The sequence below is a fragment of the Ipomoea nil genome, unplaced genomic scaffold (assembly GCF_001879475.1).
Source record: "Ipomoea nil cultivar Tokyo-kokei standard unplaced genomic scaffold, Asagao_1.1 scaffold0191, whole genome shotgun sequence".
Taxonomy (NCBI): domain Eukaryota; kingdom Viridiplantae; phylum Streptophyta; class Magnoliopsida; order Solanales; family Convolvulaceae; genus Ipomoea; species Ipomoea nil.
This window is the reverse complement of record NW_017616619.1, coordinates 309,607-381,695: the sequence shown is the minus strand read 5'-3', so window position 1 is coordinate 381,695 and position 72,089 is coordinate 309,607. Positions and strand designations below refer to the sequence as shown.

The window sequence follows — 72,089 nt, the reverse complement described above, 5'->3', positions numbered from 1 at the left end:
TACTTCTACCATGGATAGTTCAAGCAGAGCATCTTTTTCTCAGGAGGGTCAAGCTAGTGAGAGTCATGAAAATCGTGGAAAATCCCCTTCTTTTGATCCTCCACGGCATCCGGTTCATGGATTTTCAAGAGAATCTCCTTCTCTTGAACCTCCACGGCATTCATTTCAGGGATTTCCAAACGAATATCAATACCATCTAATTTTACAACAACAAGCATACTGCCAAGATTTAAACCCAAACCCTCAAGTAGCTATAAATGAACCCCAACCGACTCAACGACCCTCTTTTGGCTCTCAGACTCATCCCTTTCTTTCTTCTTTTGAATCTAACAATCCCACTTTTTTCAGAATTTTCGCAAGGCCAGGACAATGAAGGCGAAGAAGTTCAACCTTCCCATCCGGAGATTCCTACCAAACAAAAATCTGATCTTTTCAGATTACACATGACGAAAATTGAAAAACCTGATGGAAAAATTGTAGTAAAATGTAATTATTGTGATAAGAAGTACAATTGGTCGAAATTCGGTAGATACGGGACATACCGGAAGCATATAAGCACAAAACATCCAGACAAAGAGGTAAATACCCAAACACAACAACAAATTGGCGGGTACACAACTAAATCTAGTGCTTTATTTCGTTACACAGATGAGCAAACTAGAAGCAAGTTTGCTGAAATGGTTGCAATAAATGGTCTACCTTCTAGTTTTGGTCAAAAGTTGGGGTTTAAAGAATTTTGTCGTGGTGCATTAAATCCCCAAATGTGTGATTTACCGCGTACAACTGTTGCTCGTCATATTTACAAATTATATAAAGCTGAAAAAATAAAATTGATTTCTCTTTTGGAAACACATTCTGGGCGGGTGACTATTTGTGCTGATATTTGGAGTGATAATTGGAGAGAATATTCATATTTAGGTGTTACATGTCATTGGGAAGATCATGAATGGGTGCTACAAAAAAGAATTCTTGATTTTCGTTGTTTTGATGAATTACACACTGCACACAATATTTATAGTAAGTTGCAAGGTATTTTTGATGAATACAGAATTACTAACAAAATTTTTGCAATTTGTTTCGATAATGCTTCTAATAATACTGCTGCAATCCCTGAACTTAGAGAGTTATGTCTTCCATATTTTTGAGGTAAATTTTTCCATCAAAGATGTGTTTGTCATGTTTTAAATTTATGCGTTCAAGCTGGTTTACAATCACTTCAAAGTAGTATTAAACCCATTAGAGATGCTATTCTTTATTTGTGGACACATCCAAAAGCACAAAATGAATTTAATAGATATTATATATCAAAAAAAGTGTCTAAAAAAAGATTTCCTCGAGATGTACCAAATCGTTGGAATTCTACGTTTCTTTTGCTCAATAGTACTATTCCTTACAAAGAGTTGTTATGTTCTTTTTTTGCAAATAATAGTGATATTAATTCATTTCCGCAACATTGGGATGCATGCATTAAGGTTTGTGGATTATTAAAAGAATTTAACGATGCTGCGAATGCTTTATCTGGCGTGTATTATCCGGCTACACATTTATTTTTAATCTATGCTGTAAATATTGTTGGCAAGCTCTTTGAATATCGTGATGATCCTATATTGCGTGGTGCTATTTTATGCATGAAATCAAAATTTTTAGATTATTATAGAAATATTCCTATAATTTATTTAATTGTAATGTGTTTTGATCCTCGTTGTAAATTAGTAGGTTTAAATACATTTTACAAAATTATTATGAATGTTTAGAATTAAATGATCCTACAAGCCCACAATATGTTAATATTAATATTGTCCATAGTGAAATAACAAATTTGTTTTATAGTATGTGTGAAGAATATTTGCGTGCTTATGGTCCTTCGTTGAACATTAGTACATCTTCCCGGAGTAGTTCACAATCTTGCAATCAACTCAACGAAGTAGAGGCTTTAACCTGCTATCTAGAGTGGGTAAAAATCGTCGGACCAGTGGGACGAAAAGTTTATCATCATCTCCAGCATTATCCGAGACAAAAGTATATTTAAATACTGAATTTGTATTTTTGGATAATTATAATGATGATTTTAATGTTTTGCAGTGGTGGAAAGACTATGAAAAAAAATTTCCTATTTTATCTATTATCGCAAAACAAATTTTTGGAACTCCTGCTTCTACTGTGGCAGTAGAGCAAGAATTTAGTGTAGGTGGAAACATGTTGGATGATACTCGTTCAAGGATGACACCCCAATCAATTGAAGTTCAAGTTTGCACATCAGATTAGGGATTGGCAAAGCTTCGACAACAAGAAATCGAAAAATCAACCATCATTAACGATTTCTTTTCCGATGATGCAAAGGACAATAAGTTTTTCATTGTCCTTTGTTCTCCTAACCATTAGTGGCCTAAGAATTGTCTTGATCAATTTCAAAGCTCACTGATCACCATTCTTACAAGGTCTTTGTATTAAAAGATAGCAAAGTTAAACAATTTATTCCACTTAAACTTACAACTTACAACTACAAAACTACTACTACTTGTCAGTTGTCATTTAAAAAAAAAAAACAAAACAAAAAAAAAAACAAAACAAAAAAAAAAACAAAACAAAACAAAACAAAATTTTACTCAACTCACGGCCTCACACTAGTTAAAAATTTACAATTTATTCCACATTTCCACTTACAAAAAAAAAAGGTTAGAACCGGCGGTTCCAACCGAAACCAGAACCGGAATATACGGTTCCGGTTTTGCCATCTACGGAACCGGAATCGGCGGTTCTGAACTGAAACCGGAACCGTGGTCATGTCTAACCGCAACACAATAATCTAAGCACATGCAGTGCCATAGGTACCGCAGCACCATAACATAAGATAAATGCACCGCAGCACAATACCATAAGCACACGCAGTGCAGTATACCGCCAATCTCATATCTTTTATCACGTACACATGGACATCAACACAACATTCAAGACTCAACCACGACTTCACCAAAGGATAATCAGGGGAGGGTACAACATACATACAGACTCTCAACGACAAGTGAAATCAATATAAACACACGGCTCAAGGGTAACATCATAGACTTAACCTTAGGTGACATCAACATAACCACAAGACTCATGGGGGACATTACAGACCATACTTTGAACCAACACGATACGAGTTTAGACCACATGCATAATTCAAGACTCACAAATCCTATTACGGTATTTAGGATATCATTCTAGACTTACAAACATCAAGGAAGACACTTCGGGTCACGGGGATCGACCAAACGGAGGCCAACTGAACACCGCGCCGCCCGTACCAGCGGCTGGACAACCACTCGCCGGCGGACCACTATGTTCCAACAGGTGGTCCGACGGGTCGTCATCCACCCGCCAGCCGCCTGCTGGAACTGTTCACGCCGTCTGGCGGGTTGTCGGGTGGGGATTCGTCCCCCCCACCGACTACCCGCTGGAACAATACTTCTTGGCAATTTGCCCACCTCGGGAATTCACCAATTTTGTCCAAAATCAAGTCCAAACACACCCAAACTCACATCAACAATTATCGGGACTTGAAAACACAGAATAACTCAACGAACAACCTAGACACAAACTCTAAACATGCATAACACAAGAATAAGGATATAGTCGCCCAAAAACATCAAGAACATCAAGAATATCAAGCGATGACAATATAAACCCTAAATACAAGCTCTATCAAGGCATAATTACAAGATAACACATTCCATCATTCAAGGATTCCAAAAAATCATAACATAGCAAGGAAAATAGGTTTTGTAAGACATGGGTTACCTTTTAGCTTAATTAAACTTCTCACAACTCATAAGATCCTTCTTCAAGGCCCCTTTTCCAATCGATCTTTCCTAAGCTTGGTGATGGGAAATTATCTAGTTAGGTTCTTGGGAGGGATTTTCGAGTGAGAGAGAGAGAGAGAGAGGGATGGGTCGAAAGGGAGTGCGCTAGACGGACCCGCAGATTTAGCATTAGTTAGTTCTTGTCATAGTTGCTATGGCCTGTGTGCCTGGAATCGTATTTGAATATTAATTATGGATTATGCTTGGATTAGTTAGTTGTAGCCTGTGCATCTAGGTTTTCAAACCTAGGTGTGGCATAGCACCTCGACTCTTATGATTAGTTTATACTCTGTTGGATGATTAATAATAGATTTACCTTGATTTCATAATCTTTAAATGTTTTAAAAATTAGGGTGTTACAAGCATTTTTAGTAGCAAAGGGGAAAATTGCTTCATCAAATCTGACATGCCTGCACACAAACACCTTATTAGTTTGTAAGTCCATACACCTATACCCCCGAAACGACTCAGGATACCCTAGGAAGACACAGGAAAGGATCTGTAAAACATTTTGTGACGATTGTAGGGTCTTAAATGAGGATAACACAGACAATCAAAGACACGAAGAAATGAATATGAGTGAGGGGATTTATGCAGCATGGAATGGGGACTGCAGTTATTCAAATCAAGAGATGGCATTCTGTTAATTAAATAAACCGCAATCTCATACGCAAAATCCCAAAATCTAGATGGAACAGAGGCACGCGCCATGAGGGTCAGACCGGTTTCTACAATATGTCTGTATTTCCTCTCAACACGACCATTCTGTTCATGAGTGTAAACACATGATTGTCTATGATAGATTCCTAACTTAGTGAAAGATGAATGCAACTTTTTGTACTATGCTCCTAAATCAGATTATATTGTGCAGACCTAATTTTATGAGTGAAAGACCGTTCAACTAGAGCACGAAATTTATCAAAAATGTCATAAAGATCAGATTTTTGCTTCATGGGATAATACCAAGTAAAGCGAGAAAAATCATCTACGAAAATAACAAAGTATCGATAACCATCAACAGACAACAGAGGAGCAGGACCCCAAATATCAGTGTATATTAAGTCAAGAATGTTTGAACAAGAGGATTCAACACGTGGCAAAGGGAAGCGTGTAGGTTTTCTCAATTGACATGCACAATGTTACAAAAAACGTTAGGCGCCCCCTAGGCGCCAAGGGGGCGTCTAGCGCCTAGGGCGCCTAGGCACCGATTAAGTGGTTTCCATAGATCTCAAAAAAATATGCGATTTGAAAAAAAAAATTGTCCAAAACGGACAACCGAGTCAAAAGTTATGCCTTCCCGAACTTTTCGCAATTTAAAACGCAAAAAAAAAAAATTAAAATTAAAATTAAAGCGCCGGTTCAGCCGGCTAGGCGGTATAGGCAGCCGCCTAGCCGGCCGGCCGCGGAGGAGGCCGATTCCAGCCTTCTTCGCCGCGGCGGTCGGGCGCCTAGGCACGATTTTTGTAACCATAGACATGCATTACACAGACTCAAATTACAATGAATAGTATTGCTAGACCTACTATTCGAACAAGACTGAAGAATACGACTAAGGACACGATGGTGTGGATGGCGCAAACGATCATGCCAGATTGACGCGGACGCACGAGCTGAAAGAAAAGCGGAAAGCGACGACAAGAAGTAGCTGGTCGGGATCGTGGAACTATCGCTCGAGAAGTAAGTAAGCTGGTCCTTGTTTGGTCATAAGGATAATTGTTATTCTTAGGTCAGGGTAGTAGAGTGTATAACCCCCAGAACTATTGCCCCGAAGAAGAATCTCCTTGGTGTTGATATCCTTCACAACAAAAAAGATAGGTAAAACCCAAAGAATATTTTATTATTTGATGCAAATTTTTGAACATACAATAAAGAAGTATACAACGTGGGAACATGAAGAATATTAGACAATTGAAACGACCTAGAAGGGGTATGAAAAGAAGCATGACCAACACGACTAATAGGTAATAAGCCCGCACCGTCACTTACACGTAGTGTGTCATTACCATTGTACTCCTCTGAGATAGAAAGAACTGCTATGTTTGGGGTCGCATGATTGGTTGCACCCGTGTCTGGGAACCATGTATGGGAGTCCTGGGTAGAATCTGAAGGAGAACCTTGATAAATCATATTAGCTTGAGGATCTTTAGCATACCGATTGTAGCAACTCACCGTAGTATGACCTATAATCCCACATATTTGGCACTTGGGCTGCCAGTTCCCGTTCCTACCACCGCAACCACGATTTCGGCCGCCGCCACCACGCGACTGGCTGGACTGCCCATTATTCTGCCCGGAGCCGTGACTGCCGCCACCATGGGACTGATTCCCTTTGCTTCGCTGTTGTCCGCCTCTCAGCGCTGTAAACGCCGCCGGACCGCCCCGACCACTACTAGCGACGAATTCTTCTGTGCCCAGAGGGTATACTAGTTCATGAAGGGTTACTGGTTGCCCCCAGACGTTAAGCGAAGACGTCAAACCCCTAAACTCAGACCTCAAACCTCTTAACACATACAAGTTCTGTTCTTCGAGATAGATTGGCCGCCTAGCGAGGGCAAGGTCCTCGACCAAAACTTGCGCCCTTTAGATGTAGTCTGCGATGGAGGCGTCACCTTGATGAAGCGACTAGAGCTGTCCAAGAAGATTTAAGGAGCAAGCTTGAGAGGGTGAGGCGAGAGAGTTGACGACGGCGTTCCACACCGCACGACTGGTGTGAAGCCAAGGCCATGACTTCGTCCGACAACGACGACATGAGCATGCAAAGAAGGGCCTGATCTTGACGTACCCACGTAGCATGGGCAGGGTTCGGTTGTGTCGACGCACCACCGTCGCCGGAGGGAAGCATGGTTGGCGGACATGGGTTTGTACCATCAACAGAACCCATCAAATCATGTCAGCGAAGAAAGGGAACGACATGAGCTCTCCAAAATAGGAAGTTCTTATAAATTAGTTTGACACTGATAAAGTGGTGGACGGTGGATAAGGAACTCAAGGTCGAGGTGACCGATGAAAAAACACCATCAGAGACGGTCTCGACCGGGTCCGTTGAGTATGAGAATATATACAAACCTATGACCTCCAAAATGAAACACTATAAAATATATATATATATATATATATATATATATATATATATATATATATATATATATATATATATATATATATATATATATATATATATATATATATATATATATATATTTTTTTTTTTTTTTTTTTTTTTTACCATTCCTTTATGGAGTCTTTTAAGATTAATTGTAATTTTATTTTGTTTTAATGTCTCAACTAGCTAGGTAAAAATTAAATATTGAGCCCTCTAAAATTTAAGGCCCTATGTTGTTGCACAGTTTGCCAATCGTTATATCCTACACCACGGCGCACATAGCACTGTGCGCCGCGCGCCTCCCAAAACGACGTCGTTTTGGGTAGTGTTGGGAGGCGCGGTAGGAAGTTGCTGAGATTATGTGTATTTGTTCACAACGTTATGTGTATTTGTTCACAACGTTATGTGTATTGGTTCATACAGTTATGTGTATTTTTTATACAATTATGTACATTCTTTTTATACAATTATGTACATCCGAATCAAAAAATTTGTGTGTATTATGTTAAGAGTTGATGTGTATTATGTTAAAAGTTTATGTTTATTATGTATTATGTTAGATTATGTGTATTATCTTTTAAAAAGAGTATGTATATTTTGTTATATAATTATGTACATTCATGTATAACATTATGTGTATTATAGTATAACATTATGTACATTATTGAACAGCGGATTTTTTTTTAAAGAAAAAACTACTGCCATTCACTGGGGCGGGAAATTTCAAAAAAAAAAAAAAATTAAAACGACATCGTTTTGCATCTGGGCACATAGTGCAACGCGCGCTGTGGTGTAGGATATAAATTGCCACAGTTTACACAGCCCAAAGTCCGACCCTAAAATATAGAGTTATAATCTATCTCAAATATATAGAGTCGTAATAGTGATGAGCAATGCAAATATGTAAAAATCATTACCACTTTCTTATCTGACGGATGCAATCTTCCCATTTGCATGTATGGTTTGTTTGTGGTGTTAGAGGATAGCTCGTGCTCCAGTTCAGGCTCAGCTAATTCCAGCTCATCACCACCTCTTGACTCTTCTAAAAGTACGTAACTGTCAATTTGTTATAATGCAGTTAGGCCATCCGCATCATGGTAGTGCCCAAATTGCAAATCCTACATGGATTCAAAAAGGAAAAATAGAGGAAGAAGAAGAAAAGAGTAACATGTGTCTTTAATTTTATTAATAATAAAAGAAATAATTTTTTATAAGTTCATGTGATAGTGAAGTTATTTTTGAGAGAAAAAAAAGAGAATTGCATGGATGGGAAGTGAATAGTAAATAATTGCAAATTTTATGATATGACATTTGAAAGTAAAAAAAAAAATTACATGAGTGAGGATAGCCTTACCTAGCTTCCAGCCCAACCCGACCCTAACGGCGGGCGAGATGCGTACCCGCCATAAGCCCAACGTTGGGTGGAGTCGTCCCTTGCTTGGTTTTTTATTTTTTTAATGAAGTTAAAAAAAAATATGTCTGCATATGCAATGATTTGAATTCATGACTTCAACCAAAGACTATGTGGTGTAATGGTACTCGGGTTAGACTTCCATTTGGAAGGTTGTAAGTTTGACTCCTTAGTGGAGGCGTTATTGATTCTTTGTGTTTAGAAACTTTATATAAGACCCAAAGTTTGGATGGAGTAAAATGTTTTTTTTTAAATATACAAAAATTCAAAATTATCATTAATTATTTGCAATTAACCTATACAATTCTTTAACTTCATATATTAAGGTAGTTGTTTTTATTTTGCTGGAAGGACAGATCTGCTTCCGGCCATCTTCTTTCAGTATATATAAAAAGCTCTATCTGTATATTTTTGCAACAGATAGAATAAAGTCTTCTTCTTCTCCCTTTCACTTCCATTTCTCTCTGACAGCGCTTCAGAGTGCAATCACAATCTCCATATATAATGCTGCGGATGCCGCTATAGGACAAGCACGATCGGCGTCACCGAAGAGAATGGCAAAGAAATGTTCCTGTCGTCGTAGCCATGGCGATAGCCGCATCCATGGAGAAAAGAGGCTCCAGATCGAGGGGCCGGCAGCCTCGTACTCCGGAACCAGAAACCGTTGCCATGAGCATATTCTGGCCGCTCCAGTAGTAGTACATTCTGCTGGGCTAGCTAGTTTCCGACACATTTACTGCCGGGAGCAGCCAGAATATGCTCATGGCGACGGTTTCTGGTTCTGTAGTACGAGGCTGCCCGCCGGTGATCTGGACCGGAGCCTCTTCTTCTCCGGCTATCGCCATGGCTACGACCGACTGGAACATTCCTATGCCCATTTTCTGCCATGGAATCTGCAAGCTCCGCCGGCCGGTTTGGGCGATGCTTCTAATGTTCGCCGTCATTTTCCACCAACCTGCGAAGGGTAAGGGAAAAGGGGGGGCGAAGCTTCCGTGTACACTGTACGCGAAGGGAAAAGGGAAAGGAGCTGCATGCAATGAGTTTTTTTTTTTTTTTGAAAACACAATGAGTATATCAAATCAAATAATTTAATATATATTCAAAAATTTTATATAAATTAGTTTTATTAGTTGTAAGTATATTTTATTTTATCATTAAAATTAAAGGTAATGTATGTTTGTTATGGATAGTTCATCTCATTTAGGGAATATATAATTGTAATTAAGACATTTTTATATACTCTCTTTAGTTTTTTTTTTTTTTTTTTTTTTTTGAAAGCAAAGCAAAGCTTGAATTAAAATAAGCCAGAAATAATGTCAGTGACAGAGTCCTCAAGGCTGAAATAACTAAAGTATGAGCTAAAACATTAGAGGATCTAGGAATAAAAAAAATAGACCAATCTGTAGAGCTACGCAAGATATCTCTGCAAATATCAACTATCAAACCAACAGACGAACGAACCGAGACGTGTGAAGTAAGAATATTTTTCCGAAGCTCCAAACAATCAGTGTGAAAATCTACTGATGGGGTACCACAATCCTTTAACCAAGGCATTACCTACTTACATGACATGGCCTCCGCTATGAGAGGTGAGGAACAAGGAGGTAAAGGGTCGGCACAAGCAGGGTCGGTCCTATCATTTTATAGGCCCGGGGCAGGATAAAAAAATGGCCCCGGTTAATATATATTTCATGCCTAAAATTTAAATTAAATAAGGAAAAAATTATTAATATCAATAACTTTAAATAAGATTAACAAATTTTTAACAATTTTACATACACAACAATAATCATGAAAAAAATTCTAGGTGCTTTCCTTAATGCAAAATAATAAATAATCGTATAAGTGCCTTCATAAAATAAATATTATTATAATTTATAAAAATGAATAAATATTCTAAAATTGAGTAAACTTATAAATAATAATATTGTTATCATAATAAATAATAAATTAATTATTATTAAAAATTTATAAAATAATAATTACAAACATATGTGAAGCTAAAAATCTTTTTTGACTAGAAGCAAGAAATTAAAACATTTCAAAATGCAATAAAAAAACGCAAAAAGATATGAAAAATAATTATCTAGATAAAATAGTCTGAACATAAAGCATATTATAAATCACACATCTTCTATATTATTTATATGATTTTTATAAATACTTTTTCTTTTAAATAGATAAATTTCAAACTTTTTTAGAATAATTTGAATACAATGACACATGATAGAAGGTTCTATATTACATTGATTACATATTCATAAAAAGGTACGGAGCAAATTATCTTTTAATTTTTTTTATAATTCAATCTCAAAATATATCAAATAACCCCTTTCGTCCTATTTTTACGTGTCTTGTTTAGTTAACATGAGTTGATTAAAATTTTTTTAACTCAAATTTTCATAATAGGTTTAGTATAAGTATATAAAAATTTTATAAATTTAAAAACTGCATTAAAAATTTAATATAAAAATTTATATGTTTAATATAAAAAATTTTCATTGTTTAGTATAAATAAAAATAAATAAATAAATAAATATATATATATATATATATATATATATATATATATATATATATATATATATATATATGAAAATTTATATATTTAAAAATTACATTAAAAATACTACTCCGTATTAAACATAAAAAAATTAATAATATTAGTGTTACTATTATTATTATTATTTAATTACATGTAACATAGTTAGTATTTGTGTGGTTCTAGAATTAGTCTTATGGTTCTAGTCTATTAGTCAGGAGTGTTTAGTGGTGAGACTAGATATACTCACGTGTAATTGGTTTCAGTTTGAATTGAATGAATTATCTTTTCTAATCTGGTATCAGCCTAAACGATCCTACTAATCGCTTCCTTATCGCAAACAAACCCCTTTTTCCCGTACCGATTTGTTTTCCGGCAACGATGTCGTCTCGCTCCTCCGACAGGCCATCCTCCGCCGGCGATGCACCTCCCTCCTCCGGCAACAACCCCCTCAACGGCGCACACCACTTCATCTCGATGAAGTTAACGAGTAGAAATTTTCTCTTCTGGAGAACACAGCTTCTCCCGTTCCTTCGCGGCCAAGATCTCCTCGGGTACGTAGACGGTTCCACCCCGTGCCCGCCGCCGACCATTGCTGCCACACCGTCCGGCGAGTCGGGCTCCGACGCCTCCTCCGCCGATCCGGTTCCCAATCCGGCGCACAAAGTATGGACTCAACAGGATCAATCGATCTTTTCCCTCCTCATCTCGGCGATGTCTGATGAGGTTCTCCATCTCGCTGTAGGCCGGAATACTTCCGCGGAGGTGTGGCGCTCCATCTGCTCGGCCCTTGGTTCGAACAGCCAAGCCAGGTGTCTCGGCCTTCTCAATCAATTCCAGACCATGTGGCAAGGCAGTTCTTCCCCGACAGAATTTCTTGGGCGTGCGGAGCTTCTTGTTGAGGCTCTTGCGCAGGCCGGCCAACCACTGTCACTCGGCGAGCAGAATTTGTATGTCCTGAGAGGTCTCCGTCCGGAATATAGAAGCTACGCCGCGTCGCTCACCTTACCGCAAATGGCGGATCATCTGCAGGCGGCGGATTTCTTTTTGGCGGACGACTTCGCTCCTGCAGATGGCGGCTCTCGTTCGGCGATGTATGTAGGCCGAGGACGTGCAGCAGGTTCGCATGCGGATGGTGGTCGTGGCAGCAACAATTCCGGCAGATCAGGGAGAGGTGGCCGTGGCAGTCACTCCAGCAGAAACGGTCGCGGTGGTAGAGGAGGCCCCCGATGCCAAATATGTCGTTCTCACGGCCACACGGCCCTCTACTGCTACAAGCGGTATTCCGCACCACCACCGGCGCAGGCCAATGTGGCGGTCTCGGGTGATCCGGCTGGCAACATCACCACCCCGGCGGAGTCGTGGTACCCGGACACCGGAGCCACCGCTCACGCCACGCCGGACGCCGGCATGCTGAGTCACGCGGAGGAATATGTTGGCCCGGACACGCTCCGGGTTGGAAATGGTACAGGTTTGGCAATCTCGCAGATTGGTCATGCGTCTATTCCATCTGAGTCAAAACACCTAATCATGTCAAATGTGTTGCACGTCCCTAATTTAACAGTCCCGTTACTTTCTGTCCAAAAATTTGCAAATGACAATCATGTATATTTTGAATTTCATAGAAATTGTTTTTTTGTGAAGGATTCCAAAACCAGGGTCACGCTGCTTAAAGGTCCAACCGCGGGCGGTCTATATAAATTGCCCGTATCTCGTTCCCACTTTGCGTTTGTGAGTTCCCGTGCTACGCCGGCCGTGTGGCATCGTAGGCTTGGTCACCCGCATAGTGTGGTCCAAAACAAAATTCTACAAAGTTGTCCCGTTCAAGCCAATAATTCCAAAGAGTTGGGGTCGTGCACGGCTTGCCATCTCGGCAAGTCTTCCCGTTTCAAGTTAGATAGCATTCAAAATAATAGTCAAAATGTATTAGATCTATTATTTACTGATATCTGGGGCCGAGCTCCTGTAGTGTCAAATAGTGGCTATCGCTATTTTTTATTGTTTGTTGATGACTTCACACGGTTTACCTGGTTTTATCCATTACGGGTAAAATCAGATATCTATAAAAGTTTTGACTCGTTTCGTTTGTTGGTAGAGCGGCAGTTCTCGCGCTCTATCAAGTCAATCCAATCAGATTTAGGGGGTGAATATAGAAAATTACACTGTACACAACCTTTGAATCCTTGGGAATTGAACATCGGCAGTCTTGCGCATATACGCATGAACAAAACGGAAAAGTTGAACGCCGTAACAGACACATTGTCGAAACGGGGTTAGCTCTTCTTGCTCAAAGCTCTGTCCCGCAAGAATATTGGGACTACACTTTTGAGACTGCCATCTGTTTAATTAACTACCTTCCCACCTCAGTCTTAAAGTTTGAAAGTCCATACTATCGCCTCTACAAAAAATCACCCCCTTACCAATTTCTTCGTGTCTTCGGGTGCCAATGTTACCCTCATCTACGGCCGTATAATCGGCACAAGATGGAGTGTCGTTCCACTCCGTGTGTCTTCTTAGGTTACCCACCGTCCTATAGGGGATATAGATGCATGGATCCAATTAGTGGGAAAACCTATATCTGTCGCCATGTGCGGTTTGACGAGAATGTGTTTCCCTTTGCAACAGGTTCTGTGCAGGCTCAGGAATCTACACCTGCGTCTCTACCTTGGGCATCCGCACCCGTATCACTGGTGCAATCTTGTCAACTTATGCCAACTCCGGACCCTGAACCGGTACCACTGGCCTAAGAAGCACCTTTGTTAGCTATTGAGCCAAGTGCACCACGACGGGGCCGGAAACGGACCACTGTCCAACCTCTGGCTATGCGCCTTCGACGTATGACTCGGGGTAATAATGAAGAGTTTCATGCTCTAACTGCAACAACTGATCCAACATGCTACTCCCAAGCTGTAGGTCATCCACAGTGGCGTGACGCAATGGATCAAGAGTTCAATGCTCTTCTCCACAATAACACTTGGCAATTAGTTCCCCCAAACCCAACCATGAACATCATTGGGTGCAAATGGGTCTTCCGTACGAAACGGACTGCCGATGGCTCGATTGAACGCTATAAAGCTCGGTTAGTAGCCAAAGGCTTCAATCAAGTCGCAGGGGAGGACTTCTTTGATACGTTCAGTCCGGTTGTCAAACCCACGACTGTCCGCATCTTGTTTTCGTTAGCTGTCTCGAAAAGTTGGACTCTGCGTCAGCTGGACGTCCACAACGCCTTCCTGAATGGCCATTTAGCCGAGACGGTATACATGAAACAACCTCCCGGATATGAAGATCCAACACATCCCGATCACGTCTGTCTCTTGTAGCGGTCTCTATATGGGCTCAAACAAGCCCCAAGAGCCTGGTTCAAGAGACTACACGATTTTTTGTTAACTGCAGGTTTTGCGTCATCCAAGACTGATGTCTCATTATTCTACCACTCGGCGGGTGCTTCTAAAGTCTTTTTACTCGTCTATATGGATGACATCATCATGATGGGAAGTGACGCCGCTTTAGTTGAGTCCTTACTACGGCGTCTTGCATCGGCATTCAAGATTAGGGATCTTGGCACTCCTGGGTTCTTCTTGGGCATCGAGACAGTCTCGACTAGTGGTGGGATGATTTTGTCACAGCATAGGTACATGGTGGATTTACTTCATCGTTCTGGGATGACGGATTGCAAACCACTTACTACCCCGGCATCTATTACTCAAGTCGTCACACCATCCGAGCAGCCTTTTGAAAACCCTACTCAGTATCGGCGGATTGTTGGCGCCCTGCAGTACTTGACTATCACTCGACCGGATCTCGCATATGTTGTCAACCGCCTATGTCAGTTCATGCACTCTCCTACTGACGACCACTGGGCAATGGTGAAACGTGTCTTACGATATATCAAAGGCACTCTTCATTACGGGTTCCGATTCTCTCCTTCCGCTTCCAGTGACATCCACGCCTACTCCGACTCTGACTGGGCTGGGTGTCCGGTCGACAGGAAAAGCACCAGTGGCTATGCCGTCTTTCTCGAAAGTAATCTTGTTTCCTGGCTCTCCCGGAAACAGCGCACCGTAGCTCGCTCTTCCACTGAGGCGGAGTATAAAGACCTAGCTGACGTTGCTGCTGAAGTCACCTGGATGGTATCTCTGTTACAGGAACTTGGGTTACACACTGGGCACCCCTCCCACTTATGGTGTGATAATCTTGGTGCTACATACTTGTGTGCTAATCCTGTGTTCCACGCTCGGACGAAGCACGTTGAGATAGATTACCACTTTGTTCGTGACAAGGTAGCCTCCGGCGATTTCGTGGTCAACTTTGTCTCCACCAAGGATCAGCTAGCCGATATTCTCACCAAACCACTTCCTGGACCCCGGTTTACAGCTCTACGAGACAAGCTCAACATTGTGGATCATCAATCTTGTGCTTGAGGGGGTGTATTAGTGTTACTATTATTATTATTATTTAATTACATGTAACATAGTTAGTATTTGTGTGGTTCTAGAATTAGTCTTATAGTTCTAGTCTATTAGTCAGGAGTGTTTAGTGGTGAGACTAGATATACTCACGTGTAATTGGTTTCAGTTTGAATTGAATGAATTATCTTTTCTAATCAATAAAAATAAATTTTTAATATATACATTAGAAAATAAAAATAAATTTTTAATATATACATTAGAATATAAGCAAAGAAGTAAACTTGAGGAATTCTAAATTGTGAAGGGAAAGATTGGATCACCGGCCTTTGATTAAATAAGGTTAAAATTCAAGTATCTTACCAACCAAGCTAATTCACCATATTATAAAACATAAGTATATAAATTACTTATACTCAATACATATATACTATATATAAGAGATAGGATGGGCCCTCCCCCAAGCATGGGCCCTGAGCAAGGGCCCAGCCTGCCCTTGCCCCAGGGCCGGCCCTAGGCACAAGCTGCAACAAACTCCGATGAGGCCGAGAGGACAACTGCTCCAAACGTTGCCTTCCCCATAACATGGTGATAGCTGGCGTCGAGGAGGCAACATGGCCGGTTCGAAGGTGGCAGAACTGGTGTAGAGCTGGTAGAGGATGACGGCGTAGTTGATGGGTGTAATTGACGCCATGCATGCAGCGAGGAGGCTGCCGCATCTACCACCCGCCTTGGCAAAGGCACACAAATGCTTCCAAACGGCCGAATTCCTTGCTGCACACAACCAGGGACAGGTTCATAAATTGTTTCGAGTGCATGGGAAACATGAAAACAAAATAGATAATTTTAAAAAAAATTACCCAAGAAATAATATAGGTATAAAAATTGTTGGATATGGGTGAAAAATAAAATACATCAAAATTTTATAAAAATATTCATAACAAAATATTTAATTTGAAACATAATTAATTTGATAAAATAATTTGAATAGAGAGCACATTATAAATTACACGTCTCATTATTAATATAAAAAAATGTTATATATATATATATATATATATATATATATATATATATATATATGTGTGTGTGTGTGTGTGTGTGTGTGTGTGTGTGTGTATTAAATCTACTATACTAATAAGAGCCCAAGAGAGTTAGGCCTATAATTAATAGAAAAAATGGCGGTCAAATTTTTTAATCAAATGAATGGCTCAGATTGATCAGATTTTAATTTTTCCTTAAGATTTCCTAATTTATCCTTAAGAGTTAATTACCGAAATGGTCCCTTGACTATAGCGAAATTGCCAATTTGGTCATTGACTATTTTTTTGACCAATTAAGTCCCTCAACTTTAAAAATCTTAACTAATTTGGTCCTCCGTTTGTTTGACCGTTAGTCAACCATTAACTTAGGACCAAATTGGTAATTTGCTATAGTCAATGGACCATTTTGGTAAATAACTTTAAGGGTGGGCAATTTGGTTTAGTTTTCTCGATCCGAACCATACCAAACTAGTTAGATTCGGTAATATACCGAACAACCGAACGGTAATAGATTCTTGTATACCGAACGGTTCGGTAAAAACTCAAACCGAATTGAATTGTTCGGTAAAAACCGAACCGAACCGTCGTTTGAACTTTGGATTGCTATTTTGTTATATATTAGACTTTGGATATGGATTATGTAAACACCATAACACATAATATAGAACTTTTGATAACAAACCATAAAGAAATCAAATAAAACATTTATGAGAGATACCCGTGAGAATATGAGCTGAACGACAGAGCAAGCAGCAAGGGAATTGGATTTACTTTTTATTTATTTATTTATTTATTATTATATTTTTTTTAAAAAAAAATCAAACGGTATTCTATTCAGTTCAATTGTTTACCGAACAATTCGGATCAGTTTTTTATCGAACCGTTCAGTATACAAGAATTCAATACCGTTCGGTTGTTCGGTATATTACCGAACCAATTGGTTCGGTACGGTTCGATTCGAGAAAACTAAATCGAATTTCCCACCCCTAAAGTTAATTACCAAAATGGTCCCTTGACTATAGCAAAATTATCAATTTGGTCCCAAGTTAACGGTTGACTAACGGTCAACAAACGGATGACCAAATTGGTTAAAAATTTTAAAATTAAGGGACTTAATTGGTTAAAAAAAAATAGTCAAAGATCAAATTGGTAATTTCGCTATAATCAAGGGACCATTTTGGTAATTAACTCTTATTCTTAATGAATATGATTATCCGTTAACTTTTCCGTTAAATATTATCTTTTCCATTAATTTCTGTTAGTTCACCGTTAACTTACTCATTGATTTCAATAAGAAAGGTCTTAGGTTCGAACCCCATCTCAATCAAAATTGGCATAATTAGTACTCTATTTTACTCTTATTAAATTAATAAATAATAATTTAGTAGCTACAACAAAAAATAATACATATGCATTTCTTTAATTTAGAATTATGTGTCTACAATGTCTTTATTCAAAAAAAAATATTCATTCTCAATAAATTAAATAAGAGAAATAATTTCATTAGTTATATTGTCTTTATTTTTCTTCAATATAAAAATTCTTTACATTCAAAATTCAAATTCATCAATTGATTATATTTGCTACATTACCCCTACAATGTCTTTATTAAAAAAAAATTATCCATTATCAATAAATTAATTAAGAGAAATAATTTCATTAGTTATATTATTTTTATTTTTCTCTAATGTAAGAATTCTTTACATTCAAATTCATCAATAATTGATTACATTGTCTATTATCTTTTTTTGTGCACTATTTTTTAATTAAATATCAAATTTATAATACAAAATATGCTATATATTTATTTACCAAGTATTTTATTAATACCATGAAAAAATTTAAAAATTTTAAATTAATAAAGCCAATTATATTAACTACTTTAGAGATTTTTTGACAAAGAGAGTATTCAAATCATACAACAAATTGAAGTGAAAAACTACCTCGCAATGTCTTGTTTGACAATCAGCAGTTAACAGTTAGCGTTAGCGGATTTGAACAACGAATTATATCAACGGTTGGCAAAAAGATATTTGAAAAAATTAACTGTTTAAATTAACATTTAAAATGACCTAAGGGTATATAATAATAATAATAATAATAATAATAATAATAATAATAATAATAATAATAATAATAATAATAATAATAATAATAATAATAATAATAATAATTTTTTTAATAATAATTTTTAAAAAAATATAGATGTTGTGTTTTGTGGAAATCATTCTAAAAAATGTTAAGTGAAAAATATTGTAAATTACAATGTTTGTATTTTTAGTGGTTTGGAATAAATTGCTGCTTCAAATTGTTGAATAACCAAAACACTTTCTTTAGCATTTTGATCTTTGGGTTACATCATATTCACCGATCGTCCAATATCTTTGGGTTACATTATAATTAAAATTTTTAAATTTTTACAACATCTAAATTCCTTAAATTAGGAATTTCTTTATCCACAATAATTTATTCAACAATAATGGTTGAACTAAATGAACACTGAGCAAAACACCTAAGGACTGGTACCGTTGATTCATTCATTGATCTTGTATATATGTGAATTCATTAAATATATTAGAACCTTTGCAACAAAAATACTTGGTTACTATTTAAAAAAAGTTTAGTAACAATTATAATGAATCTCTTATATTACATTGTATTCATATACTATGAATTACATATTTAAATAAACAAATTAGACACTAAATTACTTATGTTGAACTTCTCATATATAATCTTGCATTTATATACTTTCAAATATTTATTTAATTATAAACATTGGGTAGAAAAAATGACCGTCAAATTATTAAATCAAATGAATAGTTCAGATTGTTCAGATTTTAATTTTTAACATTGGGTAGAAAAAAATGACCGTTAGTCTAATTCTAATATTAAAGTCTAATATAGAATTATAACTACAACATTAATCTAATTCTAATATTAAAGTCTTAATAGAACTCTAACAACAAATCCAACTGCAGGAATCTTCTCAAACAATATTAGTATATATTTAATATTTTATGTTTTAATTTTTATTTGCTCTCCCTTATGTCCCGTATTTGGTTTCAACCATACCCATACAATTATTTTATTGACAATTATAATCAATCTTGACTATATTATTTTGTATTTGTAAACTTAGAATTGCCAATTTAAATACGCAAATTTAACATTCAATTATCTATGCATGAACAATTCTAATATAATCTTGTCTTGATATACTTTAAAATACTTATTTAAGAAAAATATTGGGCATTATCCCAATCGCGCAATGTGCGTAAAAAACTTGTTAAATATTATAAAAGCTATTAAGGGAACCAAGAGAAACTGTGAAATTGCCAACGAAGGACCTTCATTGCAACTAAACATGTGCTCTACCAACTAATCTAACTCACTTCTTGTTAACATTCATATGTTTCTTTATGCTAATACTAAAACTTCTACTATATATACATATATACATACAAAGGTTATATATGGAGTGGGGGTAGGGGAAGGGGGCAGTTGCTCGCCCTACCCCGCTTTGGCTCCGTTCATGCCGTACAAGACTGCCACAACTAAAGCCAAGTCATCAACAGTACACACATCCATAACATGCTCAAACCAGGCAGAAAATTCATTGCCAACAAACGCAGGCAAGGGCAAATTAGAAATATGCCATACAGATTGCGAATAAACACACAAAACTAATGCATGCATAGTATTCTCGTGAACAAAATCACATAAGGGGCATGAGAGATTCACATCAACTCTCTTTAAATTCAAGTTTGTGGTAGTAGGGATGATGTCAATAACTACTCTCTAAAGAACAAGTACGTGGGCCTAGTCGGAGGGGCTTTGTCTTTCTTAGGCAAATTATACCATGCACCAGGGCGCACAATGATGTGCGCCTTGGCTAAAACAACGTTGTTTTGACCATATATTTTTTTTTAGAAATTTTGTTTCTCGTTTCTACTGTTAAATTCAAAAACAAAAAGTTTCTCTGTTTCAAATGTACATAAATTCATAACAGAATACACATAATCTAACATAATACATAGTACACATAAACTCATAACAAAATATACATAATCTAACATAATACATAATACACATAAACTCATAACATAATATGCATAAATTAAACTCAAAACAGAATACACATAATCTTACATAATACACATAAAAGCATAACAGAATACACATAATCTAACATAATGTATAATACACATAAATTCATAACGTAATACACATAAATTCTTAACAGAATACACATAATAATCAAACATAATACATATATAATACACATAAACTCATAACAGAATACACATAAACTCTTAACATAATACATATAAAATCTGAACAATAAAAACGACGTCGTTTGGGTCAGGGCGCACAATGCATTGTGCGCCCTGGTGCACGGTATACCGACTGTCTTTCTTATTCATTCTCTCTACAAATTGAAAAATGCTATGTGTACTCCTATTTTCTACTCCAAATTTGTACTCCATACACAAAACTTTGATATAGACACTTGTATTGGGACCCTCGTGTAAAAAAATAACTTATCCCGCCACATTAGGAAGTAAGATTTGGGAGTATATGTAGTAGAACTCCTACAAATTATACCATGGAAGCATTGACTAAGGTCTACTTTGCATTATGGACCCTGGCAAAAAATAACCTTCATATTACGTACAGGCATTTACCATATTATGTACATGCAATTAACATTTTTTGTATTTGTAAACAAATTGAAGGCACATCACATGATAATTACATACACATGACATAATAACTACACACACATAAACTGTTAACTGCAAGAACAGAATATGTTAATTGTAGACACATAACATGTTAATCAACATCTCATATGTCTAGAGTTAACATATTCTATACATGCAGACATGTAATTAATAATTTATGTGTCTTGATACGGTTAATTCCCGGTTGTACGTAGAGAGTATACCATATGTATGAATTGTAATGTACGTATGAACAATGTAGAGTAGACAAAAGAAAATAGCTCAAAGGATCTTTTATTCATAATTGTGTGTTTCTAGAGAGAGTAGAGAGAGAATTGTGTGTAGAGAGAGAGTGTAGTGGAGGAGAGATAGGGAGGAACCAAAAGTCCCTTACCAAAGGGCTAGGTTGTAACACCCCTAAATTTTAAAATATTTAAAGCTTTATAAACTAAAGGCGAGTATGATATTAAATCTCAAACAGAGCATAAACGAAACATAATAGTCAGGGTGCTATGCCGCATCTAAGCTGGAGAACATAGATGCACAGGCTATACTAACTAACCAAACATAATCCATAAATCCATAATTGAGTACAAACCAAGGCACGCAGGTCGGCTAACTAAATCTAAAACTATCTAGACTAGATTCGGGGGATCCAACTAGCGCACTCCAAGCTACTAACCTGTATCTAAAAAACATGTGGTGTAACAACCGTCAGCGAATAATGCTGGTAACCTACTTCAACGCGTTAAGTACTATATAGATAGATATAGGAAAATCATTTTGAAACTGGAATACATATATACTTACGAGACTCTAATTTAAATCCAAGATCAAGACTCAAGACGCGATAATAGACTCGACAATATAATCATAAAGACTAGCATGCGTCTTAAGGACTCATTACAAGACATAATAGATAGATAAGCATATAAATAGGAAATAGAGACAACAAAGGAATTCAAGACAGTCAATTAGCAATTAATCATCAAGTCAGACAATCCATCTTCCAACCTTATACCAAGTTCCAACCTTGTGGCTCCCCTCCGTCCTTATATTAGTTCCAACCTATACCTCCAGGCCACCCTTATATCGCCTCCCTTATTCCTCCGGGCAACTACATGCCCCCATCGACAAACCACCTTTCAACCACCAACATATCAAGATAGCGTCGCAGTGCCAATCGCATGATCCGTACCTCTAGTACCAATATCAAGGGGTCAGCGCATATAGCCCTGACATGACACCGCAACACTTATAACTTGACCCATGCTCAACGGCAAGCTAGTCGAAGGTGGGTTTGTGCCTTTAGCACAGTAACCGCTAGACATGTACCTTTAGTACATCGTAGTGCTAACCGCCAACAATTCATTTCCACCAATCACAATCTCATCATCATCATCATCATCATAATCATCATCATCAGTCACACCGGCCATTGCGCAATGACCATGATACTCATCGTCATTCAATCAATCAACATATAATCAATCAATAACAATCAAGATATAACAACAACGACACGTACTACACATAAATTCCTAGAATGGTATTCGAAACATCAAACGGGACTCATACATGACAAACAGGGTACAACAGGGCACAACGAGACACGAGGAAACAACAAACGGGGAAAAACACCACGACGCACATCAACTTTCCAGCAAGTGGGCGGTGGGTGGAGGACCACCCACCAGCGGCCAGATACTATTCCAGCGGGTGGCCGGCGGGCAGACCACCGCCCGCCGGCTGCCCGCTGGAACAGTGTTCCCGGGCAGCGAGTAGGTGGCGGGTACCCGTGCCCCCACCTACCCCCCACTGATACTCAGGCAACTTTTCGGTCCCAGGATCTCTCGTAGAACCCGAAACCATGTCCAGACACATTCAAACACATAACGACAACACCACGAATTCAATTAACGGGATTAAATCAAGAATCGTACCAAATATTTCTAACACGATTCCTAAACATGTCAAGACTCATCATGAATTCATATAACGGTTCAGGAGCATCTGGAACCTCAAGAACATCAAGAAATCTATATGCAAAGTCCTAAATACAAGTCCTAGGCTAGACTCAACACCCGATCATGCATAATCCCACCCAAATATACCAAGAACATCATAATACAAATTCACGATATAAACCCTAGGGCTCTAGACATAATTAAAATACGAGATCATACATATAGTCAATCACAATATCAAGAACATCAAGATTATCAAATAAACACAATATAAATCCTATGCAAGGGCTCTATCAAGACTCAATCACAGAATTACACGTACGATTATCAAAGGAGCCAATAAATAAGATATAGCAAGGAAAATATGTTTTATAAGACATGGGTTACCTCTTAGCCCTAATCAATATCCTTGGCTACTAAGGTTCTTTTCTAAGATCTCCCTCCAATGGATTCCTCTAAGTTTAGTGGCGGGGAATTTCTTTGCTAGGTTTCCTCGGGGAATATCTTGCGAGGTAGGATTAATCATGGTGGGGTTTCTAAATGCTTTCTAATTTCCTATATATAGGTTCATGAGTCCTAACTAGAATCTAAATAGTAAAGATCCGCTTTTCCTATTCTTTATAGGATTAAAGACTTGGTTAAGGATAAGGGTCCATGATCTATTGTGGTCCACGCTAATTAATTAATGGGAATTCTAGTCTAATTAAATCCTTTTTAATTATATGTTAACAAAATTAATTTCATAATTAGTCCGGATACAGAGGCCGTAACACGGGGTGTTACAATACTGTGCAGGAAATTCTAGTTTCGTAGCCTACACCGTGGGTTGTTTCCGTTCTTCACCCCATCACCGCCAAGCCTGCCGCACCGGTCCAGACCGAATCATCACACCCGGCTGCACAGGTTGCAGTAGCCACTCGGCTACGTGGGCGTCCACACGGCAGGTCTACACGGTCTACCGTCCGAACCCATGTCATGGAGACTCGTAGTCGGTCTCAGCCCTCCCCCCCCCCCCCCCCCCCCTCCTTTATGGTTTTTACTACACAGGTTTCTTCCACTGATCCTACTTGTTACACACAAGCTGTAAAATATCCAGAGTGGCGAGAGACTATGGACGAAGAAATTAATGCTTTGTTACAGAATCAAACTTGGTGTCTTGTTCCATCTCAGCCTAACCAAAATGTGATTGGATGTAAATGTGTTTTTCGAACCAAACAAAAGGCGTGTGGTTCAATTGAGAGGCACAAAGCAAGGTTAGTAGCAAAGGGGTCCAATCAGGTTCCTAGTCAGGACATTTTAACACATTCAATCCAGTAGTAAAGCCCACTACAATCAGGTTACTTATTTCTTTGGCTATATCATCTAGTTGGATGGTTAGGCAACTTGATGTTAACAATGCCTTCTTTAACGGTAATCTGACTGAGACTGTTTACACGAGGCAACCACCTGGTTATATTGATGCTCAGTTTCCTAATCATGTTTGTTTGTTAAAACGTTCCTTGTATGGGTTAAAACAAGCTCCGAGAGCTTGGTTTAATCATCTACATGCGTTTTTACTATCTATTGGGTTTCAGGTATCCAAAACAGACGTGTCTCTATTTTATTACTCGTAGAATTCTACTTATGTATATCTTCTAGTCTATGTTGATGATATTCTAGTGATGGGGCGTGACTATAATATAGTAAATCATTTATTGTCAAAATTGTCTGCCACTTTCAATGTGAGGGATCTTGGTGAACCTGGTTTTTCTTACTATTGAAATTGTTAAATGTGATGATGGGATCTTACTGTCCATTCCCATTTCCGTTTCAAAATCTCTTCCTCCTACTATAGACTTGTATGATGATCCTACGCAGTACATGAGCCTAGTTGGAGCTTTACAGTATCTCACCATCACGCAATCAGATTTATCCTTTGCAGTCAATCAGCTTTGCCAACATATGCATGCTCCTACAGTCTCACATTGGGAGCAACTGAAGCGTGTGTTGAGGTATGTAAAAGGAACAACTTCTTTTAGTTTACGGATTCGAAAGTCAGAGTCAACAGAACTTCATGCCTTCTCTGATTCTGATTGGGTTGACTGTCCTGAAGATCGTAAATCTACTAGTGGTTATGTTGTGTTTCTTGGATCGAATCTTGTGTCTTGGGTTTGCAAGAAGTAAAGAACAGTTGCTAGATCTTCCGCTGAGGCATAATACAAAGCTCTACCAGATGTTTTTGTTGATGTAATATGGATTATCTCTCTACTTCGCGAGATCAACGTGCCAGGTGTCCCTATTCCCAAGCTATCGTGTGATAATCTTGGTGCTACATATATGTGTGCAAATCATATTTTTCATGCTCGCACAAAAACATGTGGAGATTGACTATCACTTTGTCAGAGATAGAGTGGTTTTTGGTGACATTCGAGTTAACTTTATCTCTATCAAGGATCAACTTGCAGACATCTTTACAAAAGCTCTATCTAGCCCTAGATTTTCTTTTCTTAGAGACAAGCTACAGGTTTCCAGTGTACCCTATACTTGAGGGGGAGTATTAGGACTCTATGTATTTGAGTTAGATTATGACTCCCTATCCTAGTCTTTCTATAATTCTCTCTTATATATATATTCTCATACTCTGTACCTATTGTGATTCAACTCATTCAATACAATTGATACAGTTTTCATCATCTCAACCTCTGTTTGTTTGGTTGTAAGGCTAGAATTAAGAGAAAAAAAAAATGAATTATAGTTATGTGTGAATGAATAATGGATAATAACGTAAGAATTTAAATTTTATTGTTTTGTTGGATAGACAAGAGTAGAATTATAGTGTTTGATATAAATGAGAATTGAATGTGAATCTATAGATTAATCTACTATACTATATACTAATAAGAGTCAAAGAGAGTTAGGCCTATAATGGGTAGAAAAAATGACGGTCAAATTTTTTAATCAAATGAATGGCTCAGATTGAGCAGATTTTAATTTTTCCTTTTGATTTCCTAATTTATCCTTAATTATATGATTATCCGTTAACTTTTCCGTTAAATATTATTTTTTCTGTTAATATCTATTAGTTTACCTTTTAACTTATTGATTTCAATAAGAAATGTCTTAGGTTCGAACCTCATCTCAATCCAAGTTGGCATAACTATTACTCTATTTTACTCTTATTAAATTAAATAATAATTTAGTAGCTACAATAGAAAAAAAATAATAATGCATATGCATTTCTTTAATTTATAATTATATGTCTACAATGCCTTTATTCAAAAAAAAATTATTCATTATCAATAAATTAAATAAGATAAATAATTTCATTAGTTATATTATCTTTATTTTTCTCCAATATAAAAATTCTTTACATTCAAATTCATCAATGGATTATATTCGTTACATTGTCCCTACAATGTCTTTATTCAAAAAAAAAATATTCATTATCAATAAATTAATTAAGAGAAATAATTTCATTTGTTATATTGTCTTTATTTTTCTCCAATGTAAAAATTCTTTACATTCAAATTCATCAATTGATTATATTCACTACATTGTTTATTATCTTTTTTTGTGCACTATTTTTTAATTAAATATCAAAGTTATAATACAAAATAATGCTATATATTTATTTATCAATTATTTTATTAATAGTATGCAAAAATTACAAAATATATAATTAATAAAGACAATCATATTAACTACTTGAGGGATTTGTTGACAAAGAGAGTATTCAAAACACACAACAATTGAAGTGGGAAACTACCACGCAATGTCCTTGTTTAACAATCAGCAGTTAGCGGATTTGACCAGCGAATCATGTCAATGGTTAATAGTAATACTAATCATAATAATTGTTTTAAAATAATAATAATAATAATAATAATAATAATAATAATTTAATAAAATAAATAAAATTTAAAAAAATAAATAAAATACATGGGGAGCGAAACGTTCGACTCCCATTAGTTTTGCCACTTTTCCCACATCGATGGGAAAAGTGGCATGGGAGCCTTGAAGCTCCTATAAAAGGAGGCTTAAGGCTCCAATTTAAAAATTAAGCTTGTCCATGGCTCTTGTTATTCAAGGAGTCAAAATGGCTCTACAGTAAACTTTTTTTTTTTTTATTTTTAATTTAATATAGAGGTGTTTTGTAGAAATCATTCTGAAAAACGCTAAGTAAAAATATTGTAATTTAAATTGCAATGTTTGTATTTTCAGTGGTTTGGAATAAATTCTTACTTCAAACTGTTGAATAACCAAACACCTTCTTTAGCATTTTAATCTTTGGGTTACATCATATTTATCAAATGTCCAATATCTTTGGGTTACATTATAAACAACAAATCGAAGACATTAACTTTTATTAAATATACTAGTTTTTTACGGGATAATGCTCAATGATTATTTTTAAATAAGTATTTCAAAGTATATCAATGCAATTATATAGGAGATGTTCATACATAGGTAAATAAATGTTAAATTTTTTTGTAAGTATATATGATAGTGTTAATTGCCACGTAATGCGGTAATTAAATAATTATGAGACCAATTAAAGCAATTAAATAACTCTTATTGATCACAGTGAAGGCCCTAAGTACAATCTACTTGGTTGCTCTGAGTACCGACTGACTGTGGTCGGGATTCTCTAACAACAACCTATTGATCGTCCAAAAGTCCCTCACACTGTCGTTATCGCGGGTATTTATAGCCGCGGAGCTGGAGACACAAGTCCGGCCGTCCGGCATGCCTCTCACGTAGCAACCACGTGTCACCTTCCCGGGTGCCCTGCCTGTCATCGTGTAGAGTCGCCACGTGTTTCTCACCAGCTCTCTCGCTAAAGGGCTACCACTCGGTGATCAGCAACGCCATTCGGCCACTACCCGGTCGGGAACCGACCGGGTTCTTCACAAGAAACCCGACCTGTAACCTGCAAAAACAAGAAGGAAAGAACAAAGGCACATGGGTCGGGATAACATTATGCCGGTCGGGGTATTCTCTACCAAGAGCCCCCCAGCCTGTGCCTTTTGGACCGTCTGGGAAAAAACGGGACGGGATGAAGAAGCCCAACCGTCATCCACCAAACCGACCGGCCAGCTATCATTCCCTCTCTTGCCACGTGTCGACGACTGCCGGCCTCTGCGACTGCAACGGTCGCCTCGGAATCAGCACTGGTCCCGTCATGCAAGTGGACTGTTTTCCCGCCTAAACGCTCTCCTATAAATAAGCCCTTGAGGCCCTCATTTGAACTTTCCTCAATCTTCTGATTCAATCGGCACACTCAGAGAGTCCCGAGCGAACACCTCAGCAGATTAATCGAGCAAAAGATCTTCAAGCTTCTCAAAGTCTCCTTGATCGGTAAGCTCTCTAATCTTTTGCTTTTATACTTGCTTTAAGTTTCCGTATAGCGGTTGGTAGGGCAAGACTAACCTCGACCCAAATGTCCGGAGCCCTATACTAATCCCGACCGACCTTTAGGTAGAAAGAATGTCGGACTCGGACAGCCAGAACGTCTCGGTCGCAGATTACGACGATGAGGTCGAGCAGGTCAGCGAGGAGGTGGACATAATGTCCTACTCGCCGGAGGTCGTTCAACGACCACATCAAACTCCCGAGCGAGTCCCCGAGCAACAACGGTCATCAAGCTCGTCTGGGACGTCGGGATCGAGCTCGAGCGAGTCAGGGAGCTCGAGCGAGGAGAGCGGGGAAACGTCCACGAGCGGACGAAATTCCCCGGCCGAAGGCGTTCGGGAAACGCCTACGAGGGTAATTGGGGATTACCCTCAGGCCGAGCCCCAAGAGGGCGATCGAGCAAACGACGCGGAATCGGTCGAAGAAGAGCCGGCCGAACAGGCGGCACCGGGCGGGGACGGGTTCGAGTTCCTCAACAGCGAAAGCGTCGAGAACCAGATGAGCCTACTGACGAAAGGAGAGGCAGCTAGGATCGCTGCAACACTCGCTGGTTGGGTCGAGTTCGACACCAGCCGGCAGCTCGGGAACATAATCGACCGGCACCGGGGAAAGTGGATTGGGATGCACTACGACTCCCTGATGGCCCCTATCACTTTCCCCTTCTCAGGCCTTCTCACCGCGTTCCTGGGTTACTACCAGGTCGTGCCCGGTCAGATCTGCCCGAACGCGCACCGGATGATCTCGTGCTTCCCCCAGATTTGCAGTCGGCATAACTTGGCCTGCACGATGGAACTGTTCAACTTCGTCTACCAGGTGAAGGTGTTGGCGGCCACGTACGGGGGCGGGTTCCTAATGACCCAATCCCGAGCAGATATGTGCTCGATCGAGGGGCTGCCCGGGAATAATCGGGGGTGGAAAAACCGGATTTTCTCAGTTAAATACGATCCGTGGATCCTCCCGGTCGAGAGGGTCTGGAGCCAATGCTTCCGGAAACAAGTCATTCCGGTCGAGACACAGGCCCTCAAGGATACGGTCACCAAAATCTCAGGCGAAATCTACAAGTACCTGATCTTTAAGACGCCCGAGAGCTACGAGGCGGCTCAACTACCCGAGCCGGTCTACGATCTGACCGAGAAGTACAAGCCCGAGCCGGCGGGCGTAACAATTACAAGGATGCCCGCTCGGGGCAAGCGAAAGGGAAAAGGTCTAACACTAACCAATTCTCCCCGACCTTAACACCCCGAACATCTTCTTATCCCGATCTAACCACCTTTTATTTGTTTGCAGAGATGGCTGGTTTTGGAGATGATGACGCCCCTCTACCCCCGGTGGCCAAGATCTCGCTTGGCAAGAAGAAACTGAAGACCAAGCCGGCCGGGAAAAAGGAGATCCCGGTTGCCCGGCCAGTGGGCACCTCGACCATCACCACGCCCAAAGGCTATGTGGTGGAAGCATCCGATGTCCTCGTTGCCCGAGTGGCAGTAGCAAAGGGCAAGGAAAAGGTGCCCGAGAAAAGGGCAACTGAGACCGGCGTATTGAAGCGCCGGTGGGAGCAGCGCAGCTCGAGCCCCTCGACCGGGGGAAGCAAGGACAGCTCGTCCATTCACGCCCGGATCAGCAACGCCGGACCGGCCAAGGATGATTTGGACAAGCTGACCCCGACCCAGGTGGCCAAGAAGATCGTCTACGATTTGGTTGAGGTAAAACTTTCTTCTTTTGATCTTTTTATGCAAGTAACCCCGTTCAGGCTAATCTCGATCGTATGTGCCTTGCAGATCTCCCGAGCGATCTAGCTGCTACAACGGTGAGCTCTACAAGCCAACGAGGTCGCCGCTCTAAAAAAGGTCGCCGACCGGCGACTACAAGAAATCAAGGACCTCCAGGCGGAATTGACAAAAGCCAAGGAGGATCTGAAGAAGAGCCGGGAGGATCGGGAGCTGTCCGAAAAGGTCGCGCAGCAGGCGATCGGGGAGGTCGCCGAACTAAAGGCGGCCGTCAAAAAGGCGACCGGGGAAGCCGCGGAACTGAAAGCCCGGTTGAACAATCCGGGTGAATTAGCCCGGTTCCTTTTCCAAGAGCGCGAATCGGGCACAAAGTTCCTCAAGGCGACTCGGGATACGACGATCGGTGAGGAGCTGATCTGGTCATTCGAGCGTTGGGCTTTCAAAGCCGGCCAAAGGAAGATGCGCGAGTAGACGCAAAAAATGATGGAACAGGCACTTGAAGGAGAAGACCTTCAATTGGTCTTGACCACACTTCCTCCTGACCTTCCCGATCCCGGTCCTGCACCGTTCGACCCCAAAGATGATACGCCTGAGCCGAGCGGGACTGTAACGGCCACCCCGAGCAAAGCGGAGCCTTCGAAGAAGTGATAGACTTAGCTTCTTCATTTTGTAGTGAAACTGATCGGGAGCCCGGTCCCGAGTTGTACCGGGCAAGTTTTGATATTAATAAAATATGCTTTTTGCTAAACTTGTACCGCTTGTTTTCCTCGCATTTTTACTTTTAGTTAACCACATGCCGAACATGCAATGCTCGACCTTGCGGCCTTATGGCCTAGTCGTACATCATTCGACTCGTTCAACATTCGACTCGTTCAACATTCGACTCGTTCAACATACGACCTTATGGCATTATGGCCCAGTCATGCATCTTTTGATCGGTTTAATGCCCGACCCCGCGGCCTTATAGCCTAGTCGTGCATTTTTCGATCAGAGTATCGATGTTCCAATGGCCTACCCGATCAGGTTTACCCGATCTCCTGGCCTTGTCGATTTTTGAAAACTATTAAGCCTCTTTGGTCGGGGTGTTCCCATCCCGAGCGACGGACCTATAGCACTTCCTTCATCCAAGCCCCCACACTATTGTGAGCTCGAGGCACAAGTGGGTGCAATAGTGGAATGAAGTTGGACGGATCGGGAAATTATGCTGGGAGCTCTGGCTTTCCTGATCGGTGGCGTGACCCAGATGTCCGCCGAAGAGGAGCGCATTTGACCGGTCGATGAATTCGCCCGGTTGAGGTAACGTGATGGTGACTTAGCCTGCGTTTAACGAAGGTAAGGAAAAAACCGATCGGGCCGCCGTATGCAAACGGTCAAGCAATCACCGATCGTATATACATTGAACATTCCCTCTCGCAGGCGGTTAAGAAAATATTCGTAATTTACAAATAAATGACGACTGCGACGAACGAGGCCGACTCGCAGGCCGAGCCCCCACTTCGTCCAAAATTACAAAAAATAGGCTAATGCCTAAACATAACGAGGTGCTCGGAATTCCAAGTCCCCTCTATTACCCGACCGGTCGTTGTCTCCAGTCGGTATGTTCCCGGTCGCACCACTGCGCTGATGATGTACGGCCCTTCCCAATTCTGAGCTAGCTTCCCGCCTTCCAAAGGTTAACCGGCCTCCCGTTGACATAGAACGTAATCTCCCACCTGAAAATACCGAGGATTGACCCGAACGTCCTTTGAACTCTTGACTCTTTTCTGATACTCGGCCATACGCCGAGCGGCTAGCTCTCTTTTTTCCTCGTCCCCATCGAGATCCACGACCATCGAGTGTTCATTCTCTTCTGCATTGTAGGTTCGTTCTCGGTCGGTCGGGATCCATGCCTCGATCGGGAGTCAGGCTTCTACTCCGTAGACAAGGGCGAAAGGAGTCTCCAAAGTCGTTTCTCTCGGGGTCGTCCGATAAGTCCACAAAACATATGGCAACTCATCGGCCCAACTACGCCCAGCCGAGTGTAGCTTCTTCTTTAGACCCTCTAGAATTGTCCGATTGGCGTTCTCCACTTGTCCATTTCCCTGCGAGTAAGCCACCGACGATCGGACGTGAGTCGTCCCGATCGTGGCCAAGAAATTCTGGAAATACTGGCTTACGAATTGGCGGCCGTTGTCGCTGATGAGATGCACGGGCACACTAAAGCGGGAAATCACATTGCGCCATAAGAACCGAGCACACTGCTGAGAGGTGATCGTGGCTAACGGCTCGGCTTCAATCCACTTGGAGAAGTAATCAATGGCGACAATAACAAACTTTCTCCGACCGGAGAGTTGAGGGAATGGGCCCAAGATATCCACCCCCCACCTTGCGAAGGGAATTGCAGTCGTGACCGGTTGGTAGAAGGTAGCCGGTCGTCCAGGCATCCGGGCAAACAATTGGCACGTCTCACATTCCCGAGCTAGCTTCTCACAGTCTAGCTGGAGGGACGGCTAATAATACCCGATCAACATGATCCGACGAGCTAAAGATCGGCCTCCTTGATGTGACGAACAGATGCCCGAGTGCAACTCCTTCATTACAAGATCGGCCTCAAATGCGGTCAAGCAACGCATAAGAGGGCCTCCATACGATCGTCTGTAAAGACGACCGTCCAAAACTTGGAACCTCGGGGCTTTAAGCTTGGCCTTCCGAGCACGCTGGGAGTCGTCTGGGAGTCGACCGTGCTCGAGGTATTCTTTCATATCGGTGATCCAATTGTCTTCTGCCGGTTGGATAGGATTAACCAGCAACCAGTGGATGCTATGTCTCGGGATCACCAAAATCCGAGCGATCTTCGACATGTGTTCCGGGGCGTCTTGGGCCAATTTGGACAAGATGTCCGCATCGGCATTATCCAATCGGGGTATGTGCCGGACGGTATATCCCCGGAACTGGGCTAACTTCTCCATGGCTAGGTCTCGGTATAATTGCAGTCGTTCTCCATTCACTTCATAATCCTCGAGAACCTGCCCGACCACGAGCGCGGAATCCGTTTGAGCCCGAATGTATTCAGCCCCCAAGTCCCGAGCACACTGTAGGCCGTTAACAAAGGCTTCGTACTCGGCTTCATTGTTGGTCGGATGGAACTTATACATAAGGGCAAAGTAGACCTTGAATCCCTCCGGGCTCGTGACTACCACTCCTCCTCCTGCTCCTTTCTTGCTGCTCGACCCGTCAGTAGCTAACGACCACCACCCAGCCTCAGGATCCGCGACCTCGGGGGGTCGGGTATCCCGGGCGGTGCACTCGACCAAGAAATCTGCAAGGGCTTGACCTTTGATAGCTGGTCTTGGCCGGTATTCTATCGCGTACTGGGTCAGCATTAACGCCCACTTGACTAGGTGACCGGATGATGAAGTAGTTCGGAGGACTAGCCCGATCGGCTGATCGGTCGAAACGCGAATTGCTCGACCTTGGAAATAAGGAGCCAACTTCTCCGCGGCAATGTACAAGGCATAAACGACCTTCTCTAGCCGGGAGTACCGGAGCTCGGGACCATGTAGCGCGTGGCTTACATAGTACACCGGTCGCTGGACCCCTTCCAGATCGATTCAGCAAAATACTGCGCTTACTGCTCGATCGGATACGGCGAGGTACACGTCTAGCTCTTCCCCGAGCTCGGGCTTCGACAGCACGATTGGTGACATGAGATACTCCTTCAGCTCGTCGAAAGCCGCTCGACACTCGTCATCCCAGACGAATCCATTGACTTTACGCAATACCTTGAAGAAAGGTAAAGCACGCTCGGCTAACTTGGAGAGGAACTGGCTGAGAGCTGCCAACCGACCGGTCAATTGCTGGACTTCCCGAATAGTAGAAGGTGGTTGCATGTCCAGAATCGCCTTGACCTTGGCTGGGTTGGGCTCGATCCCCCTCTTGGTCATCATATAGCCGAGGAACTTCCCGGTCTGAACCGCAAATGTGCACTTGGTTGGGTTCAGCCTCAATTGGTACTTCCTCATGATCTGGAAGCACTCCCGGAGATCCCGAGTGTGGTCGGAACGGTCCCGACTTTTGACCAGCATATCGTCAATATACGCCTCCATCGTTCGGCCTAGAAGATCGGCAAAGAGCATATTGACCATCCTCTGATAAGTCGCTCCCGCGTTGCGGAGGCCAAACGGCATCACTCGGTAGCAATACAGCCCGTCCGGGGTCACGAAGGCTGTTTTGCTCTCATCTTCATGGTGCATCATTATTTGATGGTATCCTTTGAAGGCATCCATGAAGCTCATCAACTCGGCCCCGGCTGTCTCGTCGACCATCTGATGGATACTCGGTAGTGGATACGGGTCGAGCGGACAGGCCTTATTGAGGTCGGTGAAATCAATGCACATCCTCCAAGTTGGGGGCTTAGGAACAAGAACAATATTAGCCACCCACTCGGGATAAATCATCGGTTGGATGTGCTCGATCGCCGCCATTTTCTTGACCTCTTCTCTGACGAACTCGCGGCGATCGGATGAAAGGTGCCGGGTCTTCTGCACGACCGGCTTTGCTGCGCGATCGATGGCTAACTTATGACAAATCACCGTCTGGTCGATCCCGGGCATGTCTTCGGGCCCCCATGCGAAAATGTCAGCAAATTCCCGAAGGATCGCTAGAATTTATGCTCGGAGCTCGGGGGTGAGGGCCCGGCCAATCTTTATTGTCCTGTCCGGTCGGTCCTCGGACAGGGGAACTTCTTCTATTTCCTCATAAGGCTCGGGTTGTTCCTTCCGGTCTTTTGATTCCTCCTTGGCAATAGTGTTCACCCGAGAAGACGTTCCAGAATCACGCCTATTGACCGCTCGGGTGTAACACTTCCGGGCGGATTGGACGTCACCACGGACAACACCGATCCCATTGGGGGTGGGAAATTTCATGCACAGGTGGGGCATTGAAATAATCCCACCGATCTTCATAATCGCAGGTCGGCCAAAGATAATGTTGTGGACGCAATGCAAATTGACCACAACAAATTCTAACTCAGTCTTGATCGACTTCGGTGGGGCGCCGATCTCAACCGGGAGCATTATTTTTTCCTCGGGGTAGATAAGAGCCCCGATAAATCCCGACAGTGGTACACCGACCGGAGTCAGCTCCTTCCTGTCGAGCCCAAGCTTCTCAAACACGTCCAGATAAAGGACGTTGACACTGCTCCCAGTGTCTACCATAACCCTCTGGATGTCCGTCCCTTTCACGTCGATGGTGACCACGAGTGCCTCCATGCCGTGGTCACCACTACTAGGTTGATCTTCAAGGGTGAAGGTTATGGGTTCCATCTTTTGCCTCTTCCCGGTGTCTCGGGAATCCACTATGGCGACCGGGCAGTTCTCCCTCGGTCGGGAAGCATCATCCAATCCACCAAAAATTACGTGGATGGTCGGCTTTCCTGCCGGTCGGCTGCTTGACGGGGGGTCAGAACCTCGTCGATCACTTTGACGATCATCCCCGCGATCATCCCTTCGGTCTTGACTCGACCGATCAGCACGTCCTTCATGATCAGAGCAATCAGAGCGGTGATGAGAACGCCGATGATCTCTCCGATCGGTATTCTTCTTGGTGTCTTCTCTCTTCCCCACACATTTGTCTAACTTCCCAAGGTTGAGCAGATCTTCTAACAATTGGTGCAAGTGGGTACACTCCTCGGTGTCATGCCCGGCACATCGATGGTAAGCACAGTGCTTACTCTTGTCAAGGCCGTCTTGATCGGGATGGGGGAGTTTGATGAGATTGCAGGACTGGGCGTACTGCATGGCCTCCGCTGCGGATCGGTTCAGGGCCGTAAACTCACCAGGCCTGGTGCGGGATCGGGGATGGTCGTCACCCGATCGATTTTCCGCCCGGCCGGCCGGTTTACGGGACAAAGACCCGACCTCCTGCAAGCATTTCATGGCATTCGCCTCGCCGGCGTTGGTATAGTCTGTGACCCTTCGAAGGGCCTCTTCATATGTGGCTGGGGGGTGTAGAATGAAATCCTGATATAAGTAACCCGCCCGGAGGGAAATGTGGAGCATGTGGGTGGCGGTGGCGTCGTCCATTGGCTCGACTTCCCCGACCGCTGCCTTCCACTTGACGAGGAAATCGGTCAAGCTTTCTCCTTCAAGCTGCTTGGCCTTTTCCAGATACATGTAGGGCTTTCTCACCACCTTAGAGGTGATGAACTTCCTCACGAACTTGATCGCCAGAGTGTTGAAATCAGCAAAGTTCGGAACCATTCCGCCGCCTGACCAGTGAGCGTGGAATAGAAAGCCCTGCACATTACGGCGTCTGATACACCCTTCATCATCATGTTGCCGTAGAAATCGTTGACATGGACCTCAGGGTCCGTACGGCCATCGTAACTTCTCTCCCCGGAGACCTTCAAATCGACCGGGTACGGTTGAGCAATTACCTCCGCCGTAAAGGGTGTCCTCAACAAGGACGATTGGTTGACCGGGGGTGCCACTGGGTGCTCGTTCCGGAACCGAGCAAACTCCGCCTGGAGGTTATAAAGCAATCCTCGGGTCTCGTTGAGCTCGGCCATCTGGGCGGCTTGGGCTGACTCCCGAGCACGTCGTCGACGATGAGATCTCGACCCGCTATGCCCAGATGAAGCCTCCTAGCTTGCTTCCTGCATCTGCACATCTCCCAGTTAGCGGTTCGGGTCTTGGGGTCCCAAGCGTTGCCGCATCGCCGGTCGGAGACGCTGGAAAGCCGCTTCCCGGTTGATCTCCTCAAGGTCCTCTGCTTGGACTAGAACCTCCAGCTGTGCTTCAGGGGCCTGCTGTGGTACCTCCATCGCAACAGCACCCCCCGACCCCAACCGCGAACGAGCCGAGCGTCGAGCCCGGGAAGTGGGCTGATGCTGCGGCTCTACTTGTGCGGTCGGATAGACTGGAGGGGCGGCGGCTGGAGCCGTGTACGCAGGCGTGTAGGGTGGATAGCCAACCGGTGGTGTATAGTACATCGGTTGACCGGGCCAATACCCGTACGGTTGAGGCGGGATCGGGTATGGATATTGGCCGGGATACGGCATCTGCTGTTGGAATTGCTGACCGGGCGGAGGATATCCCGGTTGAATGTAGTTCACAGGCTGTTGGGCAACCGGGTATGTATTTGACGGATGAGGTGGTGAGAGAATGAGATTGAGGTCCATTGTCTGACCTTGCTGCAGGCTTGGCTGGTGATCGGATGAACTAGCCGCATCCGCTTGATCGTCGGCGTAAAGGTTTTGTGCCCAAGGATACATGATTGCTAAGAGACCGGGTGCTCGTCAAGACGTTAGCTTTTCCGCACGGGTCCCCACAGACGGCGCCAAAATGATAGTGTTAATTGCCACGTAATGCGGTAATTAAATAAATATGAGACCAATTAAAGCAATTAAATAACTCTTATTGATCACAGTGAAGGCCCTAAGTACGATCTACTTGGTTGCTCTGAGTACCGACTGACTGCGGTCAGGATTCTCTAACAACAACCTATTGATCGTCCAAAAGTCCCTCACACTGTCGCTATCGCGGGTATTTATAGCCGCGGAGCTGGAGACACAAGTCCGGCCGTCCGGAATGCCTCCCACGTAGCAACCACGTGTCACCTTCCCGGGTGCCCTGCCTGACATCGTGTAGAGTCGCCACGTGTTTCTCACCAGCTCTTTCGCTAAAGGGCTACCGCTCGGTGATCAGCAACGCCACCGACCGGGTTCTTCACAAGAAACCCTACCTGTAACCTGCAAAAACAAGAAGAAAAGAACAAAGGCACATGGGTCGGGATAATATTATGCCGGTCAGGGTATTCCCTACCAATATAAATGCAAGATAATATATGAGAGATTGATTATAATTGTCACTAAAATAAATGATTATAACTTTGTAATAACGCTAGTCTAAATATTTAGTATAAAAGCGATAGTCTAAATAAATACTAATTTTTGTTTAAATTTCTCCAATTCTTCTTAATTCTCTTTTGGTAGCATTGTCATTATCTTCATCTTCAGTACATGTCCTCTTTTTTTTTTTAGTCTGTCATGTGTAATTGGGTTATTGGTTGTAGCATCAGTACATGTCCTTTTTTTTTTTTCTTTTTTTAGTGCCATGGGCTCATGTGTAATTGGGTTATTGGTGGTAGCATAGAGGGATTTATCGTGCAATGAGATTATGGTTTAAGAAGTTTTAGATTTGTCTGGCTGTGTATATGATTGAGATCTTAGTTGTACTATGAACTTTTTATTTTACAAGCACCTATTGATATTTGGTAGTGGTAGTTTTTCCCCTACATATTTCATGTGTTGTGAGATGTGTGTCGTATGTTATCATGTAAAAGTATTGAACAAAATATTAATATTTATTATATTTGTATAAAATACTTGGTAAATAAATATATATAAAATATTTTGTATTATAACTTTGATATTTAATTACAAGATAATGTAAAAAGAAGACAATGAACAATGTAGTGAATATAATAAATTAATAAATTTGAAGGTAAGGAATTTTATAATTGTTGAAAATAAAGATAATATAACTAATGAAATTATATCTCTTTTTAATTTTTTATAATGAGTAAGTTAAGAATAATAAATAGTTAACAAAATATTCTGTTACTAAAGTTTATAGTAATGGAATTTAGGGTTATTTAAGGGAAGAAAATAATATAATAGAGGGTAAATAAGGAAAATCATTAAAAAAATACTAAAATCAAAATAATATGAACCATTCATTTTAAGAAACAACAATTACACCAACATTTTTTGGGCAATTTATATCCTGCACCAGGGCGCGCATTGCATTGTACGCCCTGATGCAAAATGACGTCGTTTCAGATTTTTTTTTTTTTTTTTAATTTTGCTACCCTATTTTGCGGTTAATTTTCTTTAAAAAAAAAAAAATCTCAGGTTCAAAAATGTACATAATTTTATACTAGAATACACATAATTGTATACATGAATGTACATAATTGTATAACAAAATATACATACCTTTTGTTTTAAAAGATAATACATATAATCTAACATAATACATAATATACATAGACTTTTAACATAATAAACATCAACTCTTAACATAATACACATAAATTTTCTGTTTCGGATGTACATAATTGTATAAAAAAGATGTACATGATTGTATAAAAAATATACATAATTGTATAAACAAATACACATAATTGTATAAACAAATACACATAATCACGTCAACTCCCTACATAACTTACCAAAACAACATCGTTTTGGGAGCCGCGGGGCGCATAGTGCTATGCGCGCTAGAGGTGGCCACGGGCCGGTTCAAGGTCGAACCAACCCTGAATCGGTTCGGAAAAAAGTGGGCCTGGGCCTCAATGGGCCTGAGCCGGGCTTAGCTCGAACCGGAACCGGCTTGTTAAGGGCCGGTTCAGGTCCTTTTTAAAAAAAATTCGAGGCCCAGCATGGAACCGGCCCATGGCCCAAGCCCCTAACCGGCCCAGGCACGGACCTAGGCGCAGGCAAACACAACCAATTTATCCCTATAAATACCCTAACCCAATTTAATTTTTATGACACAAAAAATTTTAATCTTACACTCTCTTACTTCTACTCACAACAATTCTCCATAAATTAAAAGCAAACCCAATTTAAAAGTCTTTTATACATTTTTAAATTATCACTCTAACATAATTTAGTAAGTAAAAATTAAATGAACCTTATAAACTATACTACATTTTATAATATTTATAAGTTATCAAATAATATTATAAGACTACAAGTTTAAATGTATTTAAGTCTTATATAAAGTTTTAATAGTACAAGACTACAAATTTAAATGTATTAATGTCATTTATAAATTTTAATTTAGTAGAAAATCATATTAATTTTAGATTTTGAGATTAATAATTAAAATATTATTTTTAACAAAAATATTAATGTGTATATGTATATACATATATTAATGTGTAATGTGTGTGTATGTATATACTAGTATTGTGTACGCGCGATGCGCGAAAAATTCATGCCCAATATTAAAACATTGATAAATACAAATAATTAAAAATTATAATTTGAATTATATAAATACAAATAATATATGTATTTTGTACACACATATATATAATACTAGTTTAATAAAGACAATATAACTAATGAAAATATTTTTCTTAATTAATTTATTGATAATGAATAATTTTTTTTCACTGAATTAAGACATTGTAAGGACAATGTAGCGAATATAATCAATTAATAAATTTGAATATAAAGAATTTTATATTGTAGAAAAATAAAGACAATATAACTAATACAATTATTTCTCTTATTTAATTTATTGATAATGAATAATTTTTTTTTTTGAATAAAGGCATTGTGGACACATAATTCTAAATTAAAGAAATGCATATCTATAATTTTTTGTTGTAGCTACTAAATTATTATTTATATAATTTAATAAGAGTAAAATAGAGTACAAATTATGCCAACTTTGATTGGGATGAGGTTCGAACCTAAGACTTTTTTTTTTTAAATTAAAATCAATGAGTAAGTTAACGGTGAACTAACGGCAATTCTTAAAATTTTAACGGAATTAGTAATGGTGCGTGTGTATTTTAGGAAATTTTAGTGTAAAATTTAAATCTTATCAATCTTTTAATCAATCTGAGCCATTCATTTGATTAAAACCTGTGACCGCCATTTTTTCTACCCATTATAGGCCTAACTCTCTTGGGCTCTTATTAGTATAGTAGATATCATTCAAAGAAATTTAATTAAAATATAATTAAGTATTAAATTAATATATAATGATTTTAATAAAATAATAATTAAAAATAGGAAAAAGATATGATAGATATAGGTGTATGGTAATAATGATGTGTTATTAAAGTTAGAATTAAAAATTAACGGTGTTATAACGGTGTAAGGGTAGCTTTGTCTAATAACATTAGAATGTACAACATTTAAAGTAAAATGTATACATTTATTTGCATATAAAAAGAGGGACATAAATCAAGGATATAACTTTCATTGAGGCTTATTATGTTTTTAGATATAAATATATAAATTAGTATTGATATATCAAGAGGTTTCTTGTAACTTAATTAGAAAGAACTTAAATTCATTATTATGAGGTCAAGGGTTTAAATCTTATTTCAAACAAAATATATCAATTTATAAAAAAATTTATGAGTTAATACCCAAAATCGTCCCCGACTATAGTGAATTTTCTCAATTTCGTCCTAAACGACTTTGGTGACCTAATATCGTCCCAGACTTTTGTGTTTCGCTCAATTTAGTCCCAGATTTTTGTGTTTTTGCTCAATTTAGTCCTTCATTCGTTATTCTATCCATTTGGTGTTAAATAAATAGACAATTCACCAGGACTATGTGGTCTAATGGTACCCGAGTTAGACTTCTATTTGGAAGATAATGAGTTCGAGCCTCAGTGGAGGTGTTATTGGTTTTTTGTGTTTCAGTAGGTTGAGAAAGTATATGAACAGATACTACAATGTAATAGAGCCAGTAGCTTTCAAAAAAAAAAAATAGACAATTCAATAATTTTAATATTGACATCTCTTTACTCATAGACATGTGAATTGCGAAATCCCCCCCCCCCCCCCCCCCCCCCCTTTTTTTTTTTTACGAATTACTCTAGAATTACTCCTAAAATTGCGAATATAAAATTTGATTTGCAGGTTCGGGAGTAAATCTGGGTGTAATTCGTACAAGAAAGAGGAATTTCACACTTCACAAGTTGAAAGTAAAGAGAGATCAATATTGACATTACTGAATTGTCCCTTAATTTAACACAAATTTGATGGAATAACAAATGGAGGACTAAATTGAGCGAAACACAAAAGTCTGGGACGATATTAGGTCACCAAAGTCGTTTAGGACGAAATTGAGAAAAACCAATAGTCGAGGACGATTTTGGGTATTAACTCAAAAATTTATACATTTAAAAAATATAACAAATTACGGGCCTAGTTTGGGACCGGCCCGGAATACTATGGGTCTTATTAGATTTGTAGATGTAGATATAGTTACATTTATTTATAAAATTAGTTTTTCAGACTTAATGCCCAATATTTGTATTTAAATAAGTAATTCAAATATATCAATGTAAGATTATATATGAAAAATTTATTATAGTTGGCATGAAAAATAATGTTTAATTTGCATTTTTCTAAAACATGATTATCTAAATACTTATTACAGTTGATATATGCAATTTGTTGGTACCGTGAATTGCCGGTTCGGAACCAGAGCCGAACTGTGGTCATGGCTACTTGTGTGAGACCGTCTTACGAATCTAATCTTTATCTGTGAGACGGGTTGAGTTGGGTTGAAACAATATGCAAATGTAATACTAAATTAAGAATTATATATATATATATATATATATATATATATATATATATATATATATATATATATATATATATATATTTATTTATTTATTTATTTATTTATTTATTTATTTATTTATTTATTAGGGAAAATATAATACTTTTACATTTTGATGTAAAAATATTATTTTTTTAATCAAAATATTATATGTTTTTTTATAAGTAATGTTGCACTTATAAATAAAAATTTAATATTTTTGATGAAATATATAATATATTTTTATATCAAAATATAAAAAATATTACGGAGTATATTTTTTTCAAAAGTATTTTTTTTTTTTTTTCGTATAAGTAATAAACATTTTATTTATGATTTAGTATTACATTTGTTAGTAAAAAAAAAAAAAAATAATAAATAAATAAAGCCAAACTGAATAGGAGTTTCAGTGAGACCGGAAGAATACTGAAGCAAAGGCGCAGAGAAAGGCAAAAACTGAAGTACCAGGACTGCCGGCCGCCAAATCGCAGCTTCCGATCCCCGTAAGCAGCCAAGCCAGTTGCTGTTCGTCCGCCAGAGATTTTCCTCGCCGTCCGTCCGGCAGAACGGAAAGCCAGAAAGGTAAGAGTAGCTAGTGGAAGGCTTTATTCACAAAATTATGAATAAATTTTGCTTTATAATTCATATATATTTGGTGGAAGGGCTTTGGCAGTTTATGTTTTGAACCCGACTTGAATTATCGTAATGTATTCGATTTTCATCATATCTAGATATATATTGGCGAATTGTATTTTCATTATATCTCAAAATCAAACACAGCGGAAGCAAACCCTAATTTGTTGGAAAGATCAGATGGATGCAAAGGACATTTTAGGGCTACCGAAGAATTCACTGTCCATACCTTCAGAAAAGAAGTCTAGGCCTCCGAAAGAGTCTCAACGCAAACCCGATGGCATTTCACGAGAAGTACTTAGTTTCTCTCTCTATTTCTCATTTTCTCCACTCATATGGAACATGTATAATTTCTGCTCTGTCTTGAGTGTATGATTTATTCGAACTGTTGGTTCGGCTCTGTAATGTTTTAGGTTTACGCCCTTACAGGAGGTTTGGCACCTCTCATGCCAGCTACTGATATCAATCATTTGAAAAGACGAACACAGGCAGAGAATGAAAAGGTTACATGACTGTTGAACCTTTTTTTTTTTTAATTGCTCTGTATTTTTTAATTTTAAATTCTTATTTAAGGCATTGATGTACTTCAATTCCCTCTTCAGATTACATGGCAATGGCTTCCTTTTACAAATTCTGCCCGAAATGACAGTTTGCAACTATACCACTGGGTATGCCTAGCTCTTCATTGTGAAATCTATTTTCAGTGTTGTGAGATTTATGTACAGAAAAGAGCTTTTGTGCCTCTTTTGTTTTTAGGTGAGGGTTGTAAATGGTGTTCTGCCAACAGGCGACTATTCGTTCGCTAAGTATAACAAGGTATGCTGAATAATCTTTCTATTATCATGTGAAGGTTTTATCATAGTCCTTATTCACAAATATGTCTTTCTCCAAAGCTTTCCTGCCCCAATTTATTTGTTTGTTGATGATTGAATGCAGTCAGTGGATGTAATTGAATACACAGATGAGGAGTATGAGAAATATTTGACAGATCCTGTAAGTATCTCAAGCATTAAATCTAAACAACAGTATCATTCTATCATCCCCTTAAAATAAACTTTATCCACGCTCCAACGACCAGTTCATGAAGTTCTAAAAAGTACCAATGTAGTAATAGTAATAAACTAGTTAAACCCTCTCTTTTGCCCATATAGTCAGTGTGTCGTATGTCAACGAACACTCAAGTAATTTATTCTTCTGATTTTACTTATACCTTCTCTAATATAAGACGTGGACCAAGGAAGAGACAGACCAATTATTTGAGTTGTGTAAAAGGTTTGATCTACGGTTCATTGTGATAGCCGATAGGTTTTCATCGTCACATACGGTTGAGGAGCTTAAAGATCGTTATTATACTGGTAAATCATTTATCTCTACTTGCTGATTACTTCTCTTAATGTTTTGTACATTTTCTTTTTGTGGGTTTTAATGCAGTAGTAATTTACACTGTTAACTCGTTACTATTGTAGTATTGTGTTCTAAACTTATATAACTTGCATTTTTTTTTTTTTTTGTCTTGGCTTAGTATCCCGAATTGTCTTGAATTCAAGGGCTGCATCTTCTATTGATGTTGCTGGGCATCCTATTATTAAGGTTTGTTGAGAGTTCCAGTCCTTCCTCTTTACATTTAAAGAGTATATGCATTTCATTCTACTGTCTACTTTTTGTGCTGTTTGTATGTTTGTTGTATTCAAATTATCACAATTATGTAGGAATCATACAATATGCCTCAAGAGATTGAAAGGAAACGTGCATTGTCTATGATACTTTCGCAGACAAAGCATCAAGAGCGCAGAGATGCAGAGGTTGCTTTTTTACTTTTGCAAATTGTGACAAAGGAAAACAGAAAATTCAATTGATGTAGCCCTGAATAGACTTGCTTGATGAATACATTTAGTATATAACTTACTACATCAATCGTTCTGATTTATTTGATTACTTCATTTCAAATCCTTTTAGGTCCTTGCTGAAGCCAAGAAAATAATAGAATCCCGTAGAGTTGCAAAGGTAATTTCTAGTATTGTGCCCTTGACCCAAACAAAAGAAGTGCTCAAGTGCTTACACTTTGTTTTGAATGAAAGGCTGCTGAAGATTCAGAGCTACCAATCATGTCTGATACTTGCCCAGAAGGTGTGGATAGGGCCATCAATGTTGATCCTGTCTCAACTTCCCCAAATGCTCAATTTCCCTCTGGCACAAGTGCTGCTCCAATATCAGAGACTGCTTCTGCTTTAGCTTCTCTTCACATGGTGAGCTTTTAAGTTGAAGAAGGAAAATATAAAAATATTATGTCATTGCTTAGATGGTATTATTGCCTATCTTATTGACTGGTGATTCAATTTTCAGTTGGGGGTATACTTGCGTACATATGCGCTAGAACAAATGGTGCACGAAGCAAGCTCATCAGCTGGACTACGGACTATTAAGCGTGTTGAGCAAACTTTACAAGACCTAGGGGTTTGTCCCTGCTCCATATACCTTTCTGCTGAACCTTTTGTGTGTTTGTTTGAGATCATCTAGCATGTGCTTGTTATTTCCTTTAGCTCGTTACTCTATTTGTTTGCACTAGTTTAAGATGAGAAGTTGGAATTTGCTTTTACAGGTTAATTTGAAGCCAAAAGTCCCAACTAAACTTGTATGTGCTGAGCACCTTGAACTTAGAAAAGAAATATTGACCCTTTTAAATATTCAGAAACAGGTATGTATAGTATATCTAATGTTATCTGTAATCTTTGTGAACCACCCCCACCCCCTTTCTGAAATCCAAAATATGAGATTCACAAGTTACGGCTGCTATTTGTGGCACAATTTTTTTTTTTCTTTGGTTAAAATTTCAGTTGCAATACAAGGAGGCCGAAGGTTCATCTTATCGTGATGGTTCATATTCTGAAACTCCTGGTTCACCGCCGAAGGTGAGCTAGCCATTCTGTGTTTCCCATTTTTCTTGTTTAAAGAATTAAACAGAAGCATGCAGCATGTATTATTTGATGTCTATTGGCAGCGGTCACAGCGTGGAGTTGATCAGGATCGAACATTCACTCATGACTTAAGTTTTGGAGGTAATATTGACCTTTGATTTTTGCCATACTGTCATGTTGTTGATTCTTACCAACCCCATGGGGCTCTAGGTGAATCATCCCTAAATTAAGGATGATTTCTAACTTATTTGGTTGGATGTTAGGCGAAAGAGTTGGTAAAAGGGATCAAAAACGGAAGGTATGCTCATTATGATGTATTATTTATTTCTATGGTTTCTCTTTCTCTGAAGATTTCTACTAATTGCATATTTCTCTGAAATTTGAGTGGGTGAAGACACCTGGAACTCCCAAATTTGAAAGCTCACCAGCAACCTCAAAACGGCCACGGAAGTTGAAATCTTCAGATGGATAGGCTTGGCAGGTTAGTACATATATAGTTTCAAGTTCTATGGCTGAAATTGCTATTATTTTATTGTGTGAAGTTTGTCCAAGTAGATTCTAGGGGTAGAAGTCAATACCAAATGCATGCAATGTTTATGGAAATGTTTTGTGATGCGGAAACACCAGCACTGCCTTTCTGAGAATGTTTCCTCGGGTGGTGTGCTTAAGCTCCTGAATTGGTTTTAGATTTTAGAATCTAATGCTTTATGAAATGTGGAGATTCTGCTTTTTGTTCCTGCATGGGTGGTGAAAGCACAGTGGCACGGCTCTGAATTTGACAAGTTCAACATTTTAAGTTTCAGCTATCTAATCTGTATATTCCCCCGGGATTTACGTAGTATTTCTTATCTGCTGATAAATCATTTGACCAATTAATATTTCAAATTTTAAGGATGGCTACAGTAGGTTTATTACTTTTACTAAGTATTTAAATGAATGGGTTAAAAACTAAGGCTCAGTGACAGGTGGGAGAAGAGAATTTAATTATTTTTGAAAGAGCGTTGGAGGGAGTCCAGAAAAGTAAAGAAAATGGGTGGTGTTGCAGAAGCAGCAGCTACTAGTCAAGAAAGGGGTCGCTGGTTGAGTTGAGGTGTGCAGAGACGAATGTGGAGGCAGCAGGGTAAGAAAAATGACTTTAGATCAGAAAAATCGTGCTACAATAGTGAAGTCTGAGAAGCACCCATAAAAGAGGGGGAAATGAAAGATTATTGAAGTAAACATTGAATCTCAAATTCCAGGTGAAGAAGAATGGCTTTTTTTTGTTGGGTTTCTTATTGATTTTGTCTGTTTTGTTGTATTGCTTATTACTTCTTCTCCTATACTATACAATTGGGGATATGGAGGAGCTTTGATGCAAGATTTTGATTGTTAAGAGGATTCAAGCAACATAATGTGAAGATTCATGTCTCACAAAAGTGAATGTACAAAAGTTTTGTATTCAAAGCCAAACTACTTCAATAATGTACATACTTTTTATATGGACCAACTATAATAGTTTACTAAAAACAACAAATCGAAGACATTAACTTTTATTAAATATATATTAGTTTTTTTACGCGCTTTGCATGAATGTGATAATGTCCAAAATGATTATTTTTAAATAAGGGTCCGTTTGGAAAGTAGGAAAATGACTTTTGAAAAATGTTTTTTAGAAAATGAGTCATTTTTCAAAAAACATTTTCCTTTCCTGTGTTTGACTGCACAATGGAAAACTGTCTTTTGGTGTTTGGTTCATTTTCTAGAAAATGAGTAGAATGGAATACTTAAACATTTTAATTGGTTTTATGCTACAGTACAATCAAGCTCTTCATTGGTTTACTCGTCGGAAATCACTTCTGGTTTCCGGTTGGGAAACCAGTGAAGACCAGAAAATTTTCAAGTTTTTGTGGTTGTGAATTGTTGGAGGAGGAAGTGTTGGTAGAGTTGTCTCAATGTTGAAGGATGATGCGAAGTGGTGAAGTCTAGAAGAAGCACTGAAGCAGCGTGTGTGTGTTTAGAAGATGGAAAATGACTTCCCCTTTTCCCCCAAAAAAAGGGGAAGTCATTTTTCAAAAATCAACCTCATTTTCCGTTGACTATCCATCATTTTCCTTTGACCACTTCATTTTCAGCCTACCCAAACATCAGAAACCCATAAAATGATTTCCAGAAGTCATTTTCTGAGTTTCCAAACAGACCCTAAGTATTTTAAAGTATATCAATGCAATATTATATAGGAGATGTTCATACATAGGTAAATAAATGTTAAATTTGTTTGTTTAAATCGGCAATTTAAAGTATATAAATGTAAGATAATATATGAGAGATTGATTATAATTGTCACTAAAATAAATGTTTGTAACTTTGTAATAACGTTAGTCTAAATGTTTATTTAGTATAAAGCGATAGTCTAAATAAATATTACTTTTTGTTTAAATTTCTCTAATTCTTCTTAATTATCTTTTGGGTAACATTGTCATTGTCTTCATCTTCAGTACATGTCATTTTTTTTTTTTGTTTTTTTTTTTGTTTTTTTGTTTTTTTGTTTTTTTGTTTTTTTTGTTTTTTTTTTTTTTTGTTTTTTTTTTTTTTTTTTGTTTTAGTGTGTCATGTGTAATTGAGTTATTGGTGGTAGCATCAGTACATGTCTTTTTTTTTTTTTTTTTCTTAATGCCATGTGTAATTGGGTTATTGGTTGTAGCATTGAGGGATTTATCGTGCAATGAGATTATGGTGTAAGAAGTTTTAGATTTGACTGTTTGTGTATATGATTGAGATCTTATTTGTACTATGAACTCTTTATTTTACAAGCACCTATTGATATTTGGTAGTGGTAGTTTTTTCCCTACATATTTCATATATTCTGAGATGTGTGTTATAGGTTATCATGTGAAAGTATTGTAAAAAATATTAATATTTATTATATTTGTATAAAAAACTTAGTAAAAAAATATTATATAAAATATTTTGTATTATAACTTTGATATTTAATTACAAGATAATGTAAAAAGAAGACAATGAGCAATGTAGGACAATGAGCAATGTAGTGAATATAATAAATTAATAAATTTGAAGGTAAAGAATTTTTGAATTGTAGAAAATAAAAATAATATAACTAATGAAATTATATCTCTTTTTAATTTTTTTATAATAAGTTAAGAATAATAAATAGTTAACGGAATATTCCGTTACTAAAGTTTATACTAACGGAATTTAGTGTTATTTAATGGAATAAAATAATATAATAAAGGGTAAATAATGAAAATCATTAAAAAAAATACTAAAATCAAAATAATATGAACCATTCATTTTAAGAAACAACAATTACACCAACATTTTTTTGTTCTAGTTAAGAGCCTAATATTATTGGGTCTTATTAGATTTGTAGATTGTAGATATAGTTACATTTATTTATACAAACACGGGCATTGCGCGATTAATTTAATGCCCAATATTTGTATTTAAATAAGTAATTCAAATATATCAATGTAAGATTATATAGGAGAAATTTATTATAGTTGGCATGAAAAATAATGTTTAATTTGCACTTTCCTAAAAAATAATTATCTAAATACTTATTGCAGTTGATATATGCAATTTGTTGGAACCGTGAATCGCCGGTTCCGAACCGGAGCCGAACTGTGGTCATGGCTACTTGTGTGAGACCGTCTTACGAATCTAATCTTTATCTGTGTGACGGGTTGATTTGGGTTGAATCAATATGCAAATGTAATACTTATACTAATAAATGTTAATGTAATACTAAATCAAGAATAAAATGTTTATGTCCAAAGTGGACAGATTCTTTGTGCGCACCGGTATTCGGCCCTGTTTGCTAAACCATTGAGTCACCGTGATTTACATCCTTTCACATGCTCTGTCAAGTTGGAGTGTGAGGACCCTTAGAGTTGGGGATTCAACCTTTTGGGAAAAGAATAAAATGTTTATTACTTATAAGGGAAAATATAATACTTTTAATGACAAATGTAATACTTTTACATTTTGATGTAAAAATATTATTTTTTAATCAAAATATTACGGAGTATATTTTTCCTTATAAGTAATGTTGCAGTTATAAAGAAAAAATTTAATATTTTTGATGAAAAATATAATATACTTTTACATCAAAATGTAAAAGTATTACGGAGTATATATTTTTTTTCAAAAATATTACATTTTTTTTCATATAAGTAATAAACATTTTATTTATGATTTAGTATTACATTTACTAGTATAAGTATTATATATTTATATTTCATTTTGACTCGACCCGTCTCACCGATAAGGATACGTGTGACTTATCTTAACTCAACCCGTCTCATAGATAAGGATCCGAGAAGGTATCATAAAAGTTTTTGCAAAAAAAAAAAAGAAAAAAAAAGGAAGAAGATAGCCAAACAGCGCTTATGTCTTGTGCCACACAACCAATTCGAAGAAATTTACCGCCAAAACGACAATGCTTTCGTCGCCATTGCTGCACCACCCGTTGTCCTACTCCCTCTATCTCCATCGGACCCAGCAGCTCAAGCTCCTTCCTTTTAGCCGCAAGTTTCCATTTCGGTCTCTCCATTCCTCGCCGCTTGTGGGGTTTCACAAGGATGTTCTCGCACCTTTCGTTTCTAAATCATCGCTTTCGTCTTCTTCTTCTTCTGCTTCCTTGGTCGGGGTTGATTTCGAAGTGGAGCTTGGGCGCTTGCTGGCTCTCTTGCCGGAAGAGATGCGGCGGAGAGTTGGGGAGCATCAGGAGCTGCATCATTTGATCGAGGTTGTTATGGACTTGGGCCGCAAGCCCCTCGCCCGGTTCCCCTCCGGAGACTTCGTTTTGTCGGACCATCCGATTACTATGCAGGATCTTGAACATGCCACTTCTCAGGTGAATATGATTTTTGAACCTGTTTGTTCTTTGAATTCCGGTTGAAGTTTTGATTGACTGGTATTTTTTTCTTCAACGAGCCTTCTAAGTCTTGCGCTCTAAGTGTTTGATAAATTTCTAATAAGCTCTTCCCTTTTTCCTATAGGTAAGTAAAAGGTTTATGTAAATTTCGCAATTGAAGTTTGAAAAAAAAGTGGTCTTTTCCTCCTTTTTCTTATGAATATATGGTGTTACTGTTTGTCTCTGATTGACTGAATAGCAATTTCTATAACTGTGCTATTAAAATGTCATTTTTACTTTCTTCGTTGGCCAGTAATCCAATCCATTCAGCTATTTTATTTGAGGACTCTTTGTAAAGTTAAATCTTTTTTCCATTTAGCATAATCATAGAAAAGGTTGTTCTTTTACGGTCACGACGCATGCAAGTTGGAACTCATGGTTCCTCTTGTTCTAGGTTGGGGATTTTGCTATTGATAACAGAGCAGGCATTAGCCGGACCTTGCACCGGATCAGTGCCATTAGGAATCGGAAAGGTAGGATTATTGGTTTAACCTGTCGTGTTGGCCGAGCTTTATCAGGAAGTGCCAACTCATTGCAAGATTTAGTTAAACTTGGGGCTTCTTTGTTGCTAATTGGACCTCCTGGAGTAGGAAAAACTACAATTATCAGGTTAGTAATTGTTATGCATACAGATTAGGGACTTCACTTTTTTATGCCATTGTTTTATTATTATTTTTTGGGTGGGGGTGGGCACACATTGCTTAACATGCATTGTTGTCTACATGACTGGCTATAATGGAGCAATATTTTCCTTATCCTTAGGGATATAGCTAGGATGCTTGCGAATGATTATGGGAAACGAGTCATGATTGTTGACACTTCAAATGAAATTGGTGGTGATGGAGATATACCTCATGCAGGAATTGGTAATGCACGGCGCATGCAAGTGCCACACACTGACATGCAACACAAGGTAATAAAGAGTAGCTTAATTTTCCCCTTTTTGTGTGGTGGGGTTAATGCCAGTTTCCCATGTTTTCATTAGTTTTGTTGTTTTATACTTTGGAGTGCTGCATTATACTTTAATCTTTAGAGGGACTGAGGGAATAACTATTGAATCAGCGTATATAATATAAATACACACATTTATTTATTTTTATCTTATGTTGTCCTTAATTCTCCAATGGAATATTCTTCTTGTAGGTCTTGATAGAAGCAGTTGAAAATCATATGCCACAAGTGATTGTAATAGATGAAATTGGTACTAAACTTGAGGCTATGGCAGCAAGCACAATTGCACAGCGTGGTATTCAGTTGGTTGCAACTGCTCATGGTGTAACAATAGAGAATTTAGTGATGAATCCAGCTCTGGAGATGCTAGTTGGAGGTGTACAGGTATTTTTTTTTTTCTTGACCAGTAGGTCATAAGTTCATGCCTTTAAACTCTCAAAATTGATTCATTCCCAAATGTACAGTGGTACACAAAACAGCGTGCAGTCACTTTTTTATACTCTTATAAAGGATTTTTCAACTGCTCTAGCTCTGCTATAGCAACTTTTTGAAGAAGTAATCAATGCAAGCTAATACTATTGCTATCATTCTCAGAGTGTGACACTGGGGGATGAAGAGGCAAGCCGGCGTGGTGTTCAAAAATCTGTACTGGAGAGGAAAGGACCCTCAGCTTTTAGCTGTGGTGTTGAGATAATTTCGAAGACAGAGTTGCGAGTTCACCCTAATTTAGAAGCTACAGTAGATGCTATTCTTTCAGGTTTTGTGTAATCCTCTTTTCCTACCTACCAAATCATGTGATTGGCTTTCACTCTTTCTTACTTAATGGAAGCAATCTTTGACATTTTGTTCTACTCATGTTGAGAAGGCCGTCATCCCATCTTTGAAGTTCGCAAGATAAATCAGAGATCACAAGAGGAAGTGGAGCAAGAGTTGACCATACAGGAATTGCATGATAGAAGTGACAGTGTCATTGTAGGTATTTCACAGATGAATGGTAATATACCCGGCCATGGTGATTTTATTTCAGAAATGAATCAAGGCACAGAAGAGAATTGTTGTAAAAATGAGGATTCTCTTTGCCTATTTCTTTATGGGGTAAGATACTACCTGCTACTCATTCCTAGTAGAAAAACATGTCAAATTAAAGATTTCTTCACTCTGAAAACAGCCTAGCATCTACTGAAATAAATTACTCTGTTATGAAAGTAAAGAGAAGATTTCTGAATATGCTGTCTTATACTATCTTATAGAAATCACAAAGCCCTATAAATACATGCTTAGAAGACTTTGAATAGGAAACAAGTTTCCATATGCCTACCTACCTAAATCCCTAAGACGGCCTAATCTATAGAGATTCCATATATTAAATATATACGGAGTATTCCATAACACTCCCCCTCAAGTTGGAGGGTATTAATCATGCCAACTTGTTACACAAATAACTGATAACCAAAAATAACTAAATAACGACTAACTAAAATCCATTTAGGACACTTCCTTGAAACGGTAGCTTTGAACGCCACAATACCACAGACAGTTGGGTGAACTCAACGTGGACCGAACAAGCTTGGGATTGGACCCTCCCGGCCTCCCCTGAACCGGAAGCTTGGACGCCACCAATACCGCAACTCCGGGAACGCCACCAATACCACGGACAGCTGGGTGAACTCAACGAGGTGGACCGAACAACCTTGGGATTGGACCTTCCCCTGAACCGGAAGCTTGGACGCCACCAATACCGCAACTCTGGGTGAACACGAAATGGACCAAACAAGCTTGGACACACATGGTAAAGAAGAGAAACTCCGAACTGGAGGGCACACATTCTTTATCACCGAAAGGAAAACACGCCCCAAATGACAATGAGCATCAGAAAAAGAGAGGGACAACACCAAAACAAGCAACGGACTCCATCCTTCTAGAGGTCAAATGTAGTGACCCAAGTCGCAAGCCCCTCACCAATCACCCTCTTCGTCATAAGATCCCGAGGCAGCAGCAACACATTCATACTCAGCCATACCCAGACAAAAACTGATCACAAACAGATCACAAAACCACACAAAAAGGGAGCCTGAAGGGGCACGAGACAAACCGACCGTAAAGCATAAGGCAATGGTCCAAACTAAGTCCAGAACCGAGACAAACCGACTTAGGCGACCCAGGAACAGGTTGACCAAAACGTTTTCCAATCGTTGGAGGAGCCTCAGGCTCTGATACCATGTTATGAAAGTAAAGAGAAGATTTCTAAATATGCTGTCTTATACTATCTTATAGAAAAGAGAATACAAAGCCCTATAAATACATCCTAGAAGACTTCGAATAGGAAACAAGTTTCCATATGCCTACCTACCTACCTAAATCCCTAAGACTGCCTAATGTATAGACATTCCATATATTAAATATATATTCCATAACATACTCCACTATTGTAATAGTTGAAACTTCTTTGCTGCTAGTTTTATTAATGTGAAACACATGAGTATTAGTTTCTTGAGAACTTAAGTCATCAGTCATCACTACCTTTTTTCTAAAGATTGTCCTCCAATTTATAATCCTTAGAAATTTTATGATTGTAGAACTGAAAGTGAACAGATAAAAAGAATCACTTCTTGCATATGTATGGAAATAGTAGTGCATGGAACTTATATATTTAGCAGATGTTATAGATCTCAGAGGCAAGTGTGGTTCAAGGGATTAAACAGTTAAAGATAGACCATGCCATTGAGTTTACTGATAACATCAGCGAAGCAGATGCTCTCCTGGCATTGCAATCCAAGCTCAAAAAAAATTCTGGAATTCAAGCTGCTGCAAGATCTCGTGGCATTCCTATATATGTCTCAAAGGTAACTGTATCAATTAGACTACTTGATTCGATGTATACACCTCAAGAATAATTCACATCTTCAAGATTGTGATTGAATGTCTAATCATATTTAATTACCTTAGGATCTTCATTTATGAGTGGATCTAATTTTGCAGACAAGCTCCTTGTCACAGTTAACCAAGGCTATAGAAGCTTTGGTTGCTGATTGTGCTGATGGTTTTGAGTTTTTTGAATCTGAAGCTAAGATAAATGTGTCGGAAAGGATGGATGCTTTGGAGGTGAATATGATTTTTTTATTATTTTTATTTTTTTATTTTTATTTTTTTGGAGTATATCTAGTTTAAATACCAATTTTCTTGATGATTATATACTTTAGAAGCTAGAATTGTAACAATTCCCCATCATATTATGGTAGCATTTTTCGTATCTAATTGGATTTAGTTGGATTATGTTGGAGCAATAGTATTTCCTTTTGTTTATTTAGCATGATCATCATAACATCTTATGGAATGACAAAATCTTCGTACATACCCTAAACTCCCTGTAATAGCATTTTGCAATCATGTCATAACTCATAAGTGGTCATTTCTTAATAGCCTTGAACCTTTTGTTGCTTTTTCATAGGAGGCAAGAATAGCCATTGAGCAAGTAGTAATTCCTAAAGGGGAACCTGTGGATCTGCTCCCTCGGCCATCAAATATTCTGCTGCTCCAGAAGGACCTTATTTCCAAATATAAGCTGAAATCAGTGAGAACTGGAACAGAACCAGATGCTAGGCTCCGCATAATTCCTTTCCAGAGTCCTTTGGAAGAAAATAGTCATAGCAGTGAAGGCAACGATGATGGCAGTGGTGATGAATTTGATGATTTGTTGCGACCCGATCCTGACTCTAATGGATCTTCCTACACCGTGGATAGATTGCCTTTACTGCCAGATTAGGTAATTGCTACATATTTATTCAACCTACTATGCATATACATGACTTAGAGCCTTAGATCCTTCTGCGGTGTTTGATGTGTTCAGGCTTGGTTACCAACTGCAATTCATGTATCTTCTCTCATGCTATTACTCTTTTGTTATGCTGCATCTGAGCTAATTCAACAATCTTGTATTTTGATTATTTCCCTGTCTGGATTTGTGGATAATGAAGTCTTGGAAAAGGAAAATTCAGGTTCTGTGACTTGGAAAAAGCTGTAGGCTGAAATGTTGTATAAGAAAGAAATTGTTTGGCCATTTCTTGAAAGATTAATTTGTTATCCTGAGTAGAAAATCAAATTGTTTTGCCATTACTTGAAGGATTTATTTATTATCCTAATTGATGTAGCATATAGTGCTTGGGTGTTTTGTCGTTCTTTTAGGATGTGGGATTGAGGATTGAAGTACGCAATATATAATAACAAGAAACTAGACACTAGACACTAGTCCACGGGACTTAGCTCAGTGGTTTAGTAGGTAATATTTGAGAGGAAGAAATTAAACACTAATCTTAGGAAAAATGTTAAAAGCTAAGCAATCCAAAATGTTGAAATCGCTAAGATATTATACGTTGTATGGTGCTATTGGTTGAAGTTAGGAACCCCATTCCTAATTGCTCCTCTATTGAAACATATGTTGTATTTCCTTATATATTCAAACGCCTCAACGTTTCACATAGACATAAGAGTACATGAGACACCTTCCTAAAATCTTATCTTATCTTAACTATAATAAAGTTATATGGTTTGGGAAGTAATTAATGTTACAATTATTATTTTGGTGAGTAATTATTGTCTCTATTCTTATTAATATAAAATAGCCACAACATCCTTTACTATAAAAGAAGCACAACATTTGAAAAATAAAATAGTTATTTTTTTCTAACCCATAACAAATTAATGGAGTTATTAAATGTTATGATATTATGATTAAGGATTCCGATTCCCGATTAATAGAACATATGAAACGATGCAATATAAATTAAATCTCTGGCTTTACAATGAAAGTCTATTTGATATGCTTTTGTTATTTATGGTGCTTCTTGAGATTACAATATTAATTAAATTTTTGATGAAATCGTATTCGATATCTGAAACAGTGCAATTAATGCAAACCTCTACATTTAATTTTTTTCCCTCTCAAATGCTTCAAAGAATTGGCAGAAGCAGAAGGGATGAAGAAAGCAAATGCTGTGGGCCGTGGGTCAATTATTGGACTTCAGAATATATATAAAAAAAAATCATTTGAGCCATAAATAAAAATTTAAATATATATAAATGTATATATTGTATGGGTCTTTAATATTTTTCTGGATGTCTAAACTTAAGACTTTTAAAAGAAAAAAAATACATTTGAATTATCAACACAAAAAGTGGTCTTGAGCTTGTAGAATGACATTTGGGTTTATGGAATGACATGTGCATAAAGAATATATTATATAATCATATTAAAAACTGTGTTTAATTAGAGTTTAAATTTACTCATACAAAATTTGAAATTTGCTTTCTAAATGTAATTATCTTAGTTATTATTCGTATTGTGAAAATTATAATATAGACGAAGTACAATTAAGAATAAATTAATGTAATTATGTAAATTCTCTCTATAAGTTTATTTGAATATGTACATAATTAGAGATTATATTAACGATACAAAATTTTAATTTTAATTTTAATTGTAATTTTGTATTCTATAAAAATAATAAATACTTGACCAATGGAAGCTCAAAAAATATTATTATATTAAACAATTTAAAATATTTTTATTTTTTTTTATTTTTTTATTTATATTTATAATAACATAATTTTTTCCCCGTGCATCGTGCGGGTGAATTACTAGTATTCATAATATATAGCTAATATTATTTTCTAGCTAATATTATTTTCTAGCTCTATATATCTATAACGCTTGAGATTCTACACGGATTCCTCTCTACACCTTTCATCTATATGCACCAATGACAAAAATTATAACTATACAAAGTTTAGATATTCACTGCTTCAATATCTTTACACAAGTTGACAGTAATAGTATGATGATGGGGGAGATAAAGTTGGATCTTTGTTGTTTGTTTTCTTAGGTTGTGGATGATAATGACTGCAAATCACATAAAACTTAACAAACAACCTCTTTTTTTTCTTTTTTTTTTTTAAAATTTTTTTTAGTATTCTACTGACTCGTGTTACAATGTAGTATCTGTTTATAACTACTTTCTCAACCTACTGAAGCATAAAGAGTCAATACTTTCCCCCCTAAAATTCAAATTCATGACCTCCCATTTAAAAGAGCCACTTCGTGTCACTAGACCACAAGGTCATTGACACTTAACGAACAACTTATTTCAACACGGGAAATATCTTCTATATGAAGAGGTAAATATCTCATTCTAAATTATTTTAAGAAAAAAATCAATTCTTTGACTTCATATAAAGAAAGTCTTAAATCATATTAACTCAATAAAACTTTCACCAATTAAAGAAAATAATAATTAAACATATTTTCAGAAACATTCACCATCTTCGCAAATTAAATCGCATTTTTTTTTGATAATTGCATACATTAAAAAAAAAACGCATTAAATGTTGTTTTTGTTGTTATTATTATTTTAAAAGTGAGTTAGAATTGCACGAGTGACTAGCAATATGAAGATGAAGACAATGATAAAGTGACAAACAAAAAGTAGTATCTACTACATAATATACCGAAACCGAAACCTTATATTAAGGTTCCGTGTCATGAACTCTCCGCCGGTTCAAACCTTTTATTTTTTATTTTTTATTTATTTTTTATTTATTTTTTTGTTTTTTTGTTTTGTTTTTTTTTGTAAATGTTTTGTTTTAATTCGGAGGAAATAGGCTTACCGGCTACTTGACTAGTGCAATTCGAAGCTTCAGTTCTAATTGAATTTTTTATTTTTATTTTATTTTATTGAAAATTAACTATGACAAAACTAAAACTCTAAAAGAAGACTAATGATGATGCTATCAAAAGTAAAGATATGCACCAATGATGATACTATCAAAATGAAATAATGATTGAGAAAAATGAGGAAGTAAAAGAGATGAATTGTGAGCCAGAACTCCTGAAGTTTAGATCAACTTGTGTGCTATATATATATATATATATATATATATATATATATATATATATATATATATATATATGTTTAAGTGCGGTTGAGTGTTTTCCGTGCGATTGTGAGGTGAGTAAGGTGCATGAGTTTTGTGCTTAAGGTGCGTGGAGTTTGTGCTTAATGTGAGTAGTGTTGAAACTTAAGGTGAGTGAGTTTGTGCTTAATGTGAGTAGTTGCTGAAACTTAGGTGCGTGGGTTTCCTTCTTAATGTGTGTGATTTGTATGCTTAAGGTGCATGATTTGTATGCTTAAGGTGTGTCAGTTCTGTGAAACTTAAAGTGAACCATTTTTAAAACCTTAGGTGTGTGGTTTGTGTTCTTAAGGTGCGTAATTTGTGTTTTTAAGATGTTTTATTTATGTGTGTGTGTTGTGTACTTAATGTGCGTCAGTTTAATGCTTAATGTGCGTCAATCGCACGAGAAGTATCACCCGCACATGAACCATTCCCTATATATATAGACTTAAGTTTCAGTGAGGGTAAGTGTCTCCCGTGCGGGTGATTATTGGGATTTAGAATAGAAGATTGGCACAATGAACACAACGAGATACTCAAGAATTAACTGATTTTAACTTTCCTTTTCTTAAAGCAAGGGTTACAACAAATAAGACACATAAACAAGAAACAAACATATGCTCTTATACTTTTCACATTAACAACTTTTACAAAACTACCACTTTCAAACTTTAACTTTCAAAGTCTCAACTTCTAACTTTTACTTCAACTTCTCACTGATAACTTCTTTGCTTTACTTTCAAAAGATAGACAAAAGCACTTTAAACACATTGATAAAGCACATAAACAGATAAGCAAACGCAAGGGAACTCACAACCTCACCGCGTTCCTAACTGATACTTAGAGTTTCTCTTAACTTCGATTCTCATACTTAGTTACTGAACTTAGTCTTTCTCACCTCAATTTTTATAACTTAGGGCTGTTTCCTTATTCTTTTATCCTTCCTAGGATTTCACTTAGAGTTCCCATCTTAACTTGTCCTTCTTAAAACTTCAACTTAGAGGTCTTTCCTTAACTTGTCCTCCCTGGGACTTTTACTTAGAGTTTCTATACTCAATCTTGGTCAAACATCCTAAGTCTCCCGTAGTTCGTATCGCTCTGATACGAATTTGTAACACCCCACTTTTCTATCTCTTAAACATAAATCTAAACCACAATTATCATAAACTAAGCAGCGAAATTAAATAGCTAAAAGATAACTAGTGGGAATGTCACCGCCACAACCACCACTCCGTGGTGATTGCACAGGCTAAGGGGTAGAACTAGAAACAAAATAAATATATAACATCCATAATATAAACTGAAATCATAAGGGGAAAAAGATCACCCCAAAAGTTTACATCATCAAAGTCTACAAATCAACATAAGTCTAAAATCTGGATAATAAAGTCATGAACAAAGGATAAGAGTTTAAACATCTCAAACTACGAGACAAATCTAACTCGATCACTTCTCACTGTTGGGCCCACTTGAAAGGGGTTTTGCAAGCAACACATAGACAAATAGGAAAACACTCGTTAGCACGAAGCTAAGTATAACCACACTCAACCCTGTAAAGTACTATAGAATATACTTTGAAAACATTTGATTTCACTTGTATACAACAATCTCATCTCATCTACATCTTTAGATTTATTACATACTTTCTAGATGCTTGCAACCTATAATATCAACAGACATGCTTCGATAGATAAGACTTAACAACTTTGATACTTCAACATGTAAACTTCACAACAACTCAACAAGCAACTCATGCTTACAAGTAGTATCATGCTAATAACCATACAACAGGTATTCTCAAATTCTTATCACATAAAATGGATATACAAGGCTTCAAATGTAACTAAACAAACATGCTTGATAAACATTCTTAAATTAACATACTCATTACACAATCTCATACGATATTCTACTCAAATGCAAACTTGTGCAATACTATAGTCATATGCAATCTCGTGCAACACTATAAAATACTCATATGCAATCTCGTGCAAAACTATACTCATGCTCATATGCAATCTCGCGCAATACTATAAATATATACTCATGTACACTCGTTGTAAAAAATAGAGTACTTTCTGTGGAGGTCTCATTGAGTCTCTCTTGACTCGCTTTCTTTTTCTTGAGTCTCTCTTGACTCACTTTCTTTTCTCTTGAGTCTCTCTTGACTCACTTTCTTTTCTCTTGAGTTTCTCTTGACTCACTTTCGTTTCACTGTAGCGTGAATTGCCCCATCGGGAGTGGCGTAAATCCGACCCAATATCTCCTACCGTCTACGGAACCAATCTTGTGGTTCTCACTCTGTGGAATCAGGTATCGAACTATTAGTGTGCACACCCCTTAACCAGGATTCCAAGCCTAGCAGGCAGTTTCCAACCTCGTAACGTGGGAATACGTCGCGTTACATATACTGGGACCGCAATGTCCATAAATATCTCCCGAGATGACATAGTCCAAACGGTATCCTCCAAAACCTCACCAATATAGATAATGCATAAATATATCTGTTAGAAAAATAATTATTTGTAGCTCAAATCCATCCACCACCATGTAGCAGCCCCACGTAGACCAACGGCATTCACGTCTCCGATTTTGGCTCTCTGCATGACGCTTGCTTTCAATTTCATTTAGTATAAATAGACTTCTTTCTTTGCTTTGTAAATGCACCTCTTATCAACATCAATTTGAATTCATCTTTATCCTATTCTTTCTTTACGTAGCATATATATATATATATATATATATATATATATATATATATATATATATATATATATATATATATATATATATATATAGGGTGGCCTTCAAGTGAGAACTCATCTTTAGGTAAGAACATAGGAACTAATCCAAGCCCTACAATTTTGCTTAATCAATGGTCTAGATAATTAAGCATTTTTATTTACATCTTACACGTTCTTAATTAAAAAGGTTATAAGTGTAATTTATTCCAACTAACAAATAAAAACAAATATTATATTTGGATTCTTCCCTTGATTTTAGGATGACAAGATAAGCAAGGATTCTAATGATTGTTGGATTTGCATTCCACTAGTTTACGACAGGGGATGAAGGACGTCAGTTCAGCACTCGAACAGTCTCGGAGAGTGATGCCGACAAGCGTTCATCGGCGGTTGGTGCAGGACAATGGCTAGCGGCGAAAACATGGGTAACATTAAAAATTGTTCCTATATAGCTGTGCATACGTCCAATTTGGATGTATTTGAACACATACATTCGTGTTATTCCGTGGAAGCCTATAGGTGACTGAAAAGAGCGGCTGCGTTTATAAACACTGTTATTTGGTTGGGAATGTTGACCAAGAGGATTCTGCAGATTTGGGTGGGTATTACATATAATGGTTCTGCCATTTTTGAAGATGTAACGTTACAACACACACTGAAACACGCAAGTGCACACACAAATGCTTTTGGTCTTAGAAAACACACGAATTCAGCAAAGAAGGGCACACACTACCTTACCCAAGTGCACAATCTAATGTTTCCCGACTTGTCATACACACGTTAATCCTGCATATTTGGGCATACACTGTGTTACACAAGTGCACACACAAATGCTTTCTATCTTAACATGCACACACAAAGCTATCATAGAGTGGCACATACTACTTTCCCCAAGTGCACACACTATACCAACATGGGTTGAGTGCACTGCTGGGGTAATGAGTGTGCAACTTCGGCCACAGAAACCCCCAACGCGTGCACCTTGGTCTGGATGTTTGTGCCACAGTGGTTAACCACATTTGAAGTAAATAATGAGTTCCATATTCCACAGGTCATGGTTGCACATATGGGAGTTCATTTGGGTGTTTGATGAATATCTCACCTGGATAAACGAAGTACCGGACACTAGAGGGTGAAGAGTAATTAAAGCATGTGGTTGGGCAGCGGTTCACAAAGTTAGAATCAAGAATTGAATTCTACACAATGTACACAACTACAACAGGATTTGATGTGCGGTGAGCGACTGAGAAAAAGCGATGGTAGGGTGAAATCATATGGAAGTACGTGTTGTGTTCACAAGATAGGTTCAAATTGGAGAATCCGAAATTAGAGTATAATTATGTGTACGTTCTAGTAGTCACCGTCAGGAATGGATAATCCAAAATTAGAGTGCACATGGGTTATGCGGTGTGTGACAAAGTGTGCAGCTATATTGACAGTTTGATTCCACTAAAATGGAGAATTTGCAGACAGTGTGCACATGGGTTATGCGGCAAGTGCCAAAGTGTGGAACCGTACTGCAGTTTGATTCCTTGGAAACTAGTATGAGTTGCGGCACTAGGGTGTGCACTTGGGGCTCACGTGAGTCCCCTAACGCCTATAATTAGTTTATGGCCTAAAAGGCATGAAAAAACGTGGTGTGTACTTGGTTTACACCATGTATGCCATACTGTGAAGCGTTATGGTGGCCATGAACTAATGTGCACATAGTTTAGTGTGTGCGTTCCACTGTGTGCCAAAATGCGGCTTTTTATTGAACTATGCGTGTCATAATGTTCCAAAAAAACATTAGTTCGAATCCAAACAACTTAGGGCATAGTGAAAGATACCGTTGTGCACGTGTTAAATTGCATGTGCCATAATGTACAGAAGGAGCATTTGGATGAATAGTCGGTGACCGAGATGTTGTGCAGATTGGTCATACTGTGTGTGCCATACTGCATTGTGTGTGCCAATCTGAGCAATAGTAGCCATTGGTGTGTACTTGAGGATCGCGTGTGTGCCATATTTCCCATAATAAGTAAGCAAACAAAAATACGTACAAGAAGGTGGTGAAAGATCACGTTGTCACATGGGTAAAACTGCGTGAGCCATACCTTGTGTGCAACATTACAACAAAACGTCATTAATTATGAGAAAATTGGCCCAAAAAGAAATTATAAACAAATAAAAGACGCACTATCAAATACCATAATCAGAATTTCTGAATGTACCCAAGTGTAATAAACTAAACAACTGATAAACTAACTATAGATGAGCACACATAGCTAAATTTGTTAGAGGCCGGCACAGTATTCAACAACGCTAAGAATGATGTTGGAACGGTGAATGTTAATCTCTGCCGACAAAATCTGACACATATAAGACATCCTCAACAGATCAAGCCCCTAGTATCACCCTTTTGCAAGCCACAATCCCATGCATTCACTTATTGCCCCAAAAAGGTCTTCATGTTCCGCATCACAATGACACCACAATCTACTTTGTTACGTGCATCACGCCAACACATCGGCATCCTTCTAGGGACAATCCTCCGTAAGAAAGCCCCATACCGATCATCAAGGAATACAGACAACAAATCTTTCTGACAAGCATTAGAAAACATAGCTGAAAAAATGAAACGCATAATAAAACATTGGGGATTAAATTAAAGTTGTATGACAAATGGTATACAGCTGTTTGAGCACTTAGGGAGATCTGTATGAGCCATAATGTGCAACCACAAAAATAACCAGGCAGTCGTGTGCATATGGGTCGTTCTCCGTGTGCCAAAACGTGCTTCATTTATTTACGTACATGAAAATGAGGGACTAGAAAGATGATGTGCCGTTGTGATGATTTGTGTGTGCCATACTGATGTACAAAACTGAAAGAATAAATACAGGATGACAACCAACAAAACAAACCGACCACGAACAAAACCACAACCCATATACAAGTGCACACCCACGGCCCGAATACAAGACTCCCGACATCAAATGACAACGAACAACCCCAACAAAAATTGGGAAAAATCTGAAACATGGGAGAATCGAAAAAGAAAAAAAATGCCATGGCCACCGACAACGAACACAACCCCAAACCACACACAACTACATACCCACACCCAATAATAGATGAAAAAAAATAGAATGATTAAAAAAAACATCAAACAACTCATAATAGCGCAGACAACGCAAATGAAAAAAAAAAAACAAACAAAAAAAAAAACCGACCATGAACGAACGACCTTGTCGCCGGACGATGATGTTTGGGATTCCTACCATGAACGTCGACCATCTAGCTGAGAACAAAATCAGTGAAACACAAGAGAGAACGACGAACAATTGGGTGCAGCAGTCGAGTTTACGAAGGAGTCCACCCAAATTCGAAATTACCATCTATAAATAGAAGCCTATTATCACGCCAACACACGCATTGATCAGCATTGGAAAATACTAAACTACCCCCACTTGCATTAAATTAAATCCCTTCAGCGTAAAAATAACCTAATTAAGCTATTAAAAAATATGGACCATTGATTGATTAAAATAAAAGGCTACGATTAGTTTCTATGTTCCTACCTAAAGATGGGTTCTTATATGAATCTAAATATATATATATATATATATATATATATATATATATATATATATATATATATATATATATATATATATATATATATATATATATATATTTATTTATTTATTTATATTTTCCCATTCTTAATAATTTATTTGTCATTTATATATTTTCCTTATTATTTAACTTCTATAATTCTCAATTTTAGATTCTTCGCTTCTGCATTATTCTGCTATATTCCTAACAAGTGGTATCAGAGCCAGGTTTAATTGAGAGTTATTTTCTGTCGATTGTTACCAAGTTCAATATCGAGAAGTTCGGCGGGAAAATTAGCTTTTCTATCTGGAAGGTTCAGATGGAAGCCGTTCTAACCCAGAACGGTTTGAAAAAAGCTCTAGCTGGGAAGAAGCAGAAACCGGCTACAATGACAGATGAAACTTGGGAAGATTTGGATGACAAGGCATGTTCAACCATTCTTTTGTGCCTGTCTAAAGAGTAGGGCTGTGCAAAAACTGACTCACCCGAAAAACCCGACCGACCCGAACCCGATTTTACGCACTTGGGGGGAATCCGAGTCCGAACTAGCATACCCGAACCGTTCACATGCCACCTAGCCAGTTAGAATGAGGCGGGTTGGGGGTTATAAAATCCCCCCGAACCCGTCCGACAACCCCAATTAGGGTAAAACTGCGTAACTATACCCTAAGGTATACGACGTCGTGTAATCGGTGTATATATGTTGCCTTAGAAGGAAACCCTACTCATTTGCGCAGCTTCCTCGTCTTTCTTCTGACTTCTGAGAACTCTATAGACTCGTTCTCTCGTGAGTCTCGTCTTTTTTCTCTGAAATCTGAAACCCTAGTTAGTTCTTACTTCTTTCTTCTCCAGATCTCTGACTCTGTGAGACTCTGAGTCTCTGAGTTCTCTCTGAGTTTCTTCTAGAGTTGTAGACTAGCTCAGTTAGAGACTGAGAGTGTGAGTCTCCGGTGGAAGCTAGCTAATATTGTTCGGTGGAAGCCCTATTCTGGATGACCGGTGGCCGGTGCGGTGGATTTTAAATTGCTGTCACGGTCTCACGGATTTGAATCCCTTTGTTCTCGGGGGTTTGATTTGGAGAAACGAAGTAATCTCTAAACCCTAATCTTAGATTATACTCTTATATATTGTGATACGTTGTTGTTAGTTGTGATTCTATGATTCTTATGACTGTGACAATGTGAATCTGTTGAGAAGTTCCGGATTGCATGTCACTTGTCCCTTATTTGTGAATTTTTGAGCCTTTGTTTAGGGTTTCTATGATTATGTGGACTGTGACAATGTCAATCTGTTGAGAAGTTCCAGGTTGCATGTCACTTATCCCTTATTTGTGAATTTTTGATACTTTGATTAGAGTTTCTATGATTATATGGACTGTGACATTTTAGAATCACTTAGTTGTGATTGTTTGTGGAAGCCCCTAAGTCCCTAACACCTGTTGATTATACTTTGTTTGTATTGTTTGTGGAAGCCCCTAAGTCCCTAACCCCTGTTGGCTGTTGGATGTTGCCTGTGTTGGTGAAAATGGTGGAAGCCCCAATTGTAACTACGAACTGTGAAATCCAGTAAAATGATGAATGTACACTTCAGGCTTTCACCATCCTGATTTCTAGATTTCTTTGTCACTTTGTGTGATTAATGTGATACTGTGATTGTATCCATGTATGCCTGTATGTTACTATGTTTATAACTTATAAGTTATAAGTTTATGGATGTATGACCCTTAATAGTTAATTCCTTAAAGTCCCAATTATGAAATTTAGAAAAATGATGAAGTTAGGAAGTGCCTGTCTTCTGATTCTGGATTTCTCTAATTCTGACATTCATTGAAATGGTTCCCACTGTACTGATAGTATTCCATTTCTTTAGATGGAAAATATCATAGAGTCTGGTAGTCAACCTTCCAACTCTTCACTTCATGGATCTACAGTGGTGGAAGCTCAGACTGTTGAGAAAAATAATGATCAACAGAATGTGCAACCTACTACTGCGGTTCTTCCGAAGAAAAGAAAGGTAGTTGAATCCAGATCTCCTGTGTGGGATCATTTTGAAAAGATTGTTGATGAGAATGATGTTACTGTTGAGGGAAAGTGTATATATTGTGCCAAAATATATAAATGTGAGGCCAAAAAACATGGTACTTCATCATTGAGAACCCACATGTTTAACTGTCTTAAAAACCTCACTCAAAAGACACTAGGCAATCACTTCTGACCTTTCAAGCTGTTACCAATTCTGATGCATCTCCTGCTACTGTTGGTGAGTTAGGAACTTGGGTCTTTAATCAAGAAGCTATTAGGAAGGCCTTAGTTGAAATGATTATAATAGATGAACTCCCATTTAGATTTGTTGAAGGTCCTGGATTTAGGAAGTTCATTCTGGTATGTTGTCCTAGGTTTAAGATTCCATCAAGATGGACAATTAGTAGGGACATCAATTTGATTTATGAAGAGGAAAGGCTCAAGTTGAAATGCATGTTTAGGGGAAACACTCAAAGAGTCAGTATTACTATTGACACTTGGACTTCTATTCAGAGAATTAACTACATGGTAGTTACTGCTCACTTAATAGATCAAGAGTGGAGGCTGAATAAAAAAATTATTTCATTTGTCCCTGTCACATCACACAAAGGTGAGTCTGTTGCAAAATCCCTTGAAAATTGTTTGCTGGATTGGGGTATTAGAAATGTCTACACTATTACAGTTGACAATGCATCATCAAATGACACTGCCCTAGGTTTTTTTTTTTTTATAAAAAAATTGATGTCTTGGGGAACATCTACTGTGAAGGGCAAGTACATTCACATGAGATGCATTGCCCATATTTTGAATTTAGTTGTGCAAGATGGGCTAAAACTGTGTGATGATTCTGTGAAGAAGGTTAGGGATGCTGTAAGGTATGTGAGAAGTTCACCTGCTAGACTTAAGAAATTTAAGGACTTGTCTGAATGGCTTGGATTGAAAAGAAATCTTCTCTGTGTATAGATGTTCCAACCAGATGGAACTCTACAAATCTTATGTTACAATCTGCAGTATTTTATGAGAAAGTGTTTTATTCACTTGAAGAAAGTGATTCTTCCTTCAAATCAGATTTAGGTGATTCTATTCCTAACTTTCTTGATTGGGAGTCTGTGAAGAGTTTGGTGAATCTGTTGAAGTGTTTTTATGATATGACAATAAGAATTTCAAGTTCTTTATATGTCACATCTAACACTTTTTTTTTTCTGAAATTTCTGATTTATATTGCCTATTGAATGGAATGGTGGAAGCTGGTGGTTCTGTGAAATTGATGGGGGAAACTATGAAGGTTAAATTTGAAAAGCATTGGGGGGATATAGATAAGATGAACTTGATGATATTCTTTGCAAACATTCTTGACCCCAGGGACAAATTAGAGTACATGCCAGCACAGATCTTACACATGTATGGTGAATTAAAAGGTAAAACCTACTATGAGAAAGTGGTTGCAGCTTTTACAGAGTTGTTTGATGATTATGCTGCCTCTGTTGTCCCTATTGCTCCTGTTATTCCTTCTACTGTTATTCCTACTGTTTCTGTCATCTCTTCTACTGATTCTTCACAGTCTAAAGTTGGGAAGCCCCAGGGTTTGTTAAAGTCACAGATTAAGAAACAAAGAATGGAGAGTGGGGGAAAGAAAAAAACTGAGTTGGAAATTTACCTTGCTGAGGCATTAGTTGAAGAAGAATCTTCTTTTGACATACTTAGATGGTGGAAGCTGAATGCTGAAAGATTTCCTATCCTTTCAAAAGTAGCTAGGGATGTCTTAGCTATACCAATATCCACTGTTGCCTCAGAATCTGCCTTCAGTACACCAGGGAGGGTTTTAGATCCTTTTAGGAGTTCTTTAACTCCTAAAATTGTGGAAGGTTTGGTTTGTACTCAGGATTGGCTTAGACTGCCTAATACCCCCATATCAATTGAGGAAAATCTGGAGGAATTGGAGAGATTTGAACAAGGTAACATACAAACACTTAACTTTCCTGCATTTTCTATTTACTTTTATTTTAAACTTGTCCTTGTATTTGCAGAATTGGGTGCTGATGGTGGGAGTGGAGCTGGGAGGATTGGTGGTTCTACACTTCCTATGATTCCTGTAATGTTATGCTTTATACTTTATACTACTTTATATTCTTGCATTAATGTAATTTGTATACTGTATTACTCGTGACTCATGAGGCTTGGTAACTAATTACTAATTAGTTGCTGCCTAGTTGTCCAGTTGTCCTAATGAGGCTTGGTAACTTACTAACTTGTTGGTTGCTGCCCTTGGACCTTGGTGCACTGGACAGTGCCACAGTGGTATAACTGTTAGTTGATAAGTTTGTTGTTGGACTCAAGGGTGATGTACTGCTGGTAATGTATCATTGTATTATGTATTTAAGACTTTAAATAATTTAACTATTTGTTATGGTAATGATGAAAGCTTCCACCAATGATCTGAAATAAGGGATTAAGCTGGTATGTTGCTCTATCCTCATGGGGATGTTGTAGCAATTTGCCTTTAATCCTAACTTTGATATGGACAAAAAGCTTACTGAGCCAATGTTTAATATCTTATTTTCTACCTTTTATAGTTTTATATCTTATTTTGTTTTTGCTAATTCATCTTAAGTTTTGAGTATTGACAGGAAGAAGAAGAACAGTAGGCTAGAGCTAAAGTAGGAACTACTGAGCTAGGAAGTAGGAGTCTAGGACTCTAGGATGATGGATTGATGGATCAGTTGTGGCATGTTGGATATTTTTTGTATTACTGTAATTTTGGTGATTTGGTGCAATGGTGCTTGCTGCAGTGTTTTTTAGAAATTGGCTACTTTTACAATTTTAAATTTTGTATAAGCTAATTCATAATTGCCCTTGCCCATTTGACTTTTTGGAGTCTAACTGTCTAAGTACTAGTTGTCTAGTTTACTAGTTTTACACTTATACAGTTATAAAGTTTACATGTAGTTTGTGCACAGTGCACTACATGTTTTTGTAAATTTTTTCAGTTTTACTTAATTTTTACGCGTTTTAGTCAATTATTTAATTTTGTTTTTATATTTTAAATATTAGAGATGCGTTCGGATATCCGACCGACCCGTCCTCAACCGAAATCCTATAAAACCGAAAAGATATTACAAATTGATACAATGAGATTGGGTTTAAAAATAATAATCCGAAATCCGTGCGGTTTAGCCCTCCGAGTATCTGAACCGAACCGAACCGTCCGACGCACAGGCCACTAAAGAGGTTCTACATGAAATAGTAAGTGAGACGACTGCGTCAGATTTATGGTCCAAGCTGGATACGCTTTACATGGCCAAAACTGTGGCGAACATGCTACGCCTGAAGGAGCGTCTGTACACAATCCGTATGACGGAAGGTTCTATTAAATCTCACTTGGATGAATTCAGTTCTATTTTATTGGACTTAGAAAATATTGATGTCGTAATTGAAGATGAGGATCGCGTTGTTTTATTGCTTGTCTCTCTCCCTAAATCATACAAGCATTTCAAAGAAATTATGCTGTAGGGTAATAGTAGTGATACCCTTACTTTCGACAGTGTTAAGTCAAACCTATTGTCCATAGAAAAGTTTGACTTTGAAATTAAGTCTGTGGACAAAGGTGAAGGCTTGACTGTAAGGGGTCGTTCACTTGAATCAGGGAGTAGCAATAAAAATTCTAGATCCAAGTCCAAAGGACACAAGTCCAAAAAATCCTGTAAGTACTGCAAGAAGCAGGGTCATGATGTGACTTGACGCTTCAAGTTGAAAAACAAACAAGAGAGAGAAAAGAAGTCAGCTGAAGCTAGTGTTGTTGAAAGTGATTTAGAAGGCGATGTTATGTTATCTGTCAGCTCCGGTTGCAAACGGAGTGAAATCGAGTGGATTCTAGACTCTGGTTGTACATTCCACATGTGCCCTCACAAAGACTGGTTCGTCTCTCTGGAACCGGTTGATGGTGAAGTTGTCTTGCTAGGTAATGATATTCAATGCAACGTTAGTGGAATTGGAAGTGTGCAGATTAAAACTCATGATAACGTTGTTAGGACTCTTACCAATGTTCGATATATTCCTGATTTGAAACGCAATTTGATATCCTTGGGCACTTTGGAATCTCTGGGGTGCAAGTACATAGCTGAAGGTGGAGTTCTAAAGGTCATCAAAGGCTCTCTTGTTCTCATTAAAGCTTCTCGTTCTGGAAGCTTGTATGTCTTGCATGACAGTACTGTGACAGGTTCAGTAGCGGTATCCTCATCGATGTCTGATGCGGATCTCACTCAATTATGGCATATGCGTCTGGGGCATATGAGTGAGAAAGGCATGCATATCCTGAGCAAGAAAGACCTCCTTGGTGGTTCAGGTACAGGTAAATCACAATTTTGTGAGCATTGTGTTTTTGGGAAACAAAAGAGTGTTAGTTTCTCTACTGCTACACACCGTACCAAAGATGTATTGGAATACATACATTCTGATTTGTGGGGACCAACTAAATTTCAGTCTTTGGGAGCCGGTAGATATTTTATGTCTATTATTGATGACTTTTCTCGTAAGGTCTGGGTCTATTTCCTGAAACATAAAAATCAGGCATTTTCTATGTTCAAGAAGTGGAAAATACTTGTTGAGAATCAGACAGGTAAAAAAGTCAAGAAGCTCAGGACAGACAATGGCTTGGAGTTCTGTGAGTCAAATTTCAATGACTTTTGTGCGGCACATGGAATCGCCAGGCACAAGACCTTGCCTGGTAAACCCCAGCAGAATGGTGTTGCCAAACGTTTGAACAGGACTCTATTGGAAAGGGCTCTTTGTATCCTCTCTAATGCTGGGTTATGGAAACAGTCTGATTTTTGGGCCGATGCCATTTCTACTGCTTGCTATTTAGTAAAT

The 72,089-nt window shown here is 38.2% G+C and overlaps 3 protein-coding genes and 2 long non-coding RNA genes across 10 annotated transcripts in view; 4 read left to right on the top strand and 1 right to left on the bottom strand.

The window, feature by feature from the left end:
• Window positions 1-20,093: 20,093 nt before the first annotated feature.
• On the top strand, window positions 20,094-47,459 carry LOC109187386 (SWR1-complex protein 4-like). 6 transcript variants are annotated; one of them, XM_019337600.1, is made up of 20 exons: window positions 20,094-20,099; window positions 22,443-22,448; window positions 42,992-43,084; window positions 43,234-43,429; window positions 43,549-43,638; window positions 43,738-43,803; window positions 43,892-43,951; window positions 44,072-44,128; window positions 44,361-44,490; window positions 44,658-44,725; window positions 44,845-44,937; window positions 45,092-45,139; window positions 45,214-45,381; window positions 45,479-45,589; window positions 45,735-45,830; window positions 45,970-46,044; window positions 46,134-46,191; window positions 46,314-46,348; window positions 46,445-46,531; window positions 47,016-47,459. In XM_019337600.1, the coding sequence occupies exons 4-19, from the start codon at window positions 43,316-43,318 to the stop codon at window positions 46,520-46,522; spliced, it is 1,347 nt and encodes a 448-aa protein (XP_019193145.1). In that variant the 5' UTR covers window positions 20,094-20,099; window positions 22,443-22,448; window positions 42,992-43,084; window positions 43,234-43,315; the 3' UTR covers window positions 46,523-46,531; window positions 47,016-47,459. The 6 variants fall into 6 exon arrangements, with proteins under 6 accessions (XP_019193145.1, XP_019193119.1, XP_019193137.1 ...); XM_019337592.1 differs by lacking the exons at window positions 20,094-20,099; window positions 22,443-22,448 and having other exon boundaries at window positions 42,925-43,084; window positions 47,010-47,019; window positions 47,099-47,459; XM_019337574.1 differs by lacking the exons at window positions 20,094-20,099; window positions 22,443-22,448 and having other exon boundaries at window positions 42,911-43,084; window positions 43,283-43,429.
• LOC109187824 (uncharacterized mitochondrial protein AtMg00810-like) lies at window positions 24,706-25,207 on the top strand. The gene is made up of 2 exons (XM_019338178.1): window positions 24,706-24,787; window positions 24,879-25,207. The coding sequence occupies exons 1-2, from the start codon at window positions 24,706-24,708 to the stop codon at window positions 25,205-25,207; spliced, it is 411 nt and encodes a 136-aa protein (XP_019193723.1).
• Window positions 47,460-50,406: 2,947 nt separating the features above from the next.
• Window positions 50,407-56,019, top strand: LOC109187367 (uncharacterized protein ycf45). The gene is made up of 10 exons (XM_019337557.1): window positions 50,407-50,902; window positions 51,357-51,571; window positions 51,725-51,875; window positions 52,106-52,297; window positions 52,508-52,670; window positions 52,779-53,008; window positions 54,580-54,756; window positions 54,893-55,015; window positions 55,362-55,676; window positions 55,761-56,019. Exons 1-9 carry the CDS (start codon window positions 50,486-50,488, stop codon window positions 55,674-55,676), a joined length of 1,983 nt encoding a protein of 660 aa, XP_019193102.1. The 5' UTR covers window positions 50,407-50,485; the 3' UTR covers window positions 55,761-56,019.
• Window positions 56,020-64,813: 8,794 nt separating this feature from the next.
• Window positions 64,814-72,089, top strand: part of LOC109187375 — a 20,848-nt gene continuing 13,572 nt past the window's right edge. Inside the window, exon 1 of the long non-coding RNA XR_002055270.1 lies at window positions 64,814-64,900. This is a non-coding gene — a long non-coding RNA (uncharacterized LOC109187375). The remainder of the gene's footprint in view (window positions 64,901-72,089) is intronic.
• LOC109187382 overlaps window positions 69,260-72,089 on the bottom strand; it is a 10,846-nt gene continuing 8,016 nt past the window's right edge. Inside the window, exons 2-3 of the long non-coding RNA XR_002055271.1 lie at window positions 69,409-69,414; window positions 69,260-69,352 (exon numbers count right to left, since the gene is read on the bottom strand). This is a non-coding gene — a long non-coding RNA (uncharacterized LOC109187382). The remainder of the gene's footprint in view (window positions 69,353-69,408; window positions 69,415-72,089) is intronic.

Coding starts and splice junctions, on each gene's coding strand:
- LOC109187367 (XM_019337557.1), top strand. CDS start 50,486: ATGCTTTCGTCGCCATTGCTGCACCACCCGTTGTCCTACTCCCTCTAT. Junction 52,298..52,507: donor TGCTAGTTGGAGGTGTACAG/GTATTTTTTTTT, acceptor TATCATTCTCAG/AGTGTGACACTGGGGGATGA. Junction 52,671..52,778: donor AGTAGATGCTATTCTTTCAG/GTTTTGTGTAAT, acceptor CATGTTGAGAAG/GCCGTCATCCCATCTTTGAA.
- LOC109187824 (XM_019338178.1), top strand. CDS start 24,706: ATGGGGCGTGACTATAATATAGTAAATCATTTATTGTCAAAATTGTCT. Junction 24,788..24,878: donor GAGGGATCTTGGTGAACCTG/GTTTTTCTTACT, acceptor CTCCTACTATAG/ACTTGTATGATGATCCTACG.
- LOC109187386 (XM_019337600.1), top strand. CDS start 43,316: ATGGATGCAAAGGACATTTTAGGGCTACCGAAGAATTCACTGTCCATA. Junction 45,382..45,478: donor CTTTAGCTTCTCTTCACATG/GTGAGCTTTTAA, acceptor TTCAATTTTCAG/TTGGGGGTATACTTGCGTAC. Junction 46,192..46,313: donor TCATGACTTAAGTTTTGGAG/GTAATATTGACC, acceptor GTTGGATGTTAG/GCGAAAGAGTTGGTAAAAGG.